This window comes from Spinacia oleracea, chromosome 4 (assembly GCF_020520425.1).
Source record: "Spinacia oleracea cultivar Varoflay chromosome 4, BTI_SOV_V1, whole genome shotgun sequence".
NCBI lineage: Eukaryota > Viridiplantae > Streptophyta > Magnoliopsida > Caryophyllales > Amaranthaceae > Spinacia > Spinacia oleracea.
The window spans coordinates 185,952,275-186,013,222 of record NC_079490.1 but is presented as its reverse complement, the minus strand read 5'-3'; the positions used below and the strand labels follow the sequence as shown (position 1 = coordinate 186,013,222).

The window sequence follows — 60,948 nt, the reverse complement described above, 5'->3', positions numbered from 1 at the left end:
CTAAAACTTTGGATGCCCCAGATTGAGACATTTGCTTTACCATGACTTATTTGAGTTACTTCAGAGGAGGATAAACAATCATACCTTATTGACCTAGAGAGTATCACGTACCGTGTAACAATAAGTCAAGACAATTAACAGTAATTCCTTGACCTAATCACAATCAAACATCACTAAGACAAAAAAAAAAAAAAAAAACAATCAGTCAATAACAATCATAATTTCGGTTTTATATTAGCCTGTTAAACATCAGCTTGTGAGACATGGAAAGACAATATACTAACTCTAACTTTAGCTTAAGCTCCCTGCCCCCACATTGAAGACCTTTCACATAATTGGGCAATGAAGGATGTATTAATGCCACTTTAAAATCAGACAAAAATATCTGAAAGACATTATTGTACATACAAGTGCAGATGAATAATTCAATTAAGGCATTCAAGAATAAGATGTGAAAATGCTGCCAAAGAATGAGATAGCAGTGTACGGTTTGATTGAATCCGCAGAAAAACTTGCCTCCTTGTGTAATCTATATATGTGGAGATGTTGGGTGCCGGTTTCTGGAATGCAATTTTCATAATGTGTTTGATATGAATTCCTTTAAGCAACCGTTACTTACTTTTTGGAAGACTTCTCGTCTACGGAGCCACCTAGTCGTTGCATGGCTGTGACTGGCTGACTGCATCTTGCGCATCTGAAAGATGGAGTTGCAGCACACCGTGTTCTAAGACAGTAATAACAGTATCTGCAAAACAAATGAGGGAACTCATATCTGATAGTGTGGCTAAATAAGGGCATTGGAATAAGGGGTAGTTCCGAAAGCAATTTTAATACGAAAAAAAAAACATAAATTCTACCCTCTAAATAAAATACCCGTCGGCCTCTGGATGAGGAGGCTGCCGGGGACGTCAAAGAGGAAGGGAGGTGGGGTAAGGTGTTAAAAGAGAGACTGTGGATAGAACGGATGAAGATGGGAAGAAGGTCGAAATAAGCAGCCAGCTCAACGAAGTTGAAGAACCTAATTATGGGTTTGTCGGTCTTCAATGAGCCACTGTCACTGTAACGGATTAGTCTGATCACCATGGTAGGTGGATTTTTATGTCCATTATTGTAGGAAGGAGCCGAGAAGGAAGAAAAGTACAGCTTGATCTCGAAAGTTGCAAATCCCATGCCCAGAATCTCAGTAAATATGCAGAAAAAAGCTAAATAAGGAGAATATGAAATACAATAAGAGTAAAAACTTAAAGAAGTGGCTAAGTAATTAGTTTAACCATGAAAACCGACGGTTTTTGGACAATTGTGATAAATTCATCATCCCTTAGAAATGATAGGGTTCAGGTGTTCTTTTTATGCCAAATCAGCACTGTTAGTGACAGTCTTAGCTTGTGGACAAATTGGGGTTTGATATGCTTAAAGGTGGAATTATTAGTATAAAACACATTAGGTAGGATAATTTGCCAAAGCAAATAGATTAGGTAGGATAATATTCATCGGACCAGATTTACATCAATTTTCCAAGTAAATATGATGGTAACTGGAAAGGAGATAGATACAATGTTAGCCCTCTGTTTTTTACTAGCTCTCGACATAACACACACACACACACACACACACCCCCCCCCCCTCCCCCACTCCTCCAACAAATAGATGTTCACCTCTATTTCCTATCCAAGGAAGAAATGTTGGCAAAACTAAGCTCCACCTCGAATAGCTTCTTAAATGAAGGATATACTTGCCATGGGATAAATCTGCCGCTATCATCATCTTATTGTCTGTTAAGATGTTTAATCACTAAACCACCTCCAATAGTCAGTAGGGTTAAAAACATGGCAAACAACCACTGAAATCATTCTGCAGCTCCTTTTACTCCCCTCCCTTTCTCACCTAATTTTCATTTTTGTGTCCTTTCTGCCAGAAAACAGGCTCAAAAGCCTAAAACTGGGAGGGGAAATGTGCAAGCACAAGGGAGATTCTGTTTCCCGTGTGTTTCTTCGTTAATTTTCAATATCAAAACTTACTACACATTGGAAATGGACATAGAGGGAAGAACTTGCACTTTATATACTGAACACCATATTAAGAGTACAACTTCTTTTCTTTCACCATTGCTCACCTTAACAGCAAATCAATAATCTCTGTACAGCAGCACAGTCACTCAGCTGGAACCAACCAATAAGCAATGCCTTATTAAATCTGAAGGACCTTCTAGCCCCGGAATCGTTAACATAGAATCTAACACCCCTGTCATTAGGCCTAGTAAATTATGTTACTGAATCCTCCCAGGACTATGGCTATAGACACATCACCTTCACTTGAATATACACTGCTCTCCTTACAACCCTACTTAATAATTGTTTAAAAATAAGAAGAGAACTCACTAGATACAAGAGGCATCACCAACTGAGAGGATGAGGGTTTGATTCTTATCTGGCACGTGCGGACGTGCCTCTCTTAAACACCCAAAACAACACTACTTATTAATTAGTTTAACACATGGAGCTATTTGCAAAAAAAGGAAACTTATCTATTGTCTCTCATGAAGAAATCAAACACGGAATCATTGGCCATTCAGTCCCAACCAAAAGGAAGGAAAAGTAAAGGAAACAAAGTGCGATTTGAGCAGAAAAATTAGAATAGTTGTTACTTTTTATTGAAAACAGATAGAGAAAAAGACGCAAGAGAAAGTGTTGGGATGGAGAAAGAAGAAACATAGATGGGATCAAGAGAGGAAGAACAAGTCTACATAAATTATTGACTTTAACAAACTGTAAGTCAGTTCTTCAGAAACCTCTCTAGAGTCACAACTCCAGCGAGTCCAGTCATTTCCCTCTAATCTCCAGTGAGTCCAGTCATTTGTCATACTTTTAAAAAGTTTGATTTTGCTCTAGGGTTTACTGAGTCGAAAGCTTCAGGATACTATTAAGCATCAAATTCCGACACTGACAGAGTGACAGCAATATTAATAGAACTGTTTGTTTCCCATTCTTTGAACCTCCTTTTAAGGTTCTAATCTATTTCCTGCTTCCACTATAACCTTTCATGTTCCATCTCTAGCAGTATTACAGCTAGGACAATCCAATGTTCTTCCGCGTCAACCATCATACTCACTAACCCATACATTCTGTTTTCATCGATTAACCTTTATCTAATATAGTCAATTTCCAGATAACCAGCAATAGGCCTGGTTATTGGACAGGGTAGTCCAACGGACAACAGGTTGGGCCAATTTTAAAAGGGTCTTGACCCTTTAATTCTTAATGCACGGGCTTTTATAGGGTCATATCATATAGGGCTTTTATAGGGTTTTATTGAAAGCCTAATAACTTCCTAAAGAAGAATAAGGGTCGATAGCAGTACCACTGCAGCAGACACTGTTCTCTCCTCCATCTCTTCAAAATTGGGTGCATTCATCTTCAAACATAAACAATAACTACTTTTTCTCTATTAACTTAAACACTAAAATTCATCAACAATGGTTATCTGTAGAAGGATTTTGTGATTTTCCCCAAATTTGGTCACATTTATTGGGATTTGGACTGCCTATAACCATGCTAGTCTCGTTGAAGAGGGTTATCGGTGCTTTAATCTGGTTTATTATTCACTCCTTCATCCCATCACTTACGTATTTTATCTTTCTCCAATTCTCTACCAGACTACCACCATTCATTCACACGAATTACAACCCCTTTCTACAACTTCTCAACTTTCTTTTAATTCATGTTCTTGATTTTAATTTAAAATGTTCGGTGATAGTATTTTAAATTTAATTTGCATTTTTTTTTTGTTAATACGAATATTCACTACTTTATTTTGTAATTTAAAGGAACAATTGATTTTTTTTTTTTGATTAATCAAGTGAAACAGCGAAGAATGGGGTTATATTGTTGCAATTTCATCGTGGGGGGAGGAGAGAGAAAACAGAAGACGAAGAAGAGAAACATCGGCAACAATGGCAGCTTCTCTTCATTAACTTGACCCTTTAATGACCCTTTTTTCTAGCTCCGACCCTGGCCCGCCCCTAGCCCATATGACCCTAACCCTGACCCGGACCACTAATGCCATTTAAGTGGCCCACAATCGACCCGCCACATTAACGACCCGCATTCACCCGCCCCGACCCTCCCCCTCCCTATAACCAGGTCTAACCAGCAAGCAGGGACAATATATAAACCCAACCTGTACGCACCACGTTCTCTTTTATATGTTCTCTCGAAGAAGCCAAAAGATATGCTATCAAAGGATCAAACAGGGTACATATGCATTCCACAATTCTATGGCCTACAAATTAGAATGTTTGGCCACAAAAAATTGGCACAGGAATTTTAGAAAGCAATCACGTTTGTCATTCATTCATCTGTTCGCTTCCATATAATATCTTGAGCTGGTATGAAAGTATAATGAACCAAATCGTAAAAGGTGAATAGTAAATAGGGGGGTATGGAGCAGTCACGAACCTGTGTCTACAAGGTAATGCGATAAATGGAATGCTTGGGCTACCTTGGCAGATGGGGCAAGAACTTTCATTTGAAGCAGATTCCGAAGCTTTATCCTTGGAGAATGGACGAAATAAGCTTTTCAATAATGGAGAGTTTAGAAGTGGAAGAAGCAACAATAACATCTCCTGCATGAATGAAGAGAACATCTCAATATTACACAGAAGGAGAAAATTTTAGAACATGTAATTCCCCCCATCCCCCGGGAGGGGGGACACCAAGGCCTTGTCTAGATTCTAGAAAAAAAATTGACTAAAAAACAGTCACAATAAGCTATGACACACATGGGAGCATGATGCACGAAGACTATGGATATTGCAATGTTAAGACTCCTTTCAACTTACAGGTTTTACACGCTAAGTATAGAAGTTCTACTTTGCTATTTCAAATTAATCAACACTTTCTGAAACAAATGATGATTATGCAGTAAACGTATGGAAAAGACCACACCCAAGAGCACTGAAAAATCTGCCAACACTTTCTGAAACCGGTGCAATAATACAGCACCGGAAAGGACAATCTGCCAACCTCCCCCCCACCCCCACAAACTCAAAAAAGGGAATGTGACTGAGAACAGGAACGGGAAGGAAAAGAAACTAACATACTTAAAAATATAATTTCTTCATCTGTATAAATTTTGTAAAATTATTCAACACGAGTTTTAAGAAAATAAACCTCTACCTTCATGTTTAAAAGGAAATAACCATATTTGATGGAAGACATACACTCATAAAAGTTAAAAATAAAAATTAAAAGTGAAGACATAATCCTATAATTGCCGTTCCTACTCTTTGCCCCTGTTTACGTTTTGTGAAACTCCTGCACCCATCCTACTTTTATTGCCAGTCTACATATCCTCTCTTTTGCATGTTTCTCTCGTCTCCTATAACCGCATCATTTCTCCCCTCTCTTTTCCACGCAGTCGACTCTCAAATACATCAAAATCAATAAGTGTCCACTCCTTGTCAATCATACCTCAATTGTGGGTTTTCTCATGGAAACCCTACATCTATTAAACCGAAGGGCAGCGCATGACTGGGTGTGATGAGGACTCGAAAGAAAAACTTAATAACTTAAGGCATAGTTTTCCCTTTTGTTTTCTTTCTTCTTGTTTCTAGGCCCTGAAACATTTTCGTGGACATCTCAATAGATTTTTTGGGCAATTTAAACATATATCACCCTATTATGCATCTCGACTGTGAGTATCTTTAGCACACTTTCTTTTGGCCCTTTCTGTGCTTCACAGTTGCAGCTGCCACCACCACCCCCCTCCTTGTGGCCCCTTGAATAAAAGAAAATATATAGATAAGATTATTTTTGAAGAATTCTATTTCCTTCAGTCAATGTCAAATCCACCTGATGCAAACTATACAAAACAATATTTTGTTCAAAATAATAGTTTTAACAAAACTATGCTTCCTTCAGTCATAAAAAATACAATAACATAATGGGCCTTAATAATGAACTTTTTCCAACAATGTGACTGCCAAGACAGACAATTACTCAACCCAGATAGACATCAACAACCAAAACGAAAAGGCCAAACAAAGAGAAAAAGCACTACAAAAAATTACCGAGAACTCATTCCACACTAACTGGCGATTCATGTATTCAAAGCTAACAGAGCGATTCATGTTAGGGCTTCCGTACACAAGCCGGGCTCTGAGAGCTCTCTCGATCAAACTCCTATACCTGGATCATGAAATATAAAATAGTAGTATCATTAATACAATACCAAAACTAATAGTGTGCCTCATCCAAATATCAAGCCAACATAATACAATTTCTATAGTAAACATAGCAAGGTAGCATTACTCATCCATCTTTATATCTTTCCCATCAACTATTTTTACAGTAAATCACAGAATTCAACCATCTCAAACTTTTTGCAGATGAGTGGTCAAACAATTATTTGTTTCATTTTAATCAGCACATATCTGGGAGCTATCTAGACACAAGGTAGACACAGAAGCTCAAAACTTACTTTCCAGTTAAGAGAAATAAAAGCAGGTTGCTAAATGATGCAGCCTTATAGAATCCTTCTACATGCTGCAACAAAAGCCATGCCCGTTGTCCCAATGTCCTCTGGGAAGAAAGAATGATTCCAAAGAAAGAAAGACAATCATTTATCCATAAAGCATCTCAGATAGAAGTTAAATGAGCCACAACTAACAAATTGATATGTGGCAGAAAAGAACGAATACTTGCTCAGAGTCTCCCCATCTACGAAAAGCAGAAAAAGACTGCAACCGCGTCCAGATATACTGACCCCCTACTGTAGCAATGCAGTACCACATCTTTTGAGCAGCAGTCAGTCCAGGACCCTCCAATCCTGTTCTCACTGCAGATGGCACATATATTAGAGAGCATAAGAAAAGACCTTGATAACGTTAGGAGAATGATAGCTATGACTCAGTTGAGCAACAAATAATCAAGTTTGACTATATGGTGACATGCAAAATTGATTAGTGTACGTACCTATCAACCAAGCACTCAAAGTGCCAACGTAATAAAGCTGCTCTGAACAAACTAATTGCTTACTGGCATAAGCTTATTTTGGCTCAACCTATAGATGAAGGGAAGTCCATATCCTCAAATCTTCAAGTCACAAACTATAATTTGGTAGTTATATTTGTACTTTTTGGTAAGTGGATGTGATCTGTACTATTATTCCAAGCTTCCAATCTGATATTTTTCCCCCCTTCGAGTTCTTAGACCATGACAACCTTCTTAATAGTTTCTGTAAGGACACATTTACCAAGATTTCTCTATGCCCCCCCCCCCCCCCCCCCATGCTATATTTCTTAGCTTAGTCATACGCAGTTACTGCAATGAATACCATCCAATGATAACTCTCACGTTCTGATAATAGACTAGATACACAGTTGTAATACAAAAATCCTTATGCCATATGTATGTCATTTCTCATAATCATGTACAAAAGCCATCTGAAATGTTAAACGACAATCTCCAACTTAACATGAACTACTGAGAGAAAGTATTGGGCACAAATACTTAATTAGTAACAAAGAAAAAAAAATTGTTATACGAAGAAAGTACTAATTTGAGCAACAAGTGCACCTATGGTTAATTAAAGAATATCTTCTAGCTAAAATTTCATAGATCTGACTAATTGACATCCACCCTCCATTCTTCTCCCATACCCGCCAAAAAATAGATAGAAAATGAATCCCACTGGAAACTATGGTGGAAGATGAATAGCTCTAAAACAAAAACACAAATATCACCCTCACCCTTCTATATAATTCGAAAATGGAAGGCCTAGATATCAGGCTCTCGGGCCAATATTGGTCACATACTCACATTGTTTCATAGTAGCAAAATCCGACTAACAAAGATTGGATTCAAGGACCCCTTAACAAAATGAGGTGGTTGAGAGAACGAAGAGTCGAGGAGACAAGCTAACACCGGCGATGCAAATACTTAACCCAAAGGCGATGGCGGCGTTGTGATAGCAGCCACAATGGAAAAGTTTTAGAGAGTGTGAAACGGTGAGAATGAGTGTTTGGGGGTTTATAACTTTGATGAACATTACATTTTATAGGAAAATCTAAAACCTCTTTCCCTTCTCAACCAAACAAACTAGGTAATTAGGGGTCATTTCAAAAAAGAATTTATTTTCTCTTTCCTGATTCCAATCCTTTCTTTTCCTTGAACCAAAACCATTAATGCTTTCCGCAAAACATCAAATTGCAAATATGGTGTTCATATTGTTCAATGCATTATCTACAATATACTGGACAATAAGCTATTTAATGGAGAAGAAAAAAAAATAGTATTCTATGTTATTTTAATTTTGTAAACAAAAAAAAAATTATTAGGAAGGTTATAGGCAAATATTTAAATTCAAAACAATAATGGTTACCTTTTCCTCTCACTTCCATAACACGTTCATCCCGATATCTCAGGTTCATGAGTGCATTTCCTGGAGTGGGCTTATCAACCCATATTGAGAAGCGCCATATAAGAAACTCAAGGAATGCATCAAGTTCCGGTTCATATTGAAATAAAATCCCTGGCTAATTCCAACAAGTGCCAATAAAAAACAAATACACATTTCAAACAAGAAGTCTGAAGTTAATAATGCAACTATAGTGATTTACACAGTTGATCAGAGAAATAGATACTGAGTATATACCTTCATCAAAGAGAATACTTTCACCAACTGCTCTTTCAACATGGCTGACATTTCAACGTCAAGTCTTGCCGCATCAAATTGATTTACTCGGGATATGGTAATTGGAATTATCTACCAGAATGTTCAAAGCATCAGTTACACGACTATTCTAAACAGCATATTTAGGTACCAACAAATAATCAATGGTAACGGTAATGGCAACATTAAACCTAAACTACACAAGCCGTATTTGAATAATCGCAAAAGCAATAACAGAGTCATTAGCCATGTTTTAGTGTAATGTATTAATCATGTGCTTTTTAAACACCATGGAGCAAAGTCTGTTGCATAATCAAAATGCAAGAACAAAAACTGACCAATATGGATCATGTCACTCCTGTGGATACATAATTTACAACCAAGTGTAAATAGTCTTCCCAAGTCTCTCACTAGTCAAACCCAAAACAAGGTTGATACGAAAAGAGATGATTACAACCAGCAAAGAAAAATACCCCCTCCGTCCCATATTCATCTTGATGTTTTCCATTTTATGGTCACAATTCACAACAAGCCATGTTCACATTTTCCAAATCCCTTTCTTAACTCGAAGTCACCTTCTCTCTCCATCACAACCAACCCTAATATCTCGAATTTAACATTTTCTTTTACTACTTTGACCCTCTACATACACTTCAATTATTATTTTTCCATTTTCAACTTCTCGTAACCTTCGTGCTATGTTTAATTGTTCAATGGAAAGATGGACAAAGGGAGTAACATACTTGCTCATGTGATGCATGTGAGATACTACTACAGTATGTAACATATACTCCATGTCTGCATCTATTTCCTAATATAGTCCATTACTCCATATATACGGCACCACGCCTCATTCCTCTCATAACATATGACACTCAAAATCATGTGTGCCTTATAATACGAATCCTAGGCTATAAAACTTATTTCAGTCCTGATTATACAAACCTACATAGCACTGCTTCTGACTCCTGAGCAAGGCAAAGTATGCGGCAACCCAAGAATTGAACATATATACCAATAACAAAACCAATTAGACGAACTACGGCAAATACAACTCAAAAAATCATTAAATTGTAGAGATTCTTAACATAATTACAAATCAACAACAAAAACAACATATATTCATCATGTATTCCCCAATTTTAGCAATTAGAACGTTCAATAATCAATCGAGCGACATTCATAAATGATATTAAGCTCAAAATGAAACAATATAAAAAGGAAATTAGAGAAAACCTGGTGAGAGAGAGGGAAGGAATTCCATTGTGGGAGCAATGTTTTGTAAGTAGTGATCCAAGCGTCTGGGGATGGAACTTCAGAAATTGAAGAAGATGGAGATGAAGATGAAGCTAGGGTTTGTCTGTCCATGAAATTGTTCTATGTCATGTAATTTGGGGGGAAATAGAAATGCGGTAGCTATTGACGATTGAAGAAGATGACGGAGAGAATTGTTTATGTTCGGATTTTTTTTTGCAATTTCTCGCTACTGAAGTGTGATTAACCATTCAAGGACAACGAGGCTGACGCAAAAAATATTTTAAAAAAAAACTATGGGGTCTTCCCTCATTGACTGTAAACTCATGGATAGGTTGACTTCTAAAATTAAAAAATTAAAAATAAATAAAATGCGGAATAACTCTCTATATCCTGAACATGTTTGTCAATACACAACTTTGACCACCAATATCTTAAATTATATATCATAAAAACTTATAAAAATAGTAATGTTCTGAAAGTATATATATATATATATATATATATATATATATATATATATATATATATTAAGATGAAGCTAACAATATATTATATACTAATATTTGTTTTCATATAATAGAAATAAGATAGGGTCAAAGTAAATTATATGAATAGTGCAAAAAGTCAAAACAATATGAGTATTAAGGGACATAGTGAGTATTATTTTTGAGATATTATGATACGTAGACGCGGACTGAATACGTGATGGACACTTATTAGACACATTCTGCACGTATTAGACTATATTTAAATGGGGAATAATAACTTTGATGTGGTTGAATTGGGTTGGTTGGTTCAATTTGGGTGTTGGTTTTCTTAATGCAATTTACATTGATTGAAATCAATTTTGTTAGCTTTATCCAATTCTGGTGAGCTATAAAAAATGTTCCACTAGTATTATTCTTCTCAAATTATCGCGGTTTGTCAAAAAAAATATAACTAAGGAAGCAGAGTCAACGATATATTATGGACTTGCGGAGTAATTTGTTTTCCAGTTTTTTTGTCAATCAACGTAAACTTGGACTTACATCTTCGTAGTAAGAAGTTGTTAGAATCTCTCAACTTACAAACGAAAAGGTCATATTGTAGCATAAGTGACGCATAACTAACCATTCAGCTTCTTTGCCTACTAAAGTTGTAAACATAGTGATCTCCATAAAATAAGACTATAAGAGCATATAGCCATATACAATTGTGTTACATGAGTTATAAACATAGTGATTATAAAACAAGAGCACATACAATTGTGTTACATGCATGTAGTAATGTAAATACTACTCAAAATGAACACCACAAGATAATTAAGGTCATATATCATCCCATAATTACCCCTCCAAAAAAAAAAACTCTTACATATTATTCCGTACAATCCTATTCCCTAAATATACTTTTGTACCCAAAATTGAACTACTAAATCTAAACAACGTCTTTTAAGATCCCGCAACCAAGATTGACTGACCCGTTTACCTAAAAACCAACTCTACCTAAACAAGCTTTCAAGTACAAATCAAGACCCAAATCAACCTCATTAGCCAAACTCTCCTCCCCAAATCTTCTTAACCCTTTACTCAAAACCTTAGCCACATACTCATCAACTTCAACACCTGATCCACTACACCCCCACCCACATTTCTTCATCACCCCATAAATCCTGACCGTTGATTCCCTCCTCTCAGCATTAATCAACGCCTTCACCAACCTACTCAACCCTTTCTTATCCTCCCAATTAATCACCCCATCACCACCGTCCATCTCCTCAATCAGACGGTCAATATCCTCTCCCATCCCACCCATCTTGTTCAAAGCTGAAACCAAATCTGCGTACAGGGATAAATCTGTCTTGTACCAGGGTTCTGATCGGACGGTGGAGAATACAGTGAGGGCGAGGTCGCAGTGTCCTTGTCGTAGAAGCTCCCGTAGAGTAGCAACGAGGTCGGATTTTATGAGGCGTGAGAGGGTTTTTGTTAGGGTTTCGTTGACGGTGGTGGTGGTGGTTGTGGTGGTTCTTTGGGCTCGTTTTAGAGCTTGGACTGCTTGGATTGCTTCTGTGCTTAGTACTCGGCCTTTTACTAGCGGTCCACGGTTGTCTCTGGGGCCACAGTAGACGGTGGTGGAAAATGAGGGTGGTTTTGGGTTGGGCGAGGAGAGAGAAAATCGGGTGGTAAAAGGTGTTAGTTGCGACGGTAGAAGGGTGGATGTCATGGCTGGGTTTTTTGTGGAGCTTTTGGTTTGCTTTTTTTGTTATTACTTTGTTTTAGTAAGGGGAAAGACTGGAATTATAATTAATGAATTGACAATAATGGCCTTAAGGAGCTATGACGATTAGAAAAAATTAAAAAACGTCGACAGCAGGATTCGAACCTGCGCAGGCAAAGCCCAACAGATTTCGAGTCTGTCTCCTTAACCACTCGGACATATCGACTTCTATGTGTAATTAATCATAATTTCAATAAATTAAATACTCTTCAATTCGTGCATATAGTTGGTTTGTTCATGTGTTCCTAATGAACACATAATACGAATTTTTTTAAACAACCCATTTAATTTAATTTAATAATGGACGTACGTACATGCAAAATACATGTGATATAATCGAATTTTGTTGGATACATATATATACAGAGGACTGGATGTTAGTGAGAAGCTAGATATCGAATGTTTTTTATGTTACGGTCACAATTTGTTTTACAATGTTTCCTAAACGTATCAAAGTACCAACATTATCACAAATAAAATCTAGTAGTCCACACAACACGTACATATTATATTTTGTACATACATCAATTAGCCATATCAATTAGGCCTATATGGACTATGGCCTATGGGTTATTGAGTAATTGGGTTTTACCTCCAACTTAATGATAGCTATCTTGTTTAAGTAAAAGAAAAGTTCTTGCTCTCACAATTAATGAAGTAAACATCTACTCCATTCGTTTCTTTTTGTTCTTTACATTTGGCATTTTGCACGTTTATTAACGACTAATTAATGTGCATTGAGATTTGTCTTTTATGTTTTCACTCTTATCAAAATATTAATATTGGGAAAGTGAGAAAATTTTGATGTCCCAATAAAAAAGTGTGAGAGATAAAATGAACCAATGAATTTAATTGGTTAAAATAATCGTTTGACACAAATTTTGATTGAATATTAAAACATTTATGTGATAATAACATAAAAGAAAGTGTAAAAAACATTTTGAGACACCCAAAAAGAAAAACGTAAAGAACAAAAAGAAACGGAGATAGTAACAAGTAAGAATAGTCATGAGTTTTACCAGAAATATATAAAGTCACTGACAAGATCCCACGTGATTAATTCTTATGTAATAAGCTCGATCAAATGATACAAGTAATAAAAGAGGATCGAGGAAGTATTGAGTAATTTTAGTCACAATGGAGTAGGTTTTTCCAGGAACATCTATTATACTTCCTTCAATTTTTAATACTCGCAACGTACGTTTGTGATTTCTACACAATTCTCATATTATACTTTGACCATTGTTGGTGATTTATACGTAAGATAAAACATAGTCATTTGAGATTTTGTTAGATTCGTCTTAATGTGTATTTTCAAAATATTAACTTTTTATCATTTCTACTTAAAGAGAATTAAAGATATTAATTATCAAAGTTATATGCATTAGCATGCGTAAAAGTGACAAACATTGCGAGTAAAAATGAACGGAAGAAGTATAACTCGGGTGCATCTAAGGATCCGTTTGGTTTGGTGTAAAACGTTTTCAGTGCAAAATCATTGTCCAAGTAAAAATACAATTCCAAACTACTTTTCCTTCGTTTGGTTATTTAAAAGAAAATGGTGAAGATTGAGGAGAAGAAAAGAGAGGGAGATACAGAGGAAAGGTGGAAATTATGGAAAAATGGTTTCCCTCCCTTTCAAATGGAAAACAATTTTCCACCTTTGAGTGAGTTGTGGAAAATTGTTTTCCATCCCTTGCCAAACCAAACAATGTAAAATGATTGAAAAGGGAAAAATTGTTTTCCATAAAAACGTTTTACACGTACGCTACCAAACGGAGCCTAAGCAGTGGCGGATTTAGGGGGGGTACAAGGGGTACCGTTGCGCCCCTATTCCCTAGATCCGCGGAAAAATATATAATAGTAACAGGTATTTTGTATATAGTTAAAATTTCCTATTATGTATCACATAAATGAGTTTGTCTCAGTTGGTTGAGTGTTTAGCCTCATTATGCTGGACCAAAGAGATGCAGGGTTTGAGTTTTGGTAACCCTTATTTTTCACCACTTCCCCCCCCCCCCCCCCCCCATTTATTTAGCTCCTTGATGTTTTACTTTCTCATTGCTTAGCACTTAATAGTTTTTCCACCATTTAACTATTTATTGATTTTAGTCTTCCCTTTTTCATCTCTTTAATGATTTTAGCTATATCATTTGTGAGTTTCTTTTTCACTCGTTTAATTTTACTTTTGTACCTAGCTAAAATTAGTTGCATGGGTTATATATAATTTTTTAAAAAAAATGAAATTTGTAAACACAATGCTAGATGTCATATACATAGTGAAGAATAATATTTTCAATTATATCGAAATTTAATATGATTTCAATTTCATTAATGATTTTTATATACACAGTTCACTACTCCCGTTATTTTTCTAATTGTTCTATTATTTATCGAATATACTGAAAGACTAGTAAATCGTTGATAATATAAATGAAGTGAACGGCGGGGGTTTAGATTTTAATTATTTGGACTAAAATATTACAACAGATGTAATTTTGACTCCCTTTTTAATATCGAAAGTAGACCCTTTTTTTGGATACTTTTTATAACGGAATTGGACTCATTTTTTTTTTTTCCTGTTGATAGACTATAAGAATTTTTATTCGTACCTCCATTTCTCAAATCCTGGATCCGCCACTAAGCCTAAGCGGTCCGTAATACTCCCTCCGTATTTATTTAAGGGATACACTTGCCTTTTCCGGCCGTATTTATTTAAGAGATACACTTGCCATTTTTAGTAACTTATCAACCCCACCTCTAATTAAATAATACATCTAATTTACCTATGACCCACTATCCTATTAAACAAATGATTTCATAAACCCATCCTACATCCCACCCCACCAAAATGACATGGTCCCCACTTATTTACTAATTAAAATATGTACCTAACCCCACTTACTTTATTATTTTATTTCAGTCAATTCTTCTTAATACCCGTGTCTAACTAAGTGTATCTCTTAAATAAATACAGAGGGAGTAATAGTTACTGTTAGCTCCACTCATATCCAGGTAATTCTTTATGGACTGGTCGATGAGTGGTGCGTTACTTTAGTTAGAGTGAAGAAGAAGTCACCGATGGTGTTCCCCAATCCCCCCAACGACCGTATATAATCATACCACGCACATGCATGATCTCGACCGTTAGATCTTAAAAAATAAAAACATCAAATCTGGAATCTGGATGGTTAGATCCCAAATAGCACGCCCAATCAGCTTTAGTGATGCACCATAATTACCGTTGATACGGGCGTGGGTTACATAGGATTTTACCCTGTCCACCCCCAGTTGTATACTTGTATGAGACTGTGCATGAATTTAACCTGGGTAAATCTATTTTTTACTGCAAAAAAGGACTGTAAAAAAAGTTAAGTTACTTAAATTATTACTCCAATTAAAGTAAAATACAAATTATTACTCCAATTAATTTTATTACTCCAATTAATTTTATCACTCCAATTAAAGTAAAATACAAATTATTACTCCAACAACAACAACAATAACAATAATAAAGATTTAGTCTCAAAATGATTTGGGGTCGGCTAACATGAATCGACATATGAGATCGTCAATATGACCAATCAAACAAATCAGGAACGGGAAGTTAAAAGAATAAACAAGGAAGATCGGGAAAGTGAAATTAATAAAAGTAAAATAAGATATATATATATATATATATATATATATATATATATATATATATATATATATATATATATATATATATATATATATATATTACAGAAATATATTATAAGGGAAAATAAGTAAGGTTTAAAACGAGAGAATTACAAATAAATACAGTAAGTTTATTTGAAAATAGCATATAAAGCTGAACTTTTAAAAATAAAATAAAATAAAATAAAATAAAATAAAAAGGTTTGCAACACGCAAGAAGTAAACTAAGAGAGTCAAAATGGAAGATGTATAAGTCAAATAACGTCATCAACGTATATTCTCTCCCTCTACTCTGTCTTATCCAACGTCATATTTTCCTCAATCCCAAATTTGCTCATATCGTGCTCAATCACTTTCCTCCAAATAATAAATAAATTTGAACATACTCATTTAATCATCTAATACAGAGTATGCGATTTTCTTCCTACTATGTATGACATACTTTATATGCTTGATATGCTAATAATATTAATATGATGATTTCTAAAATATCGAGTTAATATATTTTCCATTATTAGTATGAAGTATAACAATTTGACTAAAATATTACCAAAAAAATACTTTTAGCAAATTATTATTACGTGGCATATATTATTTTCATAATCTATACATAAATATATTTTTTTCTAAACATAAAAAGTAAATAAAAAAGGATCAAAAACCATAAAAAATAAACAAAGTAAGACTGTTTTAGGGAAAAAGTTTTGGCAGGAAAAGTATGCAACGGGAAGTAATACGTGTCACTCATAGTGTCTGTTTTAGTATAATGTAATAGATTGGTTTAAACATTAAAGTATAATGTAATACTCTCTCTGTTCTCGAATATTAGTCCCTTTTGGAATCTTGACACTATTCACAATTGAAGATAATATTCTCATTTCTTTCTAATACGTAATTCAAAACATATTCATGTGAGATATTGTTTTGTTCGTCTTAAAATGTAGTTTAACAATATCAAATTTTTATATTTTTCTAACATACGTATTTGGAGATATTTACGTTTAAATATTGAGTTGAAACGAGTTGAAAAGTCAAAACATAACTAATATTTAAAACCGGGGGAGTAGATTAGTTTAAACATTAAAGATAAACAATTTTTTTTTATGTTTTACTTAAAACGAAATGGTGATCACAAATTCTTATTTACAAAGGGTGTACAATAAATATTGTACACCAGAGTAAAAGTTGACTCAAAATACTTAAAAGTTACATTTATATTTGTAAAAGTTATCTATTTTTTAATGATAATTTTTTTCATTTGAATAAAAATTATTTCTTCAAAATCACTAATAATGTATAAATTAATTATTTAACCCTTTAAAATGTTTATCTATCAACTTTTTATTTTTATAATACTAAAAGTTACAAAAAAGTAGGTTAAAGTTACAAATAACTGCATAAAAGTTATCTTGGTGTACAATAAATTTATTGTACACCTTGTGTGCGCAAGACCTTTTGAATGATGATTATTGTTTGGACTTTTTGCTTACATGGTATGATGTTTGGTCACTTTGAGTTTCTGACTTTTTTTTTGCAGCTGGTTTCTGCTAATAAGTTAGGGGAAAAAGAGATTAGCAACTTTAAAGATGGATTAGATATTTCATTTTCTACATCATTTTTGTTATAGTATCGGATCTTGTACGGTAATAATCATAATATATAGACAACATATGATGATGTTATTGTGATTTGAGCACTTGGATTGATACCAGGGCTAAGCTAATTGCTTCTCTTTAAATTAATCTAAAAGTCTCTAGCTCGCTCTGTAGTATCTACGGCGTAACAACAAAATTTAATGGTTAAATTGTTAACATAAGGCACATATCTATACTAATATATTAAAAGGCGTTTATAAGAACGTATATGTGCCACGTAGATCCCTCTTTATTACGCCACATCACCACTAATAAGTATCATGACATGTAGTTGACAACCAAAAAGCATGTAGTAAGGATTGAACACTAGACCTCTTGAAATAAAAGTTACCATTCTTACCATCTTAGCTAGCCACAATGATGTTATATCTTTCTATTTAAATAATAAATACAACCTTTTTAAAATGAATAATAATGAATTAAAGGAAAAAAAACAAACAAAAGGGAATTAATTACTTAACTTATAAACGTACAATTCTTCTCTTCTCAACTTAAGCTTAAAAAATAAAAAATTAGGGTAATGGAGTGTAATTATGAGTGCGTGAAGAGGGAAACATTGACAAGAGTATAATAATCAACTAATCATGAAGAAGAGAACTCGACTTTGTTTTGATTTTCGGATATGAGAAGGAAGTTTGTTGATCGGCCACTGATCTTGCATGGAAATCAGATAATAGCACCACATACGCACATATTTAAAATAAGTAAATCCCACTAAAAATAAAACCCGGAGCAACGCCCAGGCCACACACTAGTTGTACCTTAAATCCATACTGAAATCAATACGGTATGTGTTTGGTTGAAATTAATTGATTGAATAAAGGCTAATTTTCATAATTAATGTTCATGGTGATCATGTTCAACTATTTAAAGAAGCTATGTTATGTTTGGCAATTTACTATGTTTATTTTAACGACAAGGGTTAAAGCTGATAAAGGAGAAGCATGGAAGAGAAACCTACAAGCAAAGATTGAAGTAATTTCATTCTATAATCAATTGACAATATGATGAATAATCCAATCGAGTAATAAAATGCAAGCTCTCGGAAATTCCTTGACTTGTCTTTCAATATGGGAGACATGCATAATAATCACACTTACAGTTTTACACGTACTTAATTAATTTAAGTTCTTATATTTTTGTCATTACATGTCATCTCCCAAATTCAATTTATCATTAACTTAAAAGTCTTTCAAGTAACGGACACGGAATATTATATTCAGTAGCGGATCTAGAAATTTGAGATAGTGGGGTCACTATTTAAAAATTGACGAAACTTTCACTAAAATTATTTATTTTTTTAAAAAAAATTGAAATTTTAACTAAAAAAAAAAAAAAAAAAAAAAAAATTCAAGTGGGGTCAAGGACCCCACTGAGGGCACCGTGGCTCCGCCACTGATTATATTAACGTAAATGGATCAATAAGTTAGTGAATGCAACTTCATTATTTTTCACATAAATTTACGTTTTTTTTACATAGTATCGATCTTGGGTAAATTGTTTTTTACCACCTAGAAAAATTGATAAATTGTTTTTTACCACCTAAAAAAATAAAAATTGTCTTTTACCACCTAAAAATAAAATAAAAATTGTTTTTTACCACCTCTTAACCGGAAATATGGACGGAAACGTTATGCGATTCCATTTCAACGACTATATTTTTTATTTCCCTCTATTCTCCCAAGATTTTCATGTATATAAGCTACAATTTTCCCTTAATTCCCATTAATTGACCTAATGTTTCAACCATTGTGTAGTTAAGAGGTGGTAAAAGACAATTTTTATTTTATTTTTAGGTGGTAAAAAATAATTTTTATTTTTTTAGGTGGTAAAAAACAATTTGCTTATTTTTTTAGGTGGTAAAAAACAATTTAACCATCGATCTTATACAATGATAATAATCGATCAATTATAAATAGACAGTGTATGATATGATAGAGGTTATACTAAGATTTCATCTCTATTTATTCTTAATTAATTTTAAGTAGGAATAAAAATAGTTTAATTAAAATAGCAAGAAATGAAATGTTGTTATAGTTTCAATGATACGTAATCTTCGTGTGGAATCTTTGTCTCACTTCGTTACATCAAAACACAAAAACCAATGCAAAGTTTATGAAATTGAAAATGTAGTTTTGAATCAACGAACTGTTATTTTCGCACTCGAAGCATATTTTACAAAGTAAAATAACCCATTATTTGTTATTGTTAAATCAGATTCAAGTATTCAGACAACAAAACGACAGTGTAAAATTATTAAAGCACAAACTCTGCCATTTTTTCCGCTGACTGTTCCTAATTTCTAGAATTTTTGGATCTACATTGTCTTCCTTTTCAATTAGGAACAAATAATAATACTCCCTCCGTCTCTTTTTGTTCTTTACGTTTTCCTATTTCAGTGTCGCAAAATATTTTTTTCATATAAATGCTTTAATATCTATCAAAATTTGTGTCCAATTATTATTTTAACTCATTAAATTCATTGGGTCATTTAATCTCTTACACTTTTCTATTGGAACATTAAATTTTCCTCATTTTCTCAATATCAAAATTTTGATAAAAGTGAAAATATTATAAATAAACGTAATTTTCCTTGTTTAAATAAATAAAATAGAGGAATATCAATGCACTGTCGTTAAAACGCGTGAAAATAACAAACTTAAAAAACATAAAGATCGAGGGAGGGAGTGCTATATATAAAAATAAAAACAATAATTGTCACGTATTGTAATATGGAAAAATCTCCTTATCTGAACTTATTTTTTAAAATTAAGAACCAACATAAAATAATAATGATTATTAGTAATAAGTCGAGATGTTTAGCGTTATGGAGTAATGACTATCAAAACCTTTAATGGTAACTTACGATTGAATAAATGAAATCAAAAGAAAATAAATAATTGTTACTCCGTATGAACTATATTTTGTTTGACTAGTATATAATTATTTCGATTACAATTTACAAAACCATACGTACTTCTCTTCACTTGAAATCCGTTAGAACTTTTTTGACGAGAACTTTTGATTTCATTAATCAATCAAAGACTTGTCCAAAATGACAAGAGGGCAAATATTGGGATGTGATGCCTTTAGGGATGTCAATGGGGCGGGGCGAATGCGGATGTATGTCCCTCCATCCCCATCCCCACCTAAAATTTTCATTCCCATCCCCGCCCCATCACCCATGGCGGGTACAAAATTCATCCCCATCCCCGCCCCAACGGGTACAAACTAAAATCCATCCCGGCCCCACCACCCGCCTGGGTATCCATCCCCGTCTCATCCCCGCTCCATATCCGCGTCAATACCCACAAAAAAATTTTAACACATAAAATTAGAAGTTTTGCCTTAATTCATAATATCAAATACTACAAACCAATCCAAACGCATAAAAAAAGTGGTCAACTTTTTATGTTCTTTAAATTTTTCAATTCACTTAGGGAATGATATTCGGATAGGGTTGACGAGTATCAAGCGGGGCGGGTGGGGATGGGGCGGGGTGGGTGGGGATGGGGCGGGGCGGGCGGGGATGGGGCGGCTCCAACACAAAATCCACACCCGCCTCATCACCCATGGCGGGTATGATTTTTATACCCATCCCCGCCCCATCACCCGCCAAACCTACCTCCATCCCCGCCTACTTGGGGCGGATGCGGGGCGGGTCTCCTATAAAACCCGCCCCACTGACATCCCTAGATGCCTTAGCCATATATAGACTGTACCACAACATGCATAAGGCCCTGCTCTTTTGGACTTTTTTGCAGTTCCATTCAGTTTAGTTCAGTTCAGTTCATTTTAGTTCAGCTTCATTCAGTTCAGTTTAGTTCAGTTCAGCTTCATTCAGTTCAGTTCAAAAGAACGGATTCATCTTTCTTTGTAATTATTTTTATTCTTGATATTGCAATTAAAATTGACATTTATTACTTATATATATAATAATTATTATTATCGTTATTATTACTTACTATTATTTTATTAATATTATATGTAATTATTGTTATTAATAAATAATTATGATTATTGTAGTTATTATTTATTATTTATTATTTACTATTCATTTAGTTCAATTTAGTTCAGTTCAGTTCAGTTTAGTTTAGTTCAGTTCAACTCCATTAAGTTCAGTTCAGTTCAACCAAATAAAGTTCAGAAGAACAGGGTCTAACTTCTCTTAACAAAACTACAAGCAGTTAAGGAGAAAATCTGTTAAACTTATATGAACTTAATTTTGTCTCAACTTAATCCATCTGAACTTGTTAAAATTTTATTGGACCTGATTGTAATTACAGGAATAAACTTATTAGACATGATTAAAACTTATTAGGCTCAATTAATTTTTTTCCAGAGATGGAAATGATTAACGCACCCTAATACTATATGTGATATCTTTTTCTTGGTTTGGCCACTCAAATTCTCTAATCTCAAGCATATTGCATAAATCTGGCTCAAGCATGCATATTAATTAGTAGTAATATTGTATAAATCTCAAATATGAATTATGTCTCAACTCAATCATATCCTTCGATAAAAGGTTAATCGATAATCCGATATATATTCAGATAAGTGAAAAATGAGTAATACTTCATTTGGCCCTTTATGTTACTTTAAGTATCTCCCTAAAAAATTGCCCCATATTAAATATTACAAAAGGTCTTGTATGCACAAGGTGTACAATAAATTTATTGTACACTAATATAATTTTTACCCAATTTTCTCTAACTTTTACTCAGTTTTCTCTAACTTTTATATTATTAAAAAAAAAGTTACTGCGTAAAAGATAAACATTTTTAAGTGTTGAATGATTAATTTTATACATTATTAGTGATTTTGAAGAAATATTTTTATTAAAATACAAAATGTTATTACTAAAAAGTAGATAACTTTTACATATATAACGGTAACTTTTAAGCATTTTACATCTAATTTAACTTCGGTGTACAATATTTATCGTACACCCCATATAAATAAGAATTTGTGCAAACCCTATCATTGAAACTGACGTACAATTTTACTCTCATATAAAATCCTCCCATTTGATCCATCACTTTGTCTCGTCTCAAATTCTCTCAACCAAAATTAACAAATTAAGCAAGGACTCCATAATGGTTACTGGGCAAAGAATTAGGAACGAAGTGATCAATTATATTGAAAATGATAAAGGTCGCAACATGAGACCTTTAAGCCGTGTCACAATGATGACATGGCATACTTATGTGTCATGATTTAAATTGAAAACTAAAATATTAATTTTACTTATATAATCTATTATACATGTTTCAAAAAAAAGTAGGAAAATTTTAAAATTCTATTTTTTTTCATTCTTTATATATATCGACTATCTTATTTACATATTTTCCTAGTAAAAATTTTGAGTAAAAATATTCTAAAGACGCATAGCCTACGTGGCACATATCGAAAATGATAAAGGTCGCAACCATCGACCTTTAAGCCGTGCCACAATGATGACATGGCGTGCTTATGTGTCATGATTTAAATTGGAAATTAAAATATTTAACATATATATATATCCTATTATACATGTTTCAAAAAATGGTAGAAAATCTCAATATTCTAATTTTTTTCCTTTTTTTTATCGACTATTTTATTTACGTATTTTCATAGTAAAAATATTGCATTGATAGTAAAAATATGATGATGACTCATAGCCTACGTGTCGCCTATATGTATCAATTAAATTTCGACATGTAATATTGCGACAACTAAATGTTGTCATAACTTGCGACCTTTATCATCACTCGGCACATATATGTATCAATTAAACTCTGACACGTAAAATTACGACAACTAAATGTTATCGCAACCTGCAACCTTTATCATCGCCCCAATAATATAGTTAATCATCTAAAATTCTGCTAATTTAATTTTTTCTCGATGGTGTGGTATTTTGGTGTTTCTCAATTATAAAGTGCGTTTACAAGCGTGTGTTCTTGCTGTCGAAATGTGACGTTTGTTTGGAATCTAGGAAAATGTATAAAAATAAGCAAAATCTGAATGATCTTATACTCCCTCCGTCCCGGAATACTCGACCCGGTTTGACCGGCACAGAGTTTAAGGGACTTGAATTGACTTATTTAATTTAATACTTCATCCGTCTTTTAATACTCGCAACGTTCCTTAGTTTCACGCATGCCAATGCACAACTTTGATCATTTATATCTTAAATTCTCTTTATGCAAAAATTATAAAAAGTTGATATTTTGAAAATACACATTGAGACGAATCTAACAAGATCCCACATGACTATGTTTTATCTTATACAAAAAACACTAAGAATAGTCAAAGTAGATTGTATGAATAGTGACAAAAGTCCAAACGTTGCGAGTATTAAAAGACGGAGGAAGTAGGTAGTAGTTGATAGTGGGTATTATTTTAATGTAGTTAGTGGGAGGTGGGTTAAGAGGTGGGTTGGGAGAGAGTAGGGGTTGAATTTTTAATTATTTTTTGTATGGAGTAGGGGGTAGGTGGGTTAATAGGGGTGGAGTGAGAAATAATATAATATTGTTAGAATATTTCCATTTTTAGAAACAGATCAAGTATTAAGGGACGGCCCGATAAGAAAAACAGGTCAAGTATTCCGGGACGGAGGGAGTAGTAAGTATGAACATATATGCATGTGTATTATAAACTTGTTTTTTATGTAAAATTTAAGTATTCATTGATTTCAAGTAGTACTACTAATTCAGAGCTTCATATTTGTTGTGTCACTTTCTTACACGATCGATCGAGCTGTTACTTTCTGTGTTTGATTTTTGGTTAACAGTGCATTTTATCACTAATATTCAACACCCATGCAGCTTATGATAGCACACTTTTGATCTTCATCTTTTGGCTTTTCTTTGGTATTTATGCGATAAAGCCTTGATTATTATTACAAGCTTTGTGTGTACATGCATTACAAGTATATTTGTATATTTTTAAAAAAACTTATGAAGTAATTCCTCCGTCTCTTAATACTCGATCTGTTCTGATCGGATATGTACGCTTGTCAATGCACAACTTTGACCACCAATTTCTTTAATTACATATTATAAAAATTTATAAAAATATTAATATTTTGAAAATATATATTAAGATGAAGCCAACAATATATTATATACTAACATTTGTTTTCATATAATAGAAATAAAATAAGGTCAAAGTGAATTATGTGAATATTGCAAAAAGTCAAAACATATCGAGTATTAAGGGACGGAGGGAGTATGATAATTTTATGTGTAAGATCAATTTCTTACCAAACACACGTATTAGTATAATTTTTAATCAAATAGTTACGTTTCTTCAATAATTATAATCAATCAAATAATTATAATTTGTTATTGCGTAGTTATACTTTATCCATTTTTTTAATTGCACCATCTGAGATTTCACGCTTGGCAATGCACTGTTCTAACCACTAATATCTCTTATTATACATTTTAAAAAATTATAAAAATTTGATAATTTGAAATTATATTTTGAGACGAATCTAACAAGATCCCACCTGAATATATTTTTCCTTACATATAAATCACAAAAAATAACTATATAAGAATATGTGAATTGTGCTAAAATTAAGATGGTGCAATTATTAAAAAAACGGAAGAAGTATTTGAAAGATATGTGAGAGATTCTAGTCTAATAAGGTTCTTATCATGGTTTAATTGGGGGTTTGCACCTCGTTAGCACCATTGAAGTCATTTTGAAAAATAGAATGACCGACTATACTCTTAAGTTCAGAAGTGTATATTGATATAATTCTAGTATGTTATTTGTCCATCAATACACTACTAACCAGTAAAGGATTAGTCACTATAAATACGAGTCACTTGCGTCCATTTTAGTCACAAAGCCACTATAATCCAACAATCCCTAGGATACTTATATATTTGTATAAAATAATAAAGAATCAACCTAGTTTAGTCAGTTAAACAAGTAGGAAGAATGGATTAGTTGGTGATTAATTAGGAGAATAAATAGAGACACAAAAGGTCTTGCGTGCACAAGGTGTACAATAAACTTATTGTGCACCAATATAACTTTTACTCACTTTTCTCTAACTTTAAATCAGTTTTCTCTAACTTTTATATTATTAAAACAAAATTTAATAAATAAATATTTTAAAGTGTTAAATGATTTAATTTTATGATTATTAGTGATTTTGAATAAATATTTGTTTATTAAGATGAAATTTTTTATTACTAAAAGTAGATAGCTTTTATATATATAAGGGTAACTTTTAAGTATTTTAAATCAACTTTAACTTCGGTGTACAATATTTATCGTACAACTCCCCATGTAAATAAGAATTTGTGATAGGGACAAAGATGATAAAATGAAGAAGCAAATACGGATAAAAAGGTACTTATGCCGGAAATGCTGCAGTAAGTTGTCGGTGCTAATTGTCTGCTAAATACTTCTTAAAAAGGTTAGAGAAAGAATAATTAAATATAAAAGGTACTGGTCCAACAGATTAATAAAAAATGAAAAAGAATATGCTCAACTTTTATTTTATTTTAATTTTTTTTATTTCTTAAAAAGGAGTATTATGATGACGAAGGAACAACATCTCCCCCTTTTTTCCTTTTCTTTTCATTTTCTAATTATTTTATCATTTTTCTTTCTGCTAAAACCTTTTTTTTTTTTTTTCCAGTTGTTTCCTTTTTTTTTTTTTTTATAAAAAAGTTAGGATTTGCAAATTTTGTTAATCGGTCTTCTGTCACACGTTCTAACGAAATAATTTAAGACGTTCGAAATGACTTGATTAAGTGGCAAACGTTTGGTTGTTAAAAATAATAAAGTATTCACTTATAAGGATCTCGTTAAATTTATTGGTGTATTTTAGGGAAAAAATAAGCAGGTAATTTATTTCAAGTCAAGTTCCGCCAAAATTATACTCCACTTTGGGGGGAAGGAGTTCATAATCCCATGAAAATATATTTTTTTTTTTTCAAAAAAAAAATAATTTTAATGGAAAAGATTCAGTATATTTGACTAAAATTTTATCATGATCTTTAATATATAAATTTTCAATTGTAATTATTTCTCAAAAATTTTATTTGCAAAAATCATAAAATTTATTCCAACTTTATTAATCTTTTTGTAAATCTGTCAAAATTTTATGTTCTACGTACTACTTTATTCTGGAATAATAATTTTGTTACACACATATTTTAAAAAAAATGGTCAAATAATAATTTTAGAAAATCCGTGCACGTACGGAATCTAAATAATCCTTCATCAGTTCATTTTTACTCGCAACGTTTATCACTTTCACGCATGCCAATAAACAACTTTGATCATTAATATCTTTAATTCTCTTTAAGAAAAATTATAAAAAGTTAATATTTTAAAAATACATATTAAGATAAATCTAACAAGATCTCACATGACTATGTTTTAACTTACGTATAAATCATCAACAATAGTCAAAATATAATATGTGAATAGTTTAGAATTCACAAACGTTACGAGTATTAAAAATCGAAAAAAGTATCTACTACAAAGCATGTATTACTCCTTATTTTTTGCCTTTTTTCTGTTGAAAAATATTCATCATTGAAAAAAAAAGAAAACTTTGGAGGAGGAGGAGGGGGCAAAGAGCTACAGAAAGGGCCAAGGAAGGTTCTTTTCTGCATCAAATCCAGTTCTTTAATAAGTGCATATCTTTGTTCTCTTTCTCCTCTCCTTTCCTCTCTTTCTTTTTCTTCAACATTTCCACTTAAATTCAACCTCATTTTTCTTTCTACAATTACTGTAATTTCCCCCTGTAAATCTCAATTCTGTGTTTTGAGTTTCATGTCTAGGCCATTTCAGCATGATTACATAGGGTTTTCAGAGGTTTCTTCCATGGAAAACTCTGTCAAATCACCCAATTTCTCTTTAAAAACTGAGCTGAGTCTTGGGTTACCAGGTTCTGAGTCACCTGAAAGGAAACCTGGTTCTTATGGGGTTACTATTTTTGGCAAGGATTTTGAAGGAAAATCCCAAAATGGGTATTCAATTTGCTCACCTAAATCTTCTGCTTCTGGGGCAAAAAGGGGGTTTTCTGATGCAATTGATGGTTGTGAGAAATGGGTTTTTTCTATTAATGGAAATTCTGACCCTAATTTGAGTAAAGATGGTGCTAAAAATGGTAAGAATTTTACTTGTGTGGAGAACAACAATGTCCCTTCTTCTCCTAAACCTGTTCAGGATAAGCAACCTCAGCTTTCTGCTGCTAATGAACTTGCTAGTGCTCCTGCTGCCAAGTGAGTTTTTTTTTTTTTTCTTTCTAAATTCTTTTTAAAACATTAAGAATTTACTGCTAAAATAATGCATTATGTTTGATTAAATTGAACTTGTTTGTGCTATGTTTGTTTGGAACTTATATTGCATTTTGATTGCTTTTCTGTTTTCAATTAGTTGTTACCAGGAAATTAATGTTTGATTGTTCTTGTTATGCATGAGCTGCCTAAGTAGAAGTTCTGAAGGATCTACTAATGTTGCTTTTGAAACTGTTTAAAATCATAATAATTTCTTTGAAAAATTTGTGATGCATGTTCATTGATATTGGTATGGATACAGATTAGATTTGTCATTCGAAGATGAATACACTCACACACAACCACTGTTACCTGATTCGCTAGTATGAGACTGGGTATGGGTACGCAATTCGCTACTTAATTTGCTAAATTATACCAAAATTGGACCATTTTCATGTTATAATTCGCTTTTTCGGTACGCAGTTCGTGGGGTGATTAGAGAATTAGGTAACACTGCACACAACTCAAATCTTCGGGCTTTATTTGTAAAGTCTCTATTCCTTGGTAATCAAAACCCGGCTAACCTAGCCTCCTCCATCCCTCGTGACCAACAAGGGGCCCGCCAACGCTCGTGAAAACCCGGGTCTCGGTCGGTCCTCTCAAGGCAAAAAATTGGTACTTTGTGATATGTTCTGTCTCGAAATTGAGAAATTGCACCACATGTATCATGCATCATTGTAGCTATTTGTGTAAGGAACTCAATTGTGATCCTCTCACTTCCATGATTAGCTTCCTTTTTCTGTATGTGGGGATATTGAGAGTTTGAGACATTTGTTTGAAACAGAACACAGGTTGTGGGATGGCCACCAATTCGATCTTTCCGAAAGAATACTCTGGCGTCTTCTTCTCCGAAGAACAATGGTCATACAGAGGAGAAATCTGTGTGCCTCTATGTGAAGGTTAGCATGGATGGTGCTCCATACTTGAGGAAAGTTGACCTCCAAACTTACAGAAACTATATGGAACTTTCTTCTGCTTTAGAGAAGATGTTTAGCTGCTTTATAACTGGTATCCTCTCTTTCTTTCTTTGTTCCAGTACTCTAGATTTTGATAACCATTTCATCATGAAATATACAGATGACTTTACTTCCTCCATTTCACTTATGGATATCCAAACATGATCATAAAAGATTTAAACGTGTTTAAATAGTAAGTGCACTAATGTACATACTTCTGTTGTTATATGAGCATTAGGAAAAAAAGTTATAACAGATGTACGATGTCGTTGTGAAAACTGAAAAGAGTACTAGTTGCAAATATCACCAAAAGTCTTGGTTGAAAAGGGAGCCATCACTGCATCAGTGAAATTTTTTACATGCACGTGAGTGCATCTAGAGCTAGGTGCACCAAAGGGTATGTTTTTTTGCTTATTTGATGATAAATACATTTCAAAATCTTCAAATTAACAAAAATTATCATATGAGTAGGAATATACCCTTGGGCCTTGGGTGCACACTAGCACCCGTGAAAGTTCTTATATGCACCCGAGTGCATCTAGAGATAGGTGCACCAAAGGGCATTTTTAAGCTAATTTGGTAATATTTACTCAATTCAAATCTTCAAATTAACAATAACAAATGAGTAGAAATATACCCTTGAATGCACACTAGCACCCGTATGCATAATAGAGGTTCTGATGCATCAAACACTTGGGATTCTTCTTGTTTTCCCAAGATTTATGAAAGCATTTGTGTCTCAAAATGAGCTGAATCAAAGTACTCCATATATAATGAGTCTTCATAGCATGCATTATCTTCTTCCCAATATCTTAGATTAGTAGAAGTTGTCCGGTTTAGTAACGAGTAACGACTATGGTGGTCCAGGTCAGTATTGTTCCAATGGCCATGGAAAACAGGATGCAGATCTCCAAAATGCTGAATATGTGCTGACGTATGAAGACAAGGACGGCGATTGGATGTTAGTTGGTGATGTGCCCTGGAGGTGAGTGCTGTTTATGCTTATCCTTCATCTCTTTTTCATAGTAGACTTTGCACTGAAAAGAAATGTCTTTTGGTGAGAAGTTGCTAGTTTTTTTTTTGGTTGTCAATTACATCAACATCATACTACTGCACAATTTGCTGCTTCGAAATTGGATTCAATCCACTTAGAAAGAAAATAACCTATATGGTGGCTAGCATATATGATCATGATAGCATTGTGACAATCTGGTCATATGTGGATTATTACTGTTCTAATTGTGATTCAAGTTCTTTTTACTTGTGTACTTCTGAATAACCATTTTATGATGAATCCTTGAAAGTATTTAGGACTGATTGGCGAGTCTAATGGGACCAAATTACCATTTTGATCTAGTCAATTTGAGGGAAAAGTATATTTCAATAACTGTTATTTGTGAATATTGCAAATAACATGGCATTTTCGTAATTAAATCGGTAGAAAAACTAAAAAAAAAAGAGGTGGGAATAAAAAAAAGAAACGAAAAGTGAATTAAATGAATAAAATTTGAGGTAATAGAATAAAATTTGAAGTTAACAGAATGAAATGTGAGCTTAAATAAATACGGAGTAATAATTGAAGTTAAAATGTATATCTTGAAAGTCTATTTATTTACGATTTTGCCATGTGATTTGTACTATTCATCAATAACAGATTAACTAACAGTTATTGATTTGGAATCACCCCAATTTGAGTGCATGTTTATTAACTATATCGCCATATCGGATATATATTTTCATGCTTGTGGTGTTAAACAAAACCTTTCTCAATTTATCATCCAAAGAAATTATTATCTATACTTATTATCTGCATCATTTAAATGATAATTATGTTGTTATGCTGATAGTTCTGGTTCACTGTTTCCCTGTAACAGGATGTTCACAGAAAACTGCAGGAAACTCCGGATTATGAAAGGAACAGAAGCTATTGGACTAGGTTTGTCAAATTACAACTTTGATAATAAGTTTATGTCTCATCCATTAGCTGAAAAAAGATTAATTAGATAATAAGTTTATGTCAAAGCTAATTTCAGCTGAAAAAAGATTAATTAGACACTAATCTTCTTGAATGCAGCTCCTAATGCAGCTGAGAAGAGCAACACTGAAGCCTAAGAACGGCTGCAAGTAAGGAGGCGTCTAGTGGAACACCGGGAGCCTTCAAGAGGTTTTGAAATTTAGGGAGTGTTGTGAGTTTTTTTTACTAGATTTGTTGATTGTGAAAAAAAAAAGAATGTGTCCTAGATAAAAAAAAAAAAAAAAACATTGTTGTAGACATTTCAAGCTTTTATATTAACCTTCTGAGTTCGGGTGTGCATAGATAGACCCTTATTTAAGATACATCTCGAATTCATTACATGAAAAAATAATCAAAAAAACTCTATGGAAGAATTGCCAAAATAACCTAAATTGAACGCGTAGTATTTTACTATATGTATGCTACTCCCTCCGTCCCTTAATACTCGCACCGCTTTCCTTTTCGGGCCGTCGCTTAATACTTGTACCGCTTCTATAAATGGAATTTTTTTAACCAATATTATATTATTTCTCACAATTACCTATTCCTTACAAAAAATCATTTAAAAATTCAAACCCCCACTATCCCTTACACATTTTCCACTAACTATATTAAAAAAAATACCCCACTATTAACTACGACCCATTAAACTAATAAGTCAATTCAAAATTCCGCAACGATAAAACCAGTGCAAGTATTAAGAGATAGAAGGAATACTAACTAAAATGTATTCCCAATATTCCAAGCTTTTGTTTACTCGGAAGAAAATAATCTTGCATAAATTGATTATTTTCCATACACTTCATAATCTCTAAAGTTTTGATTTAAACTAGTTTTTGATTTATCCAACTCTTATGACAACTTCCATGAAATCCGAGTGTTATTAGTGTTCAGTCAAATTCGGTTGAACCGAACAGAGCCTAAGAAGTGTGCTCAATGCAACACAATGTACACAATCTCTTGAGTATAAAGAAATACAATGTACACAATCTCTTGATGAAATCTTTCAATGCAAAGTACCTTTTAATTTATTCAGTGTGAAATTAAGATACTGGATATCTGTAAATCATATCGAGTTCATCTTGACATGTGTACTGGGGTAAATAAAAAGGGACAGAGGGAGTACAAAGTCAATCCAGCTCAAATACACTTTCAAAAGGGGGTTAGGATCGTATAATGACAATACGCGAAGATATGATGCTCTCTATTTGAGTATTTGTAGTTAAAGATGGCAGTGGGCCGGGCCGATCAGAAGCCCGACCCGGTCCGACACGAAAAGCCCGGCCCGGCCCGAAGTCGTGGGCCGAGCCTATACCTTATTTTTTTTTGGAAAAGCACGATAAGACACGACACGACAAAGCACGCAAAATTTTGTAAAATTAGCCTTAGGCACGACGGGCCGGCCCTGCCCGACAATAAAACCATGGGCTCGTGCTGGGTCTAGGCCTTGTTTTGAACTTTTCGGCCCGGCCCGATACAACATGGGCCTAGATTGGGCCCGGCCCGGCTAGGCCCGCGACCATCTTTATTTGTAGTATGTATGCAAGTTACTTATGGTATTACCCACTAAACTCTTGCAAAATCATTAAAAGCTGAGAAAATGATAAAAAAGGGGGAAAAGATTACACTCAAAATAAACAAGTTGATATTCATAAGATACAGTATCTGGAAAAATCTTGCTGAACCAAACAAGTCAAAAGCAAAAGAAAGAAACACTTTATATATATAACATCATAGCCGAAGAAATCAATTACAAAACTAACTCAATAATTCTGTTGGTTAGAAGGTGCAAAATTATAAGCTATGATTACAAAAAAAAAAAAAAACTTGAACAATGGTAGGTGAAACAAGAAAAATATCATTGCTGCAAAATGACCAAACTGACCTTTAAGACTCAGGTTTAGAAATCTGAACATATACCATCTGAGTGTAGCCATTAAATACAGAGGTTTCGAGCCTACCTAGACCGAGCCTTTGGAAGAGGCCGTACCGACCATCTTCAACGACAGGTGGCACAGACCGAGCCGGATCATATCTTGTTTGGTGGGTTAACGATGGACCGGCCACAGGCGGAACTTCCCAATAAACATCTAATATTGATTCCACAAATCTACTATTCTGAAAGTGTTCGGAATAAGAGATTAACTTGTTGCTGTGGTTAAAGTCATCACGCATATAGCCTCTTACGCCCCACCATGATTCACTAGGTCCGCAAAGTTCATCAATGTCCATTGCTTTTTCCCAGAATGGTTTCCTTCTTGCTCTTACTCTAGCTTCATCGCTGTCTTTGAAGCAACTGTGTCCTCCGCCTGTAACAAATTTAGATAAATGGAATTTGTTCTTTGAGAAAAAGCAGAAAGTCATGCATGAAGTTTAACTTTAGAAAGCAACATAGTTGTGACTAGGATAGCTTGGACAAATTGTTTTTTTTACCACCTAAATAAATCGAAAAATTGTTTTTTACCACTTAAAAAACTAAAACTTGTATTTTACCACCTAAACAAAAAAAAGATGAAAAACATACTTTTTACCACTAGAAAATGAAAAATATATGAAATCGTTATGCGGGGAGCCACAATAGCGGTAATATCTCTGTCATTTTCTCTTCTTCCATGATTTCATGTATTTTAACTCCCTTTCCTTCCCCGGCTTCCTTCTCTTCCATGAATTTTCATAATTTTTCCTCCCATTAATTCATAAAATTGACAAAGTTTAATGGTAGTAAAAAGAGGAGGGTGAAGGAGTTAAAGAAAATTGTAGATGGGAGTAAAAAATTGGAGGGAAATTGAACTAGTGGGCCTCACATAACAGTTTCATCTATTTTCCTGTCTTCAGTGGTAAAAAAAAAAAAAAGTTTTAATTTTCTTTTAGGAGGTAAAATACAAGTTTTAGTTTTTAGGTGGTAAAAAACAATTTATCCTAGTTTTTAACTAATTTTTTATTAACAGATTCGAGAAACCACAATTTTGAATAAAAGAGTTGGACGCCTGCATAAAAAAGATACGATACTAATACAAAGGTGACATCAGCAATCATGTTTTCCGGGGGGTGTGGTGTGATGGTGGTGGTGTTAAGGCAAACATTCATACAGAATAAACCCTTATTCAGTTTCAAAAGGCAAGGTGGCACACAGTTTATTCAATGCACAGCATAAGAAACAGAAGCTAAAAGGGACGGAAACTAGTTTAACAGACTACCAGCGCAAGGAAGTAAAGCAACTATACCTCTTATATAAGTTTGATCACAAATCTGTCTTAAGGAGTAATGATCTCCAGTTCCTGTGTCATAATTATCTTCAAAGACAATATGTCTGAAACCAGCCTTTAGTGCCTGCTTCAATCTATCAAGCAGAATTTCAAAGCAAGAAAGTATCCTTAATAAGCGACTTGGATTATTAGCAAAGAGAAACACAATATAGAAACAAACATTGCTAGGTAATATAAAAGGACACAGCAATCTACATTTGCTGGTTAGGAAATTATACCTTTTTAGTTCACTTTGATGGTCATCGAAGAAGATAAGAACTCGGCTTAGATCAGTAACCCCGTGTTTCTTCATCACGCTTTTCCAATCAACATTTCCAAAATCAACAAAGTCCTTCCCTGCAAAGTATGTGCAATTCTGATCAACATAAGCCGGGCCCTTCTTCAGATACTTTTCAGGATGACGTGGAGTAACTGATATTATCCTAGTGTTTGGCATAGCCTGTCTCAGTACCCATGTAGAATGCCCTTTAAAAGCACCACTCTCAATCATGAGATCTGGCTTCAGCCACCGTGCAATAAACCATAATCCAAAGCTATGGTCAAATCCCATGCCGAACATGTTGTTTTTGATCGGCCGTGATTCATATATAGGTACAAATTCTTCCAATCCACTGATGAGATCCTTGGACGTCCATTCCACCGTTTTTTCATGTTTCGATCTGCCTTTTGCCAACAAGAACAATTAGATCGGTGCAGACAGTAAGATATCTAAACAAGCTATTGACATGGAAAAAAGGTCAATACAAAAATCAAATGATGGAACGTGATAAAAGGCACATAGTGTGGTTTAGGAGACCACACATAGACCAAATGAGCAGGGATTAACAAATTGTTCCAGGATTTATGTGCTTCATTTTTAGTTGTTCTTATGGCATTGGGAACGACCTATTAACCAATTGGAAATTGACTGCAGAGGAAGGCCGTTTGACTTTCCTAACTCTTTAAGAGAGCTTAGGGTGCGAAGATTCATGATAGCTTAAAAAGATTAAACTCGAGCAGCCAGAAAATCTGCAATATCTGAAGTTTCTTTGTATTCATTGTGTTTAACAGAACAAGCTAGACAGACAGTCAAAACAAAGCCAACTTCAAACATGTAGTTTTAAAGAATAGTTTTTAACATTTAGTAGGTCGGAACCCTACAGCTGGAATAGGCAGTTAGGCACTGTCTACTTCATTAATACAAGTATACAACATTGTAAACACTAGTCGGAAACATGGTCAAGATTGTCCTTTCCTTAAGCATCCCTTCCATGATTGAACGTAAAAAAAAGCCCGCCATACATATTCCATAATAAAATAGGTTACGGGTGAGCTTTCCCAAACAGTTACTTTACAACTAAAGAGTACAATAGTAAAAAACATTTGCCAAATTTTAACTAATCCATAGCACTTGGCTAATAACTACTAGTACCTTATAAGTTCAGAAACTTAAGTTATCCCTACCACTTGGCGGATTATGACATCAAATCCGACAATTAGGACCCTCGGAAAAAATCCTCTCCCATTTTCCCCCACCTATTCCCATTTCCCGCTCTACTGCTTTTAAAAGAAACCCACTTTATTTGCTCCCTTCACTATTTTTAATTTTTCCACTTCTCTCAGCATATTGGGATAGGGAAATTTATCTAAAGCTGTGAATTGAAGAAAATTTTCCCTCCCACGTCAAAAACTGCCCGTTTAATATGAGTTCAACTGTGTACAATGTGAATCCGGAATTCAATAATTAGGGTTTCTTTTAGGCAAATTGAAATGCTTCTATACCTTAAATTGCATCTTTGTTTTGGTAATAACAGTGGTATATATCTAACCTTTTGACACAACTGAAAACACTGATCGCAAAGCAGTACCTGATGTTAGAGAGCCTTAATTTCAAGTGACTACTTCAAACAAAATTCATCTATTTGAATTTGAGGAGATATGTGTCAATTTGGGGAGGGGAGTGTTGAAAGTCTGTTTGTAGGCCCCACGGACCAATTGATGGAAGGAAACATATAGGAAATAGAGAAGTGAGGTTATTCAGTTGTTGTCAGGAGTTATACGAAGTAATTAAGTCACAACCAACTCCATGCCATTTGTGAACCCAGCAAAGCACACATATATATAAGTGCATACACCAAATCTCTGTTATTTGTGAATCCAACCAGGCAACCATCACGCATTTTTATATATGCCAACACCAGTTTCATATCATTCATGAACCCAGATTATCATACAGCTACGAAAGCCCATACATCAGGTGAAGATTGTACACATCATTCATGAACGCAACATTGCAAACTAATAATTGTACTTGATTAGAATTGGTGTCTCCTTTCAAAATAAGGAGATGCATATACAAGATGTGTTTAATTGAGTTCATAATAACATGGTACATTAGGTGCATCTAATAAGCTCTTCACTAAGAATCTACCAAAGAAAAATACTAGTAAAACCCTTCAACTTTGTCTAACTCTTAATCAAGAAACTACAAACTAGAGACTCACTTGATTCTAGCACCCTAAAACTCACTTACTCCGTACAATCTATTAACTTAAACTAAAATATGTTGTGAGAATGTTATCCGAACCAGAAGTACATTTAACATACATCCATGGATTTTTTCAAATGCTCCATAAAAGACTGCTAATTTCATCTTTACTTAATCATGCATACAAAATAAAATGTTCTGATTCATATCTAACAACAACCTAGGTCAAGCTATGTTATTAGGACGATAAGAGGACAATGTTATTAGGACTTTAGGAGGACAATATTTCTTGCAGATAGTCCAAGGCTCCAAGCAGACAATGAATCAAGCTTGGTTTCTATTCCAACTAGACAATCACTAGTTCTAGTAGCTCAACTAAATGCTCATATCTAGTCTTACTCTCTCTCATTGCACCACGAGTATACTAAAACGACACTAATTAATGAACCCAAGTTCCAAAAAGATCTAATTTCCCCTGAAACGAAGCATCCCTAATACGCTTCAACTCAAATCCAACTCTTTGTATAGAATTTATAAACAAGAGCAATACCCAATTTCCAGCTTCCTGGACATCTCTCAACCAAACAAAATGTAGCTTTTTTTTATGCAGATAAGAATGCTACAAAACTCCCCAAATCAACAGGTTTTTCATATCCAAACTTCCTAACAGATAAATAGAGTAGCATCTATCTGAGCTACTGATTTCCAAACTACCAAAAAGTACAAATACATAAATCGTTAACATCCAATTAGGTGGCCGCAAAAGGGTCAATAACAATAAGTTCTAGTCGAATGTCAGCTAGCTTAGTCAATTGAAGTTTAGGGGAGTTACCCAAAACCTGAAATCGAATCGCCTGTACATGATGCCCAATCTAATTCTCTCTACACTTCCAAAATTAATCAACATTCAATTAATTAGCATATATAATCACATCATCCTAAACCCCAAAAAAATTAATACCTAGATTCAAACAAACAAAACCCATATAGAATTCATCAGAAACAGATACAAATCTTCAGCAACTAACCAATTCCAGATCCAAATACATTAAAAAAAGATTCATAAAGATTAAGGAGCTTACACCAGGGAGCACCAAGAGATCCAAAGTCAGATTCAAGCCCATCAAATCCAAAGAAAGCGAAGCGCGAATGAGGTTGGAAATAGCTACTAGTTGAGGAAGAAACGCAAACGAGAGTACGAGTGTAGAAAACGACGGAAAAAGTGAACAAAACGACGATAAATGCGAGAGCAAGGCAAGGCCAAAGAAGGCCGTACCGAGTTACAAAATTGATGAACCGAGTTGAGAAAGCGACGGTTTTCTTGGTCTTTGATTCGTCGTCGAATTCTTCGGTTTCGTTATCGTCGCCTGAGACTGGTATTCGTCGAGAAGAATGCATCCTCTCTAATACTCCTCTCTCCATTTGTGTGTTGGGGAGGATTTTCTCTCTCTTCTTCTTCTTTACTGTATGTGTGCGAGTAAGTGACAGTGTGAGTGAAGAACTGAGAAAATACTCAGAAGTCGGACACCTGATCAACTCTGGCCCGACCCGGCCCGAAATTTGGGCAGATTTTTTCGGCCCGAACTGTCCCAGCCCGAAAGTTCAAAAAAAATGCGGGCTTTGGGCGACATAAAACAACATTTTTAGTTATAAATTTAGCCCGGTCCTAAAATGGCATAAAAAGCCTGCTATTTTTGGCCCGAAATAGGGGATTTTGGGCACAAAAAATCGGCCCGAAGTTTGGCCCGTTCGGCCAGACTGACATAATGGGCAAATTTTTATTCTCGAACCCCGCCCGGCCTGCCTTTTGATCAGGTCTAGTTTTTTGCAAAACACAGTGAAATTATCGACGAGTTTACATGCAGGTCGGATAGAACCATGAACTTATCTAAAGTTATTGGAACATATTAAATCAAATAAAATGATTAAATTTGATTGAAATTTATTAGGGTTGATTAGATCGGATTGCAAGAGAGTTAATACGGAGTACATATAATCTGATTGAACTTAATGACATAATAGGATATGATTGCAACTTATCTGAATTATACTTTAAATTTGTTTTTTTTGGATGGTGAATAGAATACACCCTAAGTAGGGCTACCAAGTACAGGCTTACCGCACTAATCATGACTCGTGACTTTGTGAGTAGAGTCAAGTTGAGTCCCGTAAGAGTGTGGTTAAAAAATAAAACATACAGAGTACTACTCTATATATTGGTCGTCTTAAACTTAGAACTCGTAAATATTTCTTTTTTTAGCGTAAAAACACTTATGTTTTTTAAAGTCAATTATCCCTCTCGTTTCATATATTTCGTATAAAATATGAGAATTCTTTTACAAAGGGTAGGAATTATATAACTCATTTCATAGCATAGGATGAGATTGGCTAAAAATATATCCGAACTGGTCCATTTTAAACGCTAACATTATTTATTAATGATATTAATTTATTTGTTATCGTTAGCGATCACCTACCGATAAAGAGTTTGTTAGTACTACTAAAGCAAAATCTTATTAGTAATGATTGCTTGCGTATTTCTTTTTTGGTGTACCACCCGGTTTACCCTTAGGGCTAATCCGAATTTAGGGCGAGTTTTGAGTGGATAGGTTCCAGTCCCCTCGTCACATGATTGGGAGGATCAAAGGAATGGCGGTAAGCCTCTAATCAATAGGCTAGAGTACTCCATATATTGGATACATTAGTAATATAAGAACACTTATGTTTTTTTTTTAGGTAAGTATGTTGATTAAAGTCAATTTTTCCTCTCATTTTATATTTTGAAAATGATAAAGGTCGCGACATGCAATCTTTAAGTTGTGTTACAATGATGATATGCCATGCTTATGTGTCATAAATTAAATTGGAAACAAAAATATTTAACTTATTGTATCCGTTTCTTTTTGTTTTAAAATTATTTTTCCTGAAATAAGTAAACAAGACAGAACCTAATTAAGGTGCAGGAAGTATTATTCCAACGCAACTCATGTAATGTTACTCCCTCCGTCCCTTAATACTCGCACCGGTTTGACCGGTGCGGAGTTTAAGACACTTGAATTGATTTATTAATTTAATGTGTGTTAGTTAATAATAGGGTATTTTTTAATATAGTTAATGGGAAATGTGTAAGGGGTGGGGAGTGGTGAGTTGGGGGTGTGAATTTTTAAATGATTTTTTGTAGGGAGTAGAGGTGTAGGTAGGTAAGTAGGTAAGTGTGAGAAATAATATAATATTGGTAAAATTTTCCATTTATAGAAGCGGTGCAAGTATTAAGGGACGGCCTGAAAAGGAAAGCGGTGCAAATATTAAGGAACGGAGGGAGTATTAGGAAGTGATTCAAAAAAGAAGCTAGGTGTGAAGAACAAGGACTTACTCCCTCCGTCCCGGAATACTCGACCCGGTTTGACCGGCACATAGTTTAAGGAACTTGAATTGACTTATTTAATTTAATAGGTAGTAGTTGATAGTGGGGTATTATTTTAATGTAGTTAGTGGGAGGTTGGTTAAGAGGTGGGGTTGGGGGAGAGTAGGGGTTGAATTTTTAATTATTTTTTGTATGGAGTAGGGGTAGGTGGGTTGGGTGGAGTGAGAAATAATATAATATTATTAGAATATTTCCATTTTTAGAAACAGGTCAAGTATTAAGGAACGGCCCGATAAGAAAAACAGGTCAAATATTTCGGGACGGAGGGAGTATTAATATGATATATATGGAATAATGGAGTACTAGTCCGTATAGGACAAGCTTAAAGGGGATAATAGTGTTGAAATTAGGTGAATCATAGTAGTCCCTTGACGACCAAACGAAGAAAATGACAGAGAAAAACAAGCAAGAACTGTAAATGTTTGTTGACTGATATATGATATACGAAGTATGATATATGATGTGGACTAAACTTTATTTATTAATACGGAGAAATGGTTGTTCACTGCATCTAATTTCTTCAATCCCGTGGCGGTGCTTTTTTCTTTTTCTTTTTATGCTCCAATTGTCGATGTCGGCTCACCAATCACCCTTCACCACCCCTGTCTTACCGCCTTCATTATTGTTAAGATCTGACCTATAAAACATGATATTATAAACGTATCAAATAAATAAAATAAGAGACATTTAATTACGGAGTACTTTATGTTGGAAATAATGCGTTGTAACCATGGAAATTTACAATAAAATAATAGTGAAGATCTCAAAAGCTGTGACGGGTTACAAGGTTCTCAGTGACGATTGCTCCCCAAGGGTAACACAACTACCTTCCAACTTTGTACCCCGATTGGAATGCATCTCTATTTGACGATAATGACAGAGATAATATTTTTTAGGGTTTTTTCGTTTCTCTGTTTGTATCTGAGTTTGTTTATTGGAATAAGTAAAGGAGTATTTATAAGGAATCCGGTATAAACCGCAACTCCCAAACAATACTCCAAAAACAATAACCCACGACAAACACTGAAACGGGCCCACAAGCATTATCACATTAAAAGGTCCGTATTAGATTATAGTTACCTAACACTTTATAATGCTAATGGGGTAGCTACACCTTTCCACTTAACTCCAACCAGAATAATGTTTTTTTCATTTTATCATGGACTATTCCTTTTCTTCATATTTACGAGTATTCATCTTCATACCAAATGAACTAAAACAACATGCATGTTTTAATCTCCCTTAATATACAAGTTTGACCAGGAAAATAAGTTTAGTCTCGTACTCAAGATTACCTGAACCAACACATAATCAAATAGCACAATATTTGAGCCAACTCAACTCAACTCAACCTAACCCATTTCCACTTAAATAATATCAAAAGGTCTTGCGCGCACAAGGTGTACAATAAATTTATTGTACACCAAGATAACTTTAACCATCTTTTTTTGTAACTTTAACCTAGTTTTGATTAACTTTATATTAGTAAAAAAAAATTGAAAAATAATTATTTTAATTGGTTAAATTATTAATTTTATACATTATTAGTGATTTTGAAGAAATAAGTTTTACTAAAATAAATTTTTTTATCACTTAACTTTTACATATATAAGCTTAACTTTTAAGCATTTTGAGTTAACTTTTACTCCGGTGTATAATATTTATTGTACACCCATTATAAATAAGAATTTGTAAAATCATATTTGAGAGATTTGTAGGTGTATCTATATTGTAAAGGCATGACATATTTATCAAAATATAGGTAATAAATAAAATACTACTCAAAGTATGTACTAAATATAATTGTACAAAATACAACATATAACGTATAAAAAAACAAAAAAATTGTATTATCAGATATTTTTTTTGATAAAATTCTACTCATATTCGGAGGCGTTGGTTGAAAAGAAAATGGTTGAATGGGTTAATTACTTAATTTGTGTCAAAATGTGAAATTGACGCATAGGTGATTCATCATATGGGTACAAACATTGAATTATATTTCTATGTGCCAATAAGAAGAAAGGGCCGGGGTTGACTTTTTATTATTTCAATTGGCTAATTTTATTTAATTATTCAAATGGCTGACTTTTTATAATAATTCAAATGGATGACTTATTTAATTAGTCAAAATGGCTGACTTTTAATACTCGGTAGGATAAAATGTCAATAAGAAAAGATGTACCAATAATATAATGGACTGCAAATTAAGATCAATAATAAAAAGTCAAAATGGACCTTTTCATGGATTACTCTTCTTGGTAGAGACTAGCTAGAGAATGATGATGATTGATGATGGGCAATCCGTGGACTATGGACCATGGTGCACATAGAGCATGGTGCACCATGTGTACCAAAAGAACACATGTGCATAAACAAAAGAACAAGATACTACGACAAAAGAACATGCAATAAAATGTTTTACATGTTTGTTATAAAAAATCACAATTTATTAAAAATATAAAAAAAATATATGTCAATGTTCTTTTTACGTAACCAGATGTTCTTTTAATTATATACTAATGTTCTTAAGGTGCACCATACTCTATGTGCACCATGGTCCACCTTCTAAATTGCAGATGATGGGTGTTCGATCAAAATCTAAAATTAATTATAAAGGCACATGTTTTATGTTTAACGTTAAGTTGATGAGGTCATACCAAGTAAGCAACTAAACGTTACCACGCCTCCCACGCGGAACTCCTACGTATCGGAATTATATGCTTAATTCCTAAGTTTAATCACTTGCTTAATTTTTTTGTTAATGACTAATGAGATGGGATTATTATGTATACCATGATGATAACGTAGTTAATCTTAATTGATAGAATATGACTAATTAATGAGATAGGCCGTATGGATATAATAAAACTGTTTTCTTTCTTTATACGTTGTATCTTATAAACACATGTGCAACTGATTGTGTTACTTTTGACAATCATCGTCGTAATTTTGGTTGTGTTACTTTTACTATTATTATTGTTTATAATTAAAATTACAATTATAAGAAGCTAGCTAGCGCCAAAGGTGAGGGGGTAATGGTGTGATTGCCGACAGTGGCGAAACCAGAAATTATATATAGGGGGGCAAATTTTAACAAATAATTTTAAAAAATTGAGGGAGCTGAGCTAAGAATTGATCCTTGGACCTCCAATTTTTAAGGAAAATAACCACTTGAGTTATACTAGACATGTGCTTTTATAGTGCATATTTAATACTTGAACATATCATGGGGGGGGCCATGACCCCTGCCAGCCCCCCTAATTCCGCCCCTGATTGCCGACATCATAAAATAGTAATTCGATGAGCCAAAACAGGAGGATGAAGTTGAAGAAGTAAGATATGATAGCTAAGCTAAGCTAAGCTAATGTAAAAAACAAAGACAAAGCAGAGTAATTAATCACAGTTTAATCAGGCATTATAATATAAGACGACTTAGTACGTATAGGTCAACTAGTTGCGTTGGTAGATTCTAATTGTAACCATGTCTTGATCCTATACAGGAACACATCAAACATATTTGGATATTATTATGCGATTATGCCCTTTGTTTTATCATTATTGAATTAAATATAGATATTGTTCAATTCCGCATGGGTTAATTAATTTGTTATTTTGTTTAATTAGCTGTTGGTAATTGAGATTTGTTTATTAGTAATCCCATTTCGATCGAGTACGTTCTACTTTTCTTCGATCTTTCATATATGTTAGCATTATTATATTCGAAACAATGAGTGAGTTGGGTTCAATGCATCGACACATATAACATATTTGTCTATGTTCTCCGTTTGTTTTGGATGGGTTTAGTTCCAACTCATTCAATCTCTCCTGAAGATCTTCTTCATTCATTCTTAAATTAAAAGTACTAATGGGACATTTTCATGTATTATTTGACCCCACTTAATACTTAATACTTAATACCAATACATATGTAGTACAACAATTATATTCATAAACTCCGTACACCAACATAAGTTGGTGGATTGTGACTTGGAGGTCACAAGTTCGAGCCCCATCAACTGCGAAATGCTTGGGAGTGGCTCAAGCGATAACCTGCGGAGCTGGGCTGTTTAACATGTGCTAGTTGTATTGGATTGGTTGGGGCTTACTCGTTATGATTGGCCTTGAGTCCTGAGTTGTTTGGATTGTATTCGTGTGTAATTCACGGGATGGAAATGAAGTTGGATTAGGTATTTGAACAAGTTTGACCAGGTTCATGTGCCAAATTTTCATTCTAAGCATAAACTGCCTTCAAAATCATTACTGTTTGTTTGTTTCCCACCATATAATCGACTGTAAAATAATATATTTTAATTAGATCTCATAAAATGATAATGGGTAGTCCATAGTAATAAAAGTAAAAGTAATAAGTAATAAGTAAAGGTAAAGAAACGTAAAAAAGGGAAAAAGAAAGAGGTAATTAAGGGAGGGAGGCGACAAGGATAGCAACGGGTCAAAGTTAGATAATTGTTTGTTCGGATGAAGATTGAAGAGAAGCTTTGCTTGACCTTGACTTTGTATTTACCCTTTACCACTAAACTCTATATTACTCCCTCCGTTTCTTTTTGTTGTATCCGTTTCCTTTTTAGTCGTTTCATAATGTTGTATCCACTTAGAATCTTTCCATTTTTGGACATACTTTTTTTCCTAAAATACCCTTATATTTCAATCTAATAACCAAAAAACCTAAAGAATCTACCCATATTCCCACCTAATTTTCCCCACCCATAATATTTTATTCATTTAACCCACCCACCTCCCTTATTAAATTAATAAAACCCTAACGTCACTCTCACCTCTCTCTCCTTATAACCCGTCCCTCTCACCCTCTCTCTCCTCATTCTCTTCGGATCCCTCTCTCCTCCTGTCTCCCTCTCTCTCCTCAAGAAATCTCTCTGTTTCTCTAAAAACCCTAACCTTCTCCGCCCCTGTTCTTCGTTTTTTTTGGTGAGATCTCTCAGATCTTTGGGGTTTTCGCTCAAAATTGTTCTCAAACTTTAACCGGAACGACATTCCGGTGAGATCCCCTCTAGTTTTGTCCCCTTTGTCGTCCCAAATCCCGGTTGGTAATCGATTCTCTGGTGAAATTTTTTTGGGGATAAAATCGGAGTTTTATTAGGGTTTTATTAATTTCTTAATGGGATCCTCTTCCTCCAAATATCTTCCGACTTATTCGGTTGGTACTTCTGGGCAACGAATTCCTGACTCAAACTGTGATTGGGGCTCGAAATGCATTTGTCCCAACAACGAGCACTCGTATTCTGGCGAGTATCTGAATAATTTGAGGTTGGCCCAGAAGGAGAACACGAGTACCCGAAATTATCTCAAAGCTTGGTTTGAGAAAATGGAAGTGGAGCCTGGTGAAGAGGTGGAGTCCAAATACGACGATCGAGTCCCCACACCAGCAGATCTGAGATTCTTTGGAGGAGACGAATCTGATGAGGTATATTTCCTTATTTTTGGGTTTTTTTCCTGATTTTTCGAGTTAATTAGGGTTTACTCTGTTTTTGGGATTTTTTGTGTTTCTTGGAGAAAATCTGTGATTTTTGGTTGAAACGTAGGTTTTCTAATAAAATTAGGGTTACTCTGCATGTTCTGATTTTTTGAGATTTTTTGTGAATTTTAATGAATTTTTTTCATTTGTTGATGATTTTTGTGAATTGTTTTAGATTTAACATTGGTTCATTTTTTGTGATCATGCATGTCCCATAAATGTTTGATTTTTGTGTTAAATGATGAAGTTTTCGAATTGCATGTCAGAGATTCGTTGATAATTTTTGTTAAATGATGAAGTTTTCTAATTGCATGTAAGAGATCCCTTGATTTATTTTGTTAAATGATAAATTTTCGAATTGCATGTCAGAGATCCCTTGATTTTTTTGGTTAAATGATGAAGTTCATGAATTGCATGTTAGAGATCCCTTGATTTTTCTCGATTTTTATGAGTTTATTTAAATTGCATGTTGAATACCATGAATGTTGGTCTGTTTTGGTTGATTTGGATGTTCAATTCCATGATTACTTTGATGATGTTGTTCTTTGATCTTGTTAAGTTGATGTGAAATATATTAAACATATTTTATGTCCCCTCTTTATTGCAAGGAACCCAATCACTCTGATTCATTCGACCTATACTATGTGGGTGAGTGTGAGAACACAACTGCTGGTCCAGAGGTTTCTGATGGGCAATGTTCGGTTTCGTCCCCAAACGTGAAGGAAGATGAAATAAAAAAAAAGCCACCTAAGGGTGTTGATGATGCTTAGAGATAAGTGTGTCTTCTATAAACCCTCTTTTAATTATATTTGGATTGCTGGTTAGCTGTGGAGACATAAGGTGGAGTAGCCAACAACTGTGATCTGTTGTTGGCAAGGGGTGTTGTTGTTTTGTTGATGATGTGATAGGGTTTGGAGTGTATTCATGTCCTCTATTATTGCCTTGTTGCTTGAAACATGTTGCCTTGTTGATTGATGAATGTTGCCTTGTTGATTGATGAATGTTGCCTTGTTGATTGATGAATGTTGCCTTGTGTGCTTGCTGATTTAATAATGTTGCCTGTTGAAACTGTCATATGTTTGCTGGTTGATTAGTGTTGCCTTGAGAGGGGTGAAAGCATATGGGATGGGTTTATGAATAAAATTTTAACATGTGATTGGAAAAAAACAGTTTCATTAAAGTCCCCTCTTATTGTTTGTCTTTCCTGAATGCTTGGTCTGTGATGTTAGGGTTTGTATGAGGTCTATGATGAGTCTTTCAGTGCTGAGAAACTATCCATGTTTCATAAACCACAGTGCGCCATTAGCATCCAGCCGTAGGCTGTATGAGGCTTTTGTGTGCTAATGGTTTGTGAACATGGTGTGGTTCAATGAAGCTTGGGGACATCTGAGACCAAATTTAACATGATGATGAGTCTTTCATATGCAGAGTCTTTCATATGCTGATGTGTTTTTTCAAGTTACATCGATGATGAGTCTTTCATATGCTGAGAAACAATTCAAGTTACCTACACTCACTCGTGCTGCCATTAGTATCAGTGATGATGCTTCTCAGGCGCTAAGTGTGTGTAGGTTGAATTTGTTTCAATGATGCTTGGGGACATCTGAGATGAATTTTGATGTCATGCATGTTTTACTTTTGTTAGTTAGGTGGTCCTTCAAAGGGGATTGACTTATTTTTAAATATCCAATGCGATAGTTCACAATTTGTCAATTCCCTTTGGAAGGACCACCATGACACTTAAACAACATGTTTGATTGTGGTGTTAATGATAATCAATGATGTTAAAGGTTGATATCCTGAGATTTATGTTTCAATACTTGTCCTTTAACTCCTTTTGTCTAATGGAGTGATTGTCATTTCACATGATCAGTAGTGAATATCAATCATTCCATTCGGCAAAAGGATGTTAAAGTTGAGAAAATATTGATACAATAGATCAATGATGCTATTCAACAACTCTGAGATTGGAACCCTAATGTTTGCTAATGTCCCATGTGTGAGTTTGATCATTGTGATCTGTGATGTAATTGTTGATTATCTTAGATTTTGGTTTCTAACATATTCCCTCGTCCCCTTTTACAAAAGGGGATAAATTTCATTTCAAAAACAAACAAGTGATCATGTAATCCCTTTTGTGAAAGGGTGATGAGGTTGTTAAAATTTAGAAACATACTACATATATGCTGTAAATCAACCTAACTGAGATTGTTGTGCCTTGTCCATTGCTGCCTTGTTATTTGTTTTGAGTCATCTATGATGAGTTTTCATTTGCTGACACTCAAACCCTATATTCCATTAACACTCATGCGCCATTAGCATGAATAATGCTTCTCGGGAGCTAAGTGTTGGTGGATGGGGTTTGTGTGAGGGATGCTTGGGGACATTCTGAGATGGTTGTGTGTACTTGCTTCTATGTACTTGATGCCTTCTTCTTCATGCTTTGTTCAATGATGAATTGGTTTAAGCATATCGAATTTTACTTTTGTTGACGCATCGGTATCTAGGTGGTAAGATTTTCCATCTGAAAATGATGTGATATGCATTCTTTCCACTTAGATGCCGATGTGTTTAGAGAAGTGATTTTGCATATGACTTTCTAAGTATGTTGTAAGTAAATACCTTGCCTTTGCTGCCTTGCTCATGGCCTTGTTTTTTTGAGTTGTTCAATGATGAAATGATTTAGTAACTCGAATATTACATCTTTTGACGCATCGGTTTCAAAATGGGAATAAATTCCATCTGAAAATGATGTGATATTCATTCTTTCCATTTTGAAGCTGATGTGTTTAGAGTTGTGATTTTGCATGTCCTGAGTTTCCTACACTTTTAGTATCCTCTGTCAAATGGAGTGACTTTTCTATCCCATTTCTGTTTGTGTTAGTCATTCACTCCATTTGGGAGGAGGATATTAAAGTTTAGGATTCAATGATGATGAACACATACAAACTGAGAACAACATGTCCCCATGCTTTGCCTTGCCTTGAAAATGAATTCATGTGTTGCCTTGAAAACATAAAGTTGTCCCCTTAATGGTTTAAGGAATGGCTGACTCATTAAATTGGTGCATTGTTGCCTTATGATTTTGACTTATCCTGAAATCATATGTTAATATGCAATGTACATGTTCCCTTATGATTTTGAATAATCCTGAAATCATATGTTAATATGCAATGTACATGAATAACTACAAATATGTGAGTATGATGAACAAAAACTAAAGATTAACAACAACAAATTGATTCATTCATTCTTCCAGTTGATATGTTGCTTTCAAAATGTTTTAAATACATGTGATGCTTTCATTCAAGCTTACAAAAGTGACATTTTGTTTGCTCTTGTAATTTTTAAAACATGTTCCCAAAACACAAAAAGTAATCTCTCGTTCTTGCTCTATACTTCACTGATTTGCTCTCCATTCATCAACAAGTTGTTTGCATTCATTCACAGCCCACCTTGGGGCCTTAACTTGTTCTGGCAGATTCCCCTCATCTTCTAAAATCTTTTTCTTGTTGTGTGGGAGTTGGTAGTCATTGTCCCCCTTGTGTTTCAAAATTTCATTTCCAACATATTGAAGTGACATCCACACATTAGATAGAGTCTTTGCATGCAGTTCATTATATGCCTCAGTCACAGCACCACTTAAATCTTCAACTGTTTTAGGCATCTTTTTGTGCATTAGTGATTGAATTGACCTAAAGAACCCCAAGTCTAATATGTTACAATCTGGACTGTTTGCTGGCTGCTGAGTCAATATCAATGTGAAGCCATCTTGCTTGTAATGTTGCTGCCATTCTTGATCATTTTGCAAAATGTGTGCCTTTGCATTGTCTTGAATGATGTATATCACCCTTTCCCCCTCATGTGGTGGCCATTTCTCTTTAATTGCTGGGATTAGGTAGTTGATTAGCATGGCCCTAGTTGCAATCTGATTAACTGACTTGATTGGTTTAGTCTCAATTGTCCCCTTGACTCTATTTTTGGATGTTCTCTTTGCTGCCACTGCATCTGTGAATGGAAATATACCAAGTTTCCCATCCCACTCACACTGCCCATCTTGTCCCCACCTTGGCCTTGCTACTGCTGCCATAAACATGAACTTTGGAATCTTAGTTCTTGATTTTCCCTTCCTGTGTGGAAATGGTTCATTGTTTGCTAAATAAACTCTTTGACTTTTTTGTGTAAGATAGAACCATTTCTCATCGATGTGAATGAAATCATACATGCTGTAATATGTGGGATCATTTGGTATTGAGTAGTCCATTAAGAGACCAAGTACCCACTTCATCCTTGCCATCTTGCATTCTTCTGAAATGCCTGGATTCAATGGACTTGAATGTGGTTTTATCTGTTTTCTTTTCACCATTCTCCAAACTGTTGTGGGACTCAAATTGAGCATCCTTGCTAGATCAATAATGGTTGTTCTATCCCCCATGGCTATGGAGGCTATAGACTCATATGTTACTTGAATTCTCTTTCTCCCACAGTTGTGATATTTGCTATCATAGAAATACGAATCCATGGCTGCCTTATGTGCCAATGCTCTCTGCCATATTAGTCTAATTGTCTTCCTTGTGTAACCAAACTTTATAACAGCCTGCCTATTTGTCCCATGAATGAGTTCATCTGAATGCTTTTCTTTTCTTAAGAGAAGGAACAACAAGATTTCCAACCTTAATTCGTTGTTAATCCTTGGGGTTCTAGGCTTATGATGATTTTGCTCTGTTTCTGTTTGATGAATTGGAGATGGTGGGAACTCTTGTTGTGTTGGCATGTTCAAATCAAACAAAAATGGAACTGAGTGGTTATCTGATATACCTGATGTATGCTGTGGTCCCACTTCACATTCTTGTGCATATTCTTGTCCCACTTCATTCAGATCTGGCAATTGTTGATTTTGCTCAAAGTCCCCTATTTGATGAGCATTTACTTCACTTACAGCATTTTGGGTTGCTTCATCATCATCATAATCTGAATCAGAGTTCGTCCCGTCTCCTTCATCATCGGAAAAACCGAGGAACTCGTCCTCCTCTTGATCTGAAGCCATTAATGTCCCCTTGCTGATTAATTGTAGTGCATTTATTGCCTTTGGTTTTTTGTTGTTGTAACTGATATTAAAACAGTTGGAATTTATGAGGGTTTTTGGGTAGAAATTGTCCCCTATTTATAAAGGGTGGTAAATGTATAAAGTTTGGAGGGAAAAAGTTTGGAGGGAAAACTTTTTGGTAAATTTCTGTTTTTGGAGGGAAGTGTAAAAAGGGAAGTGGACTTTCCCAATTTGGGAAGTTTTCCCTCCGTTTTTTTCTGTTGCTGTAATCTCATTGGATGAAATAAATCCACCTCATGTACTTTGGTCCCCACTTCAATCAGATTTTTTCTGATTTTTGATTAATTAAATGAAAATATCCCCTTTCCCATAATTCTTTAATATTTTCTCTCTCCTTACTTTAATCTTTAAAAAAGAATCTCTTACACATTCTTACACACAATCATTTCTCTTACACCCAATCATTACACTTATACCCATACAAACCAAGATTCTATTTTTCTTAAAAACCCCCCAAGATTCCAAATGGATACAACATTTAGAAATGGAGGGAGTATAATCTATCATACATGTTAAAAAAAAAGAATAATCTAATTTGTTTTCGTCTTTATATCGACTACCTTATTTACATATTTTCATAGTAAAAATATTCTGATTACATATAGCATACGTGACGCCTATATATACCAATTAAACTCCGACACGACGACATGTAAGATTGCAATAACTATTTTTTTTAATGTAAGATGAACTAAGACATCGTCGGTAGTATCCCTATTTCTTTTTTAAAAAAATTTAAGATAGAACTAAGACATCATAGGTAGTATTAACATTTTTTTTTAGTTAGCAAATCTTAAAATTTCGGAAAATTTGCCAAATACAACCTAATAAAGTTTTCTATTTGCCAATTACAACCTCAAATTTCTATTTTTTTCCAATTACAACCTTAAACTTGTATATCCATTTTAAATTACAACCCCAAATTATTTTCCGGAAAAAAATCAGCGGAATGTGATGTCATGATGTTATTAAAAAAAAATAATTACACATTTTCTAAAAAAAAAAATGAAATCGATAAATAAGAATTAAAACAAATAAATTAAAATAATCGAAAAAATAATTTTTTTTTTACAGATATTATGTACTTCATAATTTTTTTAATAACGTTATGACATCATCTTCCGGTGACTTTTACCGGAAAATGGTATCGGGTTGTAATTTAAAATAGATGTACAAGTTTAAGGTTGTAATTGGCAAATAGAGAACTTTATTAGATTGTATTTGGCAAATTTACCTAAAATTTCCCTCAAAGTTGAAAATACCACCTCTAATCAATCTACCACCTCACTCACACATCACACATGTCTATCAAAATTTCCACACACTTACCCATAAAATCGTTAAAGTTGTTAATTAGTTAATCACTCCATCAAACTAGCAAAAAAGAACTCTTCTTTCTTCTTCCTTCTTCTACTTACTCGCATATTACTACTCCACATTTCCCTCTCACCCACTTTTAATAAAACAATTAATAATAACATGTAATAAATTACTTTTAAAATTGCATGATCATGCAAAAAAAAAAAACACAAACTACAATCAATTTTGTTGCATTAATTAATGGATTTTTCTCTAAGAAAATCATCCTTCAATAATAATTCCCCCCATGGTTCAAACGAATCTAATGGTAACAATAATGAAGATGATGATGACGAGTCACCTCTAACAAAAGAACACCCCATTATGATGATGAACTCCCCTAAACATGGTGATGATGACGTCATCGTCAACGTTGATGTTATGAAAAATACAAGTTCGCCCCTCCTTTTGAGAGGTTCCTCCGGCGAGTTCTCGTTCCCGACACCCTACCGGCGACAAGCTAGCACCGGCGGAAACTCCGGCGAGTGTCAACCTAGTAAACATGATCTTAAGTCGAACTTCATTGATAATAATATAGAGGAACTACACCACCAACAACCACCACGCAGCGGCGGTCTTCCGCCGCTGCATCCGGACGGAAGTTGGAGTCGGAATTTAAATGACATAATCACCCCTAATAATAACGATGGAGGGTTATTAAGAGAGACACGTGTCTCATTTCATGAGTCTTTAACATCAGATTTAATCAAAAGACCTTCGTCAATGTCTTTAACATCAGATTTAATTAGACGGCCATGTTCTATGTATAGCCGTTACGTTCAAGATGATTCCTCGTCATGCTCATCGTCGTCACTGTCAAGAGACGACGAAAATATAGCACAAAGTGCAGAAATTCGAAGGTCTAACACAGATGCGGCGTCGTTTCGAAGGATAGCAAGTATGTCATTATCTAAAACAAAATCCAGACTAATTGATCGTCCATCTACACCAATATTGGATAATCATAAATCTGGGCAGCTGAACACGAAATCTGGTTTACTTGGAAAAACTTCATTGTATGAGGATGAAGAAGATGATCCACTCTTAGATCATGATGAATTTTCAGAAGGGTTTAAGAGATCTAAAATGGGTAGATCCATGATTCTAATTGAATGGGTAAGTCTTGGTTTAATCATGTGTTGTTTAATTTTAACTTTAACTTTTCCGAATTTTAGGGAGAAAACTTTCTGGAATATGAAGTTGTGGAAATGGGAAGTTTTAATCCTTGCTGTTATTTGTGGGAGATTAGTTTCTAATTGGGGGATTAGGGTAGTTGTCTACCTTATTGAGAGATACCTTTTACTTAAAAAACAAAAACGGGTTTTATATTTTGTTTACGGGTTAAAAAAGGACGTCCAGAACGTGATCTGGTTGGGTCTGATCCTCGTGACTTGGTACTTTTTATTCGATAAGAGGGTTCAATTAGAGTCGAGGAGTGAACAACTTAGGTTCGTTACTAAATTCTTGATTGTAAGTGAAATAGGAGCTATTTTATGGTTTCTAAAGACCTTATTGGTTAAGGTATTAGCATCAAATTTCCATGTCAAGGCGTTTTTCGATCGAATTCAAGAGTCATTGTTCAATCAATTTGTGATTGAGACACTCTCAGCTCCCCCATTGCTTGAGATTGAACAAACTCAAGAGGAAGAAGAACGAGCCATGGTTGAAGAAGTTCAATCACTGCAGAATGCAGAAGCTACCATGCCTCCTGAACTTCGAGTTAATGTGTTTTCCCACTTCTTTAAAAGAACACCCTCGAAGAAGAAACTTACTCAAGATCAACCAAATGCAACACCTTATAAGAACTCGATAGGACGGAGTTTTAGGTACTCTGGCCCGATTTCTAAGAAACAGGATGATGATGTTGATGATGGCATACCGATTGAACACTTGCAGAAACTTAATCAGAAGAATGTTTCAGCTTGGAATATGAAGAGATTGATGAAAATTATTCGATATGGATCCTTGACTACCTTAGATGAACAAATTGTGGGTGTTACAACTCAGGATGATGATTCATCAACACATATTAGGAGTGAGGTTGAGGCTAAGGCTGCTGCTAGGAAAATATTTCGCAACGTTGCTCGACCTCATTCTAGGTCAGTATCGTTTTTTGTTTTCAGTTTTCTATTTTTTAATTACTTTCGTTTCATAATACTTGAGTCATTTTTATTTTTCACGTATTCCAATGTGCTTCTTTAAACGTTAATATCTCTAATTGTGAAAAGTTATAAAAAGTTGATATTTGAAATCCTCTCATTGATATGAATTTAACAAGATCTCAATTGACTATGTTTTTTCTTACGTAATGGTGAAAGAATGAATGTCAAAGTTGGTTGATGAATAGTGCACAAATGAGAAACGATGCACGTATTGTGGAACGGAGGTAATATAAAACTATTCCTAAAAACTAAAATATGAAAACCACGAGAAATAGTTTTCAGTTTTGGTTGTTGTGAGTTTTCAAAATCAACCTAATTACTATGAATGTGACACTGTGTTTTCGTTCATGATTCGATTTAAATCACATGGCTTTCAAAATCGAGAAATAAAAAACTGAAAACTGACAATGACAATGAACAGTGTTGTAGGGTAGTTAATTGATAATATGGATTGTTATCGGCCTCTTTTTTTGGCACCTATATTGCATGCATATGAAAGTTCGTGGATATGAAGTATGTAACACATTAATTGTTTTTGAATGATAGGTATATTTATTTAGATGATATTCTGCGTTTCATGAAAGAAGATGAAGCCTTGAGGACAATGGGTCTCTTTGAAGGGGCTATTGAAAATGAGAGAATTAGCAAGAAATCGTTGAAGAATTGGGTGGTAAGTAAAAATGTAATACGTATCACTTTGAGTCGGTTTTTATCATGTTGTTCTTCCTTCTATAATCCTTCTAATCATGTGGAGTACTACCTATGAAGTTATATCCATTTAATATTCATATAATTAAAATTTAAAAATAAAAACCTTGACAATAATTCATCATTCGTAGACCTGGTCAAAAGGCGGGTTGGGATGAGTTTGGGTCGGGCTGGGCCATGGCAAAGAACCTGTCCATTTTATTGGGTCGTGTCATGCCTGATTTGGGTCGATTTTTTCTGCTCAACACCCGCTAATTCGGACCAAAATAGCGGATTTTTTGAGCCGGACCAATTTTGTAACTATAACCCCAATTTTTTTAGTTACCCAAAACCCACCAATGGGTCGGGCCTAAAAATTCTGCCCAAAACGAACTAGTTTTTGGATCGAGTCAGTTCGGGCTCATGATAATCTAGACCTGATCAAAAGGTGGGCCGGGCTGGTTCGGGTCGGGCCGAGACATAAAAATCAGCCCGTGTGTATGTATGGCCGGGCGACCCATTTTTTGTGCCCAAACCCGTTATTTCGGGCGTAAATATCGGAATTTTCGGGCTAAATTTATAACTAATAGTGTAGTTTTACGTTACACATAGTCCGTCAAAAATTTTAAATTCGGGACCGTCCAGGCCCGAAAGCAGGGCCTTAAAATTCTAACCAAACTTGTCAAATTTCGGATCGGGTCGGCGGGTTGAGCTCATGTTGATCAGGTCTATGATAATCAGGTCTAATCATTGGTAACTTAAAAAAAAAACCAACAAGTTTGATCTTGTTACATTATTTTCAATGTAAATTTTTGTAATATCAATTTTTTCATATATTTCTATTAGTATAGAACTATAGACAGATAAATATAGGAGACTGAGTAAAATTAAAATGAGTAGCATTTCATAAAAGCAAATTTGAACTTAATTGAACTTATTTTTTCTGAAATAAGTGAAAATAAGGTGAACAGAACAAGGCCTTAGGGTGCATTCTGTTCTATTTAGCTGACTTTCACTTATTTTTCCTGAACTTATATTATCTGAATTTAACTGAACTTATTTTAGTAGTTTTATTTTTATTTTTGTTAATATTTTTTCAGGTGAATGCATTTCGGGAACGAAGAGCACTTGCATTAACTCTTAGTGACACTAAAACAGCCGTTAACAAGTTACACAAAATGGTGAATGTTTTAGTGAGCATAATTCTTATAATTTTTGGGTTTATATTCCTAAATATTATTACTTCACAATCTCTCTTATTCTTAAGCTCTCAAGTTGTTGTTGTGGCCTTTGTCTTTGGAAACACTTGCAAAAATGTGTTCGAATCCATTATTTTCTTGTTCGTGGTACACCCATTCGATGTTGGTGATCGTTGTGAGATTGACGGAGTTCAGGTATGTTCTCACTTAAATCAGTCAAATGGAGCAAATAAAATGAGACGAATAGAGTACAAAGTATATATAACAAGGCAAATTTGTCAAATACGAAGTACAACCTAATAAAGTTCTCTATTTTTCAATTACAACCTCAAATTTCGAATTTTTCCAATTACAACTTTAAACTTGTACACCTATTTTTAAATTACAACCCGAAACCATTTTCCGGCAAAAATCACCGGAAGATGATGTCATAACGTTATTATAAAAAAATATCTATAAACAAAATTATTTTCTCGATTATTTTGTTTTATTTCTTATTTATCTTAATTTTTTTTATAGAGATTTTTTAATAACATTATGACATCATCTTCCGGTGATTTTTGCCAAAAAATCAATTCGGGCTGTAATTTAAATTGGTTGTATAAGTTTAAGTTGTAATTGGCAATTTGATATTGTAATTAGCAAATAGAGAACTTTATTAGGTTGTATTTTTGGCAAATTTTCCATATAACAATGTTTTTCTAATTAACAATGTTTTCAGATTAGAAATTTGAGATTGTAATTAGCAAATAAAGATTTTGTTTTCTAACAATGTTTTTTTGTTTAATGTTTTCAGATGGTTGTGGAGGAGATCAACATTTTAACCACAGTATTTTTAAGATTTGACAACCAAAAGATAGTTTTCCCAAACTATATTCTTTTGACAAAGCCTATCCCTAACTACTACCGTAGCCCTGATATGGGAGATGGAATTGAACTGTGTTTCCACATTGCAACCCCTCCTGAAAAAATTACAGTCATAAAGCAAAGAATAACAAGGTAAACAATTTGTATTAGCTAGCTAGCTAGCTGGTTGAATTAGCGATTTGTGTAAATAATTTGGTAAATTAGATGTTAGTTATTTAATGTGTAAAAGAACCATTGAGGACATTCGCATAAAGTAATGTAGGATAGTAAGGATTGTAAATTTTAAACAATATCAGGACAAAGTTGTCATTTTACACCAAATTCTTCAAAAACTTTAATGCAAAAAGAGCTTTTTAAAAATTAATTTTTCATCCCAAACTCTCTTTCAAACCTCTCATAATCAAACACTCTCATTAGCTTACTGAAATGGTAAAACCTCTAATTCACCTCAAAAACTCTTTCTAATTGTGGAATAAGTAATATTTTAATTGAATGTGATAAGATGTGGGGTTATAACTTTGTTAGTAAAAAGAGATGAGTAATAAAATATTAGTGGGCCCATAGCATAAAATGAAATGTTTCAATTAGATTTGGACGGAAGAAGTAATAATGTTGAAATTTGAAGTTGATATGAGCTCATATTTCTTTTTTTTTTGGTGCGAATGAGCCACAAGGGCAATATAAATTACAAATGGGGACGAGGGGATTTGAACCTGAGACCTATTGCACACAGGCCCTCAGTCTTAACCACTAGGCCAAGACATCATTGGTTCATATTTCTAATTGTTTGTTGAAATGCACAGTTATATAGACAACAAGAAGGAACATTGGTATCCAGACCCAATGGTAGTTTTGAAGGATACGGATGGTTTAAATATGTTGCGGATAGCAGTTTGGCTACAACATCGGATGAACCACCAAGACATGGGAGAAAGATGGGCAAGGCGAGGACTTTTGATAGAAGAATGTATAAAGATTTTTAGAGAGTTGGATATTGAGTACCGCGTATATCCTATGAATGTCAATGTTACATCCATTCCACCTCTCAATTACGCTCAAGTCCCTCCTCATTTAGAAGGTGGGAAAGAGTTTGTTCATTCTTAAAAGTTTCAACTAATACATTACAAGAACAACTTCAATGGTTCTTATTTAGAATCGGACAATTTTTTTGTTTAATCCATATAATTTTTTTTGAGTCCGAATCCAGTCAAATCCGGTCCCATCTTTTTTAAAGAAACTTTATTTTGATAATAAAATAAATTAATTAAATAGTTCGAAAATAAATGCAAATAATACTCTTGCTGCCTAACTTTTCTGACACAAAAATAAAACATATAAGGATTACATATTGGGTATGAAATACTACAACATAACTACAAGTCACTCTTACATAAAGGGAAAATAATACTTCCTCCGTTTCAGAAACATCGCACCATTTGTTTTTTACACTATTCACACTACGACTTTGGCCATTTTTTGTGATTTGTACGTAAGGAAATTTTAGTCATGTGGGGTCTTGTTAGATTCGTATCGACATATATTTTTTACTCCCCTGTCTCTTTTTGTTCTTTACGTTTTCCTTTTTTGTTGTCTCAAAATATTCTTTACATTTTCTTTTATATTATCACATAAATGTTTTAATATCCTATCAAAATTTGTGTCAAATGATCATTTTAACCAATTAAATTTATTGTGTCAATTAATCTTTCACACTTTTCTATTGGAATATTAAAAAAAACAAAAGGTCTTGCGCGCACAAGGTGTACAATAAATTTATTGTACACCAAGATAACTTTTACCCATTTTTTCGTAACTTTAATCTAGTTTTGATTAACTTTTATATTAGTAAAAAAAAAATTTGATATAAATGATTAAATGATTAATTTTACGGTTTTTTCATGAAATGCCCCTGAGGTTTCACGAAATTCACCAAATACCCCTGCGCGTTTCAAAATACATAGTATACCCCTATTTTCTCATATTGTTCATAATATACCCCTAGACTTAACGGACGTTAGTCCTCCGTTAGTTGCAATTTACCATTTTACCCTTATGTGTTGTTTGGTACAATTCTTTACTTAAATCCCCACTCAACAGCTCTACCCACCCAAACTTTCTCTCTCATCCCACCCAACCCACCAAAACACTCTCTCTCTCTCCTCCCACTGAACCAAAACCACTCCTCACCGTCGTCACCACCTTCCCCTGCTACCGTCGCTTCTTCCTAACTTTCCAAAGATGAGCCTTTGTTCTCTCATTTCACCCTACCCCTGCAACACCACCATTATCATCACCAACAAGGCAACAACAAAAAATGACGGAGTATCCAACAACTACACCAACAATTACAACCCTAATTTCAATTCCAGTCATCAAGAATCGCCTCAAAAATCTTCAATTGGTGTTACCATAGCTGCTGCTACACTCTCATTCAGCCTCTTATTATCTCCGCCTGTTTCGGCTGCTGCTAATTTGACGGCTTCTGATCAATCGTCCGATGAGTATTTCCGCGAAGATGAGGGATTATTGGGGGATGATATGGCATTATCGGTGCCCAAATTGTGGACGAATGAGGGTATTGTGAGGCGGCTCGTTCACCAGTTCTTCTTCAGTTTCATCTCTTCCTTTTAAATTGTGGATGAATTCTGGCACAATTGTCTCATATGTTGTACAGAATTCGAGGGAAGAGAAGGAGATGAACTCTGGTCCAACGAGTCCCACTGAAGATGGCAGTGAGGTGATTTCTTTGGTGGTATTTGTAACTTGGCTGAGATCTTTTCAGCTTTTGAATGATTTAGTTATAGGGTTTTTGAAATCAGGGGATGTTGATAGGGCATTGTGGGTTTTAGGTGTGGTTCAGGGAATGGGTTGAGTCCTAAAACTGCCATGCTGATTTCGGTTATTTCAGCTTTGGGAAATTCTGGGAGGGTCGAGGTTAAGTCGATGGCCAGGTTTGCGAGGTGGTGGTGGTTTGCCAAAGAGGCGTGGGTCAATTCTTTTCCCTTGTTTAAGCTATCGGCTGCTTTTGAATCACCAGAACTACTGTAGTTGGACACCGAGACCTCAGCCACACTGTCCGTGTACTCCGAATCTCACCCATGAGAAGTTAAAGAGAGAGAATTTGTTTGGGAGGATAAATTGAGTGACTCTGGCGACCAAAGCGATTGATCCAAGAGGCCTTCATTTGGGGTAGTTGATAAGTAGTCCTCCTTCTATGCAATGTTTTTTCCTCACCCTTGTCATCGTTAGGAAACACTAGTTTAGCTTTTAGCTATTATCTGATTCTTGAAAAAAGCTTGGCTTCTCAGCTTTTGATCCTTAAGATTATTCACCTCCACTTTCGAAGTCCTTAGAGACAATTTGGCAGTCGAGGAAGCTGCAGTCTTCATGACAGCAGGCCTAGAAGTTCTTGGATTATCACCAACATTAGTCTTACTTATCTTGTTAACGAACCTAAAGAAGATTTTTGTAAAGCTTTTTAAGCAATGTCATGTATCTAAAGTGATCTTGGAAGAATACAATACTCAATTTCTTAATTTACAGGAGGCTTAACTTTGTAATATCCCTGTTTATTGATGGAATATAATCTATGTTTATTGCTGGAATTTTTTTACAAACTGCTCTACTTCATTGCGAAGAAAATTAGATATGTAAACTAGCCGTTAGATTCAAATTTTGCAGTTTAAAAGCAGATTGGGTATTTGGTTCAAGCAAGTTTACAAATAAGTGTATATTATGCAAAAAGTTTATAAATATGTGCATTTGGTGAATTATAAACATGACTTAACGGAGGACTAACGGAAAGTCATAATAGGGGTATTTGGTGAACAGTATGAAAAAAATAGGGGTATACTATGTATTTTGAAACGCGCAGGGGTATTTGGTGAATTTCGTGAAACCTCAGGGGCATTTCATGAAAAAACCGTTAATTTTATACATTATTAGTGATTTTGAAGAAATAAGTTTTACTAAAATGAAAAAATTAATCACTTAAGAAATAGATAACTTTTACATATATAAGCTTAACTTTTAAGCATTTTGAGTTATCTTTTACTTCGGTGTACAATATTTATTGTACACCCATTGTAAAAAAGAATTTGTGTAAAAAAAAATCATTTTCCTAATATGA

The 60,948-nt window shown here is 34.2% G+C and overlaps 7 protein-coding genes and 1 non-coding gene across 8 annotated transcripts; 3 read left to right on the top strand and 5 right to left on the bottom strand.

The window, feature by feature from the left end:
• Positions 1 to 209: 209 nt before the first annotated feature.
• On the bottom strand, positions 210 to 10,180 carry LOC110801745 (peroxisome biogenesis protein 2). Its single transcript, XM_022007155.2, has 8 exons — positions 9,907 to 10,180; positions 8,653 to 8,763; positions 8,380 to 8,533; positions 6,698 to 6,834; positions 6,478 to 6,578; positions 6,068 to 6,185; positions 4,455 to 4,621; positions 210 to 745 (listed from the first exon to the last, which is right to left on the bottom strand). The coding sequence occupies exons 1-8, from the start codon at positions 10,036 to 10,038 to the stop codon at positions 616 to 618; spliced, it is 1,050 nt and encodes a 349-aa protein (XP_021862847.1). The 5' UTR covers positions 10,039 to 10,180; the 3' UTR covers positions 210 to 615.
• An 894-nt stretch (positions 10,181 to 11,074) lies between these two features.
• LOC110801729 (protein THYLAKOID ASSEMBLY 8, chloroplastic) lies at positions 11,075 to 12,201 on the bottom strand. The gene has a single exon (XM_022007138.2). The coding sequence runs from the start codon at positions 12,127 to 12,129 to the stop codon at positions 11,395 to 11,397; it is 735 nt and encodes a 244-aa protein (XP_021862830.1). The 5' UTR covers positions 12,130 to 12,201; the 3' UTR covers positions 11,075 to 11,394.
• A 66-nt stretch (positions 12,202 to 12,267) lies between these two features.
• TRNAS-CGA (transfer RNA serine (anticodon CGA)) lies at positions 12,268 to 12,349 on the bottom strand. Its single transcript has one exon. It is a non-coding gene; the product is annotated as a tRNA-Ser (tRNA).
• Positions 12,350 to 27,083: 14,734 nt separating this feature from the next.
• On the top strand, positions 27,084 to 31,087 carry LOC110801759 (auxin-responsive protein IAA27). The gene is made up of 5 exons (XM_022007173.2): positions 27,084 to 27,763; positions 28,602 to 28,825; positions 29,641 to 29,758; positions 30,648 to 30,709; positions 30,848 to 31,087. The coding sequence occupies exons 1-5, from the start codon at positions 27,312 to 27,314 to the stop codon at positions 30,883 to 30,885; spliced, it is 894 nt and encodes a 297-aa protein (XP_021862865.1). The 5' UTR covers positions 27,084 to 27,311; the 3' UTR covers positions 30,886 to 31,087.
• A 1,393-nt stretch (positions 31,088 to 32,480) lies between these two features.
• Positions 32,481 to 38,014, bottom strand: LOC110801760 (uncharacterized). The gene is made up of 4 exons (XM_022007174.2): positions 37,603 to 38,014; positions 34,272 to 34,716; positions 34,012 to 34,127; positions 32,481 to 33,096 (listed from the first exon to the last, which is right to left on the bottom strand). The coding sequence occupies exons 1-4, from the start codon at positions 37,940 to 37,942 to the stop codon at positions 32,675 to 32,677; spliced, it is 1,323 nt and encodes a 440-aa protein (XP_021862866.1). The 5' UTR covers positions 37,943 to 38,014; the 3' UTR covers positions 32,481 to 32,674.
• Positions 38,015 to 44,499: 6,485 nt separating this feature from the next.
• On the top strand, positions 44,500 to 50,514 carry LOC110797202 (uncharacterized). Its single transcript, XM_056843289.1, has 3 exons — positions 44,500 to 45,387; positions 46,047 to 46,214; positions 50,380 to 50,514. Exons 1-2 carry the CDS (start codon positions 45,082 to 45,084, stop codon positions 46,206 to 46,208), a joined length of 468 nt encoding a protein of 155 aa, XP_056699267.1. The 5' UTR covers positions 44,500 to 45,081; the 3' UTR covers positions 46,209 to 46,214; positions 50,380 to 50,514.
• On the bottom strand, positions 48,839 to 50,485 carry LOC130472259 (uncharacterized). Its single transcript, XM_056842787.1, has one exon. It carries the CDS (start codon positions 50,483 to 50,485, stop codon positions 48,839 to 48,841), a length of 1,647 nt encoding a protein of 548 aa, XP_056698765.1.
• A 2,130-nt stretch (positions 50,515 to 52,644) lies between the features above and the next one.
• LOC110801741 (mechanosensitive ion channel protein 5-like) lies at positions 52,645 to 57,982 on the top strand. The gene is made up of 5 exons (XM_022007150.2): positions 52,645 to 54,003; positions 54,613 to 54,736; positions 55,854 to 56,147; positions 56,749 to 56,951; positions 57,623 to 57,982. Exons 1-5 carry the CDS (start codon positions 52,667 to 52,669, stop codon positions 57,921 to 57,923), a joined length of 2,259 nt encoding a protein of 752 aa, XP_021862842.2. The 5' UTR covers positions 52,645 to 52,666; the 3' UTR covers positions 57,924 to 57,982.
• Positions 57,983 to 60,948: the final 2,966 nt, after the last annotated feature.

Excerpts from the sequence above, each read along its gene's own strand:
- LOC110797202 (XM_056843289.1), top strand. The coding sequence starts at position 45,082 with ATGGGATCCTCTTCCTCCAAATATCTTCCGACTTATTCGGTTGGTACT. Across the intron at positions 45,388-46,046 it reads GAGGAGACGAATCTGATGAG|GAACCCAATCACTCTGATTC; the intron begins GTATATTTCCTT and ends CTTTATTGCAAG.
- LOC110801745 (XM_022007155.2), bottom strand. The coding sequence starts at position 10,038 with ATGGACAGACAAACCCTAGCTTCATCTTCATCTCCATCTTCTTCAATT. Across the intron at positions 6,835-8,379 it reads TATGGAAGTGAGAGGAAAAG|TGAGAACAGGATTGGAGGGT; the intron begins GTAACCATTATT and ends TGCCATCTGCAG. Across the intron at positions 4,622-6,067 it reads TAGTGTGGAATGAGTTCTCG|GAGATGTTATTGTTGCTTCT; the intron begins GTAATTTTTTGT and ends TCATTCATGCAG.
- LOC110801760 (XM_022007174.2), bottom strand. The coding sequence starts at position 37,942 with ATGGAGAGAGGAGTATTAGAGAGGATGCATTCTTCTCGACGAATACCA. Across the intron at positions 34,717-37,602 it reads ATCTCTTGGTGCTCCCTGGT|GCAGATCGAAACATGAAAAA; the intron begins GTAAGCTCCTTA and ends TGTTGGCAAAAG. Across the intron at positions 34,128-34,271 it reads CATCAAAGTGAACTAAAAAG|ATTGAAGCAGGCACTAAAGG; the intron begins GTATAATTTCCT and ends TCTGCTTGATAG.
- LOC130472259 (XM_056842787.1), bottom strand. The coding sequence starts at position 50,485 with ATGGCTTCAGATCAAGAGGAGGACGAGTTCCTCGGTTTTTCCGATGAT.
- LOC110801759 (XM_022007173.2), top strand. The coding sequence starts at position 27,312 with ATGTCTAGGCCATTTCAGCATGATTACATAGGGTTTTCAGAGGTTTCT. Across the intron at positions 28,826-29,640 it reads GTTTAGCTGCTTTATAACTG|GTCAGTATTGTTCCAATGGC; the intron begins GTATCCTCTCTT and ends ATGGTGGTCCAG. Across the intron at positions 30,710-30,847 it reads AACAGAAGCTATTGGACTAG|CTCCTAATGCAGCTGAGAAG; the intron begins GTTTGTCAAATT and ends TCTTGAATGCAG.
- LOC110801729 (XM_022007138.2), bottom strand. The coding sequence starts at position 12,129 with ATGACATCCACCCTTCTACCGTCGCAACTAACACCTTTTACCACCCGA.
- LOC110801741 (XM_022007150.2), top strand. The coding sequence starts at position 52,667 with ATGTATAGCCGTTACGTTCAAGATGATTCCTCGTCATGCTCATCGTCG. Across the intron at positions 54,737-55,853 it reads AATCGTTGAAGAATTGGGTG|GTGAATGCATTTCGGGAACG; the intron begins GTAAGTAAAAAT and ends ATATTTTTTCAG. Across the intron at positions 56,148-56,748 it reads GTGAGATTGACGGAGTTCAG|ATGGTTGTGGAGGAGATCAA; the intron begins GTATGTTCTCAC and ends TAATGTTTTCAG.